This window comes from Peromyscus maniculatus, chromosome 23, assembly GCF_049852395.1.
Source record: "Peromyscus maniculatus bairdii isolate BWxNUB_F1_BW_parent chromosome 23, HU_Pman_BW_mat_3.1, whole genome shotgun sequence".
NCBI classification, from domain to species: domain Eukaryota; kingdom Metazoa; phylum Chordata; class Mammalia; order Rodentia; family Cricetidae; genus Peromyscus; species Peromyscus maniculatus.
In genome coordinates, this window is record NC_134874.1 from 28881687 (window position 1) to 28951143 (window position 69457).

The window sequence follows — 69457 nt, forward strand, 5'->3', positions numbered from 1 at the left end:
GCTCTGTTTAACATGGTTGGGTGTCTACCCCACATCAAAGGGAGAATTCTGTTTAATCCAAGCAGCCGTATCAACTGGCACCTGGTCCTGTCACTCCCTGGAGTGGTGGCAACCCAGAGAGGCAAACTGGACTTTCCCCCAAAGCTCATTTGGGGAAAGAAAAGACGTTCAGGGAAGCCTAGGGCTGAGTGTCAAGTGGAAGACTTCTCGGCTGCCTTTGACGGGGAGGGGACTGCCCTGGAGCCTGGCGGGTCAGGGATGCAGGCCTGTGGGAAGGGGGCTCAGGACAGCGGCGCTGGGAAGCGACTTACCCTGCTCCGCAGCGCTGTGTGGGGGCAGGAAGTGGAGGACGAGAGCCAGCAGGCAGAGGGCCGAGGTTTGCCTCATCCTCCTCGACATCGTGGTGGCGGCGGCGCGGATAGCCCTGCCTGCTTTGCGCTCTTCGTGGAAGCCGGCAAAATGATTGCGAGGCAGGGAACCCCAGAAATAAAAACAGCCAAGAGACCTTTGACCTCTGAGATACTGAGGGTGCCGGGGGGTCAGTGTGGATAGGAGTTAATCTGACAGCTTCCCGTATGACGGGGGTGGGGGGGGGGTGCCATTACTCTGGGCCAAAGAGCAAAGGGAGCGGTTCGCTTTCCTGGCCAGGAGAGCGAGCGCATAGGTGTCCGGGTAGGTAATGAAATCTATCGCCCCGGTAGAGGGGTGGTGCGGCGGCGGCCGGCGAGAAGACAGGAGTCGCGCTCCTGGCCCTTCCACAGAGATGCACCATAGAGCCCAGATCCAAGCAAGAAAGAGGAGCATCCTGGATTTGGCCCTGGCCCCTGGCAGGAATAGCTCTCCATCATCCCTCCAGCTGTCCCTCTCCCTGTCCTATAGGTACCCCAGCAGGACATGGGGTTCGAGTCGTGAGACCCTGAGATGATCAGGACATCTTTAACATCCTGGTCACAGTTTCCCCACCTTCTCAGTCCCTCCCCCTGAAGCTCCCTTCTGCTCCCATTCCCCAGTCCATTTCCCCTCCGTTTCTACTCAGAAAAGGGCAGGTCTCCCATGGGTATCAACACAACATGGCAGATCAAGTTGCAGTAACACTAAGTACCTCCCCATGTATTAAGGCTGGGCAAGGTGACCTGGTATGGGGAGTAGGGTCCCAAAAGTCAGTAAAAGAGTCAGAGACAGTCCCTGGTCCCACTGTTAGGAGTCCCACAAGAAGACCAAGCTACACAACTGTCACATGTACACAGAGGGCCCAGGTCAGTCCCATGCAGGCTCCCTGGTTGTCTCTGTGACCCCTATGAGCCCAGGTTAGTTTATTCTGAGTTTTCTTGTGGTGTCCTCGACCCCTTTGGCTCCTACAATCCTTTCTCCCCATCTTCTGCAGGATTCCCCAGGCTTGGCCTAATGTGTGGCTGTGGGTCTGCATCTGCTTCCATCAGTTGCTGGATGACGCTTCTCTGGTGACAATTGGTCTAGGCACCAGTCTGCTCACAGGAGGTGGCCCGTTCAGGCTACGTATCCACTATTGCTAGGAGTCTTAGCTGGGGTCATCCTGGGAGAGATTCCCTTGTGCCAGGTTTCTACCTGACCCCGAAATGGCCCCCTTTCCAGCAGTCTCTTTCAGGACTCTCCCTCTCCATCCATCAAGAGTTCTTAAGTGTGTGAGTTCAGAGGTAAGCAAGGCCCTCTCGCCATCCCCGTGGCCCCCTGGAGTGGCCTTTTCCTCGTCTCCCTTGTGGAACCGAGAGCTCAGTCCTCGGCCTCTGGAGGTTCCCCTTGTTGCCCTTGGGCCTGAGACATTCTGTCTCCAAGGCCTGGCCCTGGGTTTGTCCATCCTCAGTGACCTCCGGCAGAGGTGGGCCCAGCCCTGCCCCAGTTGGAAGAGGCAAGTGTTCAGATGTTTAATCCTGGGGAGGTTGTTCTACCCAGAGGGGCACAAACATTTCCCTCCATTACTTCCAGATGCAACCCACCAGGTCCCCCTTTCCCCTCTACAACACACACACACACACACACACACACACACACACACATGCACACGCGCGCACGCGCGCACGCACACACACGCACACGGACATCAGGAAGAGAAGAAAACATTTTACTCTGCGTTGAAGAATTGCTTTATTGACAGGGAAATTCCAGAGCAGGGTGGTACCTATGCGCAAACAAAGATGCCAAGGTGCTCAGCGGCGTCTTGGGTTCCTGTGACATGGAGGTGACAGTGGGGAGGAGGAGGGGTCCGGCTCTCAGTCCTCGGCTCTGTGTCCTGTGGTTAGTCTCCTGGCAGTGACCCATGGGCCGGCTCCGACCACCTCAGATCAGTCACACGAAGCTTTGGGACCTGGTGTCAGCTTCGTCCTGACCAGCCAGGAGTCCCGTGGTGGGGACTCTGTTCCTCTCTGGTCTGAAGCTGGACGGGGCACGATGGGGTAGACCAGATGACCAGATGCTTCCGTTTCCACTAAGCTGTGGGTTTTACCACCTCGGGCCTCTGAAAGTTGAGCTAGGGGATGGGAGAGACAGATGAAGTGAGGAAGGGCTTGCGGGGGGGGGGGGGGGGGGGGGGGGGCTGGGGAGGGGGAGGGGGGAAACCCAGGAGGAGAGCGGGCAATCCCAAGGTGGGGGAAGCGCTCGGCTGTGTCACCTCGGCTTTGGGGTCCACACTCTGCAGGTTTGGCCGGAAGTGGCTGTACCCTTTCTCAAGGGTAAATTTGTCGTCTTTCAGATTCTGGCCTGTCGGGAACAGTGTGGTGTAAGGGGGAGGAACAGGGGAAGCTGGGGGCCCCAGCCATGGGCAGGTGGACTGTGTATGGGGTGGGGGTGGAGGGGGTCCAGGAAAACGGTGATAACCACTTCAACCTTTCAAATCCCCGATGGAGTCTCGGGGGACTTGACTTGAGCCTGGAAGCCGGTCTGGGTGATGCAGAGACGTCAGGGACGGCCTCCCTACCCACCCCGTACTATGTACCGTGGGTCACAAGTCATACCCATGCCTCGGAGTTATTGCCCCCCGGTGTGAGGCACAGCTGGGGTGGAGCCGGTGGCAGCCTCTTGAGTCACACACTACCCCCCTCACCTGCCCGGCCCTTAGCAACTGTGTCAACACAGCAGACAACCCGGGTTTTCGGGAAACTGTGGCTCTAGTATTCACCAGCAACACCTACTTCCTCTTCCCGAGTCCTGCAGCTCTTGACTGCTCAGGGACAGGGCCTGGGGTTTTTGTTTTCCCCTTAACGTCTTGGCCGTTCCTCAGTGGACATCTCAGAGCACTTCCTGTCATGGCTGCACTTCCAGGCGGCTGTCCCCTTTTCCTCTTTGCCGACCCCCCCCCCCCCATCATCCGCTCAGACTCGCGGTGCTATCTTCAGGCCCCAGAGCCCTCCCCTTCGGCCCGCCATCGGGTCCAGGGAGTCGGTGCGCCCCACAGACTTCTCTCTTGGATGCCCAGCTCCGTTAGCAGCCACCATAGTCCCGAGACTCCAGCTTCAGATGCTCTGCCCTCCCTGACACCCGCCCCAGCCTGCCAGCAACCCCAGCACCCCCCCCCCCAACTGCCTCATCTGGTCACCCCTCCACTTCTCACCCCCTGGGCCTAGGCATTCTGTCACCTTGTCCTCATCTCCCACTTTGTCCCCTCAGATCCACCTGAGTGACCCACTTAAAACTCGTCCGTAGACTTGGTGATATATGTACCTGTGGACTCAGCCGCTTGGCAGGCTGAGGCAGAAGGCTCGTGGGTTCGAAGCTAGCCTGGGCTACATAGTGAGACCCTGTTCCAGATAAACAAACACATACACAACACCACATACCCAGCTCTTTCTTTGATCAAAGCCTTCCAAGCCCTCTTTTTTTTTGGTGGGGGAGAGGGGGCATGTAAATCAGATAGCCTCAGACTCGCTATGTAACAAAAGATGACCTTGAACCTTTGGCTCTCCTGTGACCGCGTCCCTAATGCTGGGATTCCAGGTGTGTGGTACCATGCCTTTTCTTAGGTAGTGCCCCAACCTAAGAAGGGGCTCACTCAGGGACGGTTTCTAGGAGCAGGAAGCCAACCTCTTGAGGCACTGCTTGGAGATTCAGGCTTAAATTAGAAACCGTCAGTGAGCCCGAACCCCAGGCTGCGTCACAGCCGGCTAGGTGTTCCGGTCATGACCTGTGCACTGCTATCTCCTGGCACTCTGACACCCTTGTCCTGTGAGGCAGGAGATGACTCTGAGCCCACCCTGAATCACTAGGAAAAGGACGGCACAGAAGGGGTCATAAAAAACCTACGAAGCGGAAACTGTGGGTGTGGTGGGGCACACCTGTAATCCCGGCACTAGAGAGGCAGAATTAGGAGGAGCCTTGGGTTCAGGGCCAACCTATGCTACACTGTAGTTTGTTTGAGATCGCCCTGGGCAACACAGTGACAGCAAAGACCCATGAAGGGAAACCGAAGAGTTGACTCAGTTGGTAAAATGTTTGCCTCATAAATGCTTAGGACCTGAGTTTGATCCCCAGCATCCACATGAAAAGCTGAGCACAGTGATACACACTTATGACCCCAGCACTGGGGAAGCCACTGGGGGATCCCTGTGACTCTCCGGCCGGCCAGCCTGACCCAATCCATGAGCTCCAGGTTCCTGTGAGGGAGACCTTGTCCCCCAAAACAACTTGTATAGCTTCAAAAGAACAACACCTGAGACTGACCTCTGCATACATGTGCACGTGAGCGTGTGCATGAGTGTGTACATGTGCATACAGGCGTGTGCACACACATACACACACATACACACACACACACACAGAAGGTGGAAAGTCTAAGCCTGCTCAGGGGAAGACCTGGGCAGAGGCAGCCATGCTGATTGAAGAAGAAGTTCCATGGCATGGAATGGACAGAGGGAGACTCAGGCAGACACAGCACCAGGGGCCCCTGAGTTGCTCAGGAATCAGGGGAGATTAAGGACAAAGTGGGGGGTGGAGTGGGGATCCCTGGAGAGGGAGGGGGTCACTAATAGGTTATAGAAACAGTAGGTTTGGGGCTGGTATAGGTGGTGGGGAACGGAGCTTCCAGAGAGTGGTGTGATGTATACAGGAACATGGGGGTGGGGTGGGGGGATGCTCAGTGGGGGCCCTGGGGATTCAGGGGGAAGAAGCTGAAGAAGGACCAGAGATCAAGTTAGTGAGAGGTGGAAGGTGACCAGAGTCCCATCCAGGGACCCACATGATGGAAGGAAAGAACTGACTCCTGAAAGTTGTCTTCTGACCTCTGCCCACATACGATTACACATGTGTGCCCACTAAATAAATGTAGTTAAAAAAAAAAAAAAGACTGGCTGGGCGGTGGTGGCGCACGCCTTTAATCCCAGCACTCGGGAGGCAGAGGCAGGTGGATCTCTGTGAGTTCAAGGCCAGCCTGGTCTACAGAGCGAGATCCAGGACAGGCACAAAACTACACAGAAACCCTGTCTTGAAAAACAAAAACAAACAAAAAAAAAAAAAAAAAAAAAAAGAAGAAAAAATTGGGGGGTCAGTGAGAGGCCTGGATGGTGGGGAAGGAGAAGGGGACGAGGAACCGCAGACGAGCAAGGGGTTGATGCACTGAAACGCAGGGCCGGATGTGACATGAGCTTCATCAGGCCACAGCAAGGACTCACGCCACACCCTCATAGCCACGGAACCTTTTCCCGCCTCCACCTTCCCCCAGAACAGTTACCTTCCCAGACGCCTGTGCTCCGGAAGGTTCCAGGGACAGCGTCTCTCTGCCATGCTTGGGAGGGGTCATATTTTGACCTGCAAACAGTAGTCACGAGTGAGCAGCTGCGTGTGAGAGGAGGAGGTGGGAACCCAGCAGACCCAGACCCTGAGCGGGGACGGCCACGTCTGTCCTTCCAAGTAACGGCCGTGAGCAGTGACGGCTAGCACCCCTGGCCTCTGCGTCTCCAAACGTCCCTCAGTTCCCTAGTGGGCCTCAGTCTCCTCGGCTATGAAATGGGGGCATTGCAGCAGCCCCTCCTGCCCACTTCTGGCCCAGATGTTCTAGCGACTGTTTCTTGGCAATTCTTAGACCGTGCATCTCACCCCATCTGGCTCAGTCCCAGCTTCCTTGTTATTCTCTAAGGCAGCCCAGATAATAAAATATAATTGTATTGTATAATCTAACTTCAGTGCTTAAGTTTCTGTTTCCATTTCTCACTCAAAGGAGACTCCCTTGCCCTATCAGATAAAAAAGTCACCCTTAGTGATGCTAAGGGATGGGTGGGGTTAGACAGACACCTTGTTTGACCTCAGTGACTTCTTCACTGCCAGACTGGAAACGAGGGAATTGTAGAACATTAAGCCACCATCTCTGGGTGGAGTGTCCTCACCCCCCAAATGGGTCCCCTCTCTGTGTGACTGTGGTTGCTGGGCTCACAAGCTCACCTGCGCAGTTCTTTCTGAGACCGGCCAAGGAAGACAGCCAAGACAACCACAAGGACCAGCAGGACTGCCAGCACGGTGCCCACAAGTCCATACACGAGTCTCTTGCTGGTTCTAGACTGGCAAGTCTCCCCCCAGTACCAGTGGGTGTCTGTGTTGGGGCACCTGGAGATACACACATACACAGGCTCAGGCTAGGTCCCTGAAATCAGGTCTCCCGAAGGGAAATTACCCCAAACCCACGGACCTCTACTAAAGGTGTGTGTGTGTGTGTGTGTGTGTGTGTGTGTGTGTGTGTGTGTGTTTGGGGGAGTCAGGGTCCCTGACTCTGTAAGATGTGGGAGAGGGGAAACTCAGGATGACCAGATCTCAGAGGGACTCCAGGGACCTGAGTGTCTCGTCCTTGCTTGCCCATCTAATCTGAAAGCAGCGGGCACTTGAATGGGCTTCTTATCGTGTTTCCTATTTTGTACGTTAATTTATGATCTTGGAAACTAGCGAGTCCAGGTCGCAGCTAGAAGCTTTCACGGCTGAAATGTCGTTGTAAGAGAGGATAGGTCAGGTCAAGTTGTGAGAGGAAGACTGGTTCAAGATGGAGGCCAGCCTGGGCTACACAGTGAGTTCCAGCCCAACCTGGGCTACAGAGACCCAGTTTGAAAAAAAAAAAATGAAGAAAAGGGAGGGGAGAGGGAGGAAAGGAGGAAGCAAATAGAATAAAGTAAAAAAAAAAAAAAAACCTATGTAATACATAGAAATTTCCAGAATAAAGTGAAAAAAGAAAAAGGGGAGGGGAGGGCAGGGCAGGGGAGGGGAGGGGAGGGGCAGGGGAGGGGAGGGGGAGGGGCAGGGGAGGGGAGGGGGAGGGGCGGGAATAAAGAAGAGACTGTGAGGAAAAGCAGGGAGAAGGAATAAGTGAATAGATGGAAGAAATAGAGGAAGATGAGGCCAATAACTTGAGCCTCCTCAGAGAAGCCCTGGCTGGACTGCAGAATGCCCAGATCGAGACCACGCGGCCACCCATCACTCTCATGGAGGCAGAGGGGAGAGGGATGTGGAAGACGGCGGCGGAGATGCCTTGCAAGCATCTCCACTCAGATACAGTGGTTGTGTTATTTTCCCACGCCATCCACCCACCTAGCCACTCAGGAGCAAGCAGCATGAGACACTGGGGTGGGGTGGGCCCAGAACAGGTATGTGACCCACAGGGCGTCGTGATTCCACCCCTGGGGGACCGTGGGCGGGGGCGCCCTCCCGTCGGGAGGCGGTGCGGGGAGGAGGAGGAGGTAGGCGCTCACACGCAGTGGGGTCCCGAGCGCAGCAGCTGGCACCGGCCCAGGTTGCAGTTGAGCTGCGACTTTGTGCCCTGAGTGCAGTTGTTCACGCAGGTCAGCCTTCCCTCCAGGACCTCCGGGTAGAAGTACTGTCTGAAGTCCTCGGCAGCCTCCCGGGTGCAAAGCTCTGTAGGGTGAGGAAGGGCAGCGGGAGTCAGCACCGCTGGGACGCTCTCTGGATCCCTGTTTGCCATCCACGCCCCTGCCCGGGCTGCACGGGAATGCTCACCGGCAGGGTTGAAACTGAGTCTCAGCGCCTCCACGTCCACAGTGGTGAAGTTACCATTGTAGCACAGTTTGCTGCCTGCCCGCGACAAAGGGGGGACAAAAACAAAATGAAAACCATAAAGGCTGCTTTCCGCCTCTCTGTCAACAGTCAGGCCTCCCCTTTCTCCCGCCCAGGCTCCTCCCCTTTCTCCTTCCTCTTCCCCTTCTCCTCTTCCTCCTCTCCCTCCTCCACTTGATTCTCACTTTTCCACCCCTGCTCTTTCCCCCTCTTCCTCCTCCTCTTCCTCATTTTTTGTCCTCTCTCCCCCAACTCCCCTCCTCCTCCTTCCTCCCCCTCTTCTTTTCCCCTCCTTCCCCTTCCTTCATCGGCTTCCTCCTCTCCCTCCCTCCCCACCTCCTTCCACCTCCCCTTCTGACAGAGCCAGTGTTAGAGCTCCAGATGCGCAGCCGTACCTGTGAGCAGGTTCGCATGGGGACATGGGGGGTGACAACTGCAGCCTGGGACTGAACAGGGTGCCAGGGAGCAGGATGGAGCCAGGGGAGGCACTGGGGGATCGCTTTGCTTTGTTCTGGGTTTTTTTTTTTTTTTAAGATTTATTTGTGTATTTATTTATTTATCTATTATTTTTGTTTGTTGTTTTCTGAGACAGGGTTTCTCTGTGTAACAGTCCTGGCTGTCCTGGAACTCAATTTGTAGACCAGATTGGCTTTGAGCTCACAGAGATCCACCTCCCTTTGCCTTCTGAGTGCTGGGATTAAAGGCGTGTGCCACCACTGCCTCGCAAAAGGTTGTGTGTGCCAGTTACCTTGGGTTTTGTTTTGTTTTGTTGGAGTTTTTGTTTTGTTTTGTTTCCAGAGCTGAGGACCAAACCCAGGGCCTTGCACTTGCTAGGCAAGCACTCTATCACTGAGCTAAATCCCTAATCCCTTAAGATTTATTTTATTTTCACTTATCCCTTGTGTGTGTGTGTGTGTGTGTGTGTGTGTGTGTGTGTGTGTGTGTGTGTTCATATGTGTGAGGGGGATGGCTGTGGAGACCAGAAGAGGGTATTGGATCTTCTGGAGCTGGAGTTACAGGCATGGGTGCTGGGAACCGAACTCAGGTCCTCTGCAAGAGCAGCAAGTGCTCTCAACTTCAGAACGGTCTCTCCAGCCTCCCCTGACTTTTGCTGAAAAGCCTGGAGTTCACTGTGGAGCCCAGACTAACTCTGAACTCATGACAATCCTCCTGCCTTAGCTTCCTTAGTGCTGAGATTGCAGGTGTGAGCTACCACACGGGGCTGGTTTCTAGATCCCTATGGTGGGGACTCTGGTGTCCCAAATAAGAGAGAGAGAGAGAGAGAGAGAGAGAGAGAGAGAGAGAGAGAGAGAGAGAGAGAGAAGAGGAAGTAGAGACCCAGGTGTGGTGGAATATTAGTTTAAGATGTGTTACATTCGTTTATGCTATGATGCAAAGATGTGTTGCATTACTTTATGTTGCATTTGTTTAACTCTGTGAAGCTGTGTTACTTTGCCTGCCTAAAACACCTGATTGGTCTAATAAAAGGCTGAATGGCCAATAGATAGGCAGAAGAAAGGATAGGCAGGGCTGCCAGGCAGAGAGAATAAATAAGAGGAGAAATCTAGGCTCGAGAGAAAGGAAAAGTGAGAAAAGGAGGAGAGGAGGACACCAGGGGCCAGCCACCCAGCCAGCCACTGGGAGAAAGAAGGAAAGAAAGATGTATAGAATAAAGGAGGGTAAAAAGCCCAGAGGCAAAACATAGCTAAAGAGAAATAGAATAATTTAAGTTAGAAAAGATAGCTGGAAACAAGCCAAGCTAAGGCCGGGCATTCACAAGTAAGAATAAGTCTCTGGGTATTTTTTTGGGAGCTGGGTGGCAGGCCCCCAAAGAGTTAAAAATAAGCCATCTACACCCGGGCTTCCTTCCCACCAATGCCACGGGGTTTCGGAAGGACTTACGTTGGCACAGGAAAGGGTCAGTGTCGATTGCTCTGGTCTCATTGATGATCTTGTCCTTCACGATCCTCGTGAGGTTTCTGAACAGCGCCTGATACTCCGGGGTGTAGTTGGCCACTAGAACGACGTCGCTTTCCACCACGATGCTGCCATTGCTGCGAACGGGGAGAGACGTCAACATTTCCTCCATGTCACCCACACCCAGCAGGGGAGACGGAAGCAGCGAGATGGGAGATGGGGAGGCAAGGCAACCGTGTGACGCCTGGGTCGGAAAGAGGAGGATCCCTGTAGGGTGTGATGGCGCACACCTGGAGTGCCGGTGTTTGGAAGGCTGAGGCAGGAGAATCAAACATTCAAGGCCAACCTGGGCTATGTAGTGAGTGAGACCCTATGTTCCAAAAATCCAAAAGAAGGAAAAGGGTGGAGGGAGGAGGAGATGAAGAGAGGAGGGAAGAAAAGGAAGGAAGGAAAAAACTGAGGACCCCCACCCTGGGGTAGCTTACAGATTCCAAGGAGCCAGTTGAGTAAGACAACTCAAGATGGGTAAATCTCAGTGTTTGTCACAAAAGTTAAAGGATGAAATTTATCTCTAAAAACAGAGGCTTGGGTCGTCAGGATGGCTCTGTGGGTAAAGGCCTGAGATCAGTTCCGGGGTCCACACGGCAGGAGAGCTACAACTCCAGCCAGTTATCCAGTGACCTCCATTCCTCCGTGTGTACACAGTGGCTCAAGCACACATGTGTTGCACACACACCACACACACACACATACACACACACACACAAACACACACACACACACACACACTAAGGCAATAAAAATTAAACAGAGAGACTCTTGGGTGAAGATGTGTCGCTGGGGATGGAACATGGAGGCAAGAAAGATGGCGGCGCCTCGAGAAGCTAAAAGCGGGTGAATGTGGTGGCTGAGAACTATGGTCTCAGTGCTGGGAGAGGGAGAGGGAAGGAGAAGAGGAGGGAGATGAGAGCGGAGGAGAAGAGGAAGAGAGGGAGGAGGAAGAGGGCAATGAAAGAGGAGATGAGGAGGAGAAAGAGATGATGAGTTTCTATTGAAAATTGGGACCCTACCCTTGACGCCCTAAGTGGCCAGTGATGCTGCTGAGGGAGTGATTCTGAGACAGAGGAAGTCATCTGCCACCGCCAGAAGCCGCACCCCTCCTCCTCCTCCTCTTTGTATTCCTCACCCCAGCGCAGGCACCCCACGCCTCAGCAGCTCAGAAGTCTCTTCTTTCTCTCCACAGACCCTCATGGGCTGATGGGGAGATCTTATCTCTCAAGCCCGTTCCCACGGGACCCTTTCTCTGGCACACTCCCTCTCTAGTCAACACCATCGCCTCCAATGCAGACTTCCGCCCACCTCTCTCTACCCCGCTGCGTCTGGGCAGCGATCTGCCCTGCAAGTCAGATCCCGTCCCTTGCGGGCCAGCAGCTGATACGGACAGTCTCATTGATTGGCATGAGTCATTTCTCAACCTCTGCTGCCACTATTGAGTGCACTTCCGAGTTTCTAGAACTCACCCCTCACCCCACCACCACTCTGGGCTCCCCTCAGTGTTTCCCCCCTGTAACTCTTCCCCTCACCCTTCCCTACTTCGATATGAACCCTCCTCCTTAAAACATCGCCCAGGAAGAATTCTCTACAGATGACCACACTTGCCTCCGGGGTCTTCCTCTTGACACACTGCAGTTCCTTATCACAGCTCACCAGCATGCACACTGCGGTCTTGGTGGCCCCTGTGCTCTGCCATTCTGTGCTCCAGGGCTACTGTGGCCCAAGCATCTAACACAATTTGTTTGTTTTGAATTTCTTGTTTTGTTGAAGTGGGGTTTCTTTCCACAGCCTAGGTTAGACTAGAACTCACTGTGTAGCCCAGGCTGGCCTTGAACTTCTGATCTTTCTGTCTTAAGCTTCCAAGCACTAGTATTACAATTGGGTGGCACTCAGCTAGGGTTGCCTTCTAATAAAAATGTGCTGAATGAAAAAAATGAGTGAATATAAAAGTGAATGAGTAGGTGAATAAATGAACTAATGGCGAAGGAGTAAACATGATAAAGGATGAAAATGAATAAGCATAAACAAATACGATGAACAAATGAAAGAACAAATTATGAATGGACATATGCTGAATGAGTAACTGTCATCAGCAAATGAACAACGATGATAGAACTGACATGAACAAATGAATAACCATAATGAACAAATGAATGAGCAAGTGGGGAATGAATGAGTGAATGGACAAATGGTGAGTGAATGAGTAACCATGGTGATGAAGAAATGGATCAACGATAAATGTATGAGTGCACGGCAAGTTTTATGAATGAGTGAATGAACAAATTATGAATGGATAACTGTGATAAACAATGAATGAGTCAGGACTCTTGGGTGTTGCTTCAGGGCTGGAGTTCCCCATCCCAGACAGATGTGGATAGCCTAACCTCAGGGCAGGAGGAAGCAGCCGGGAGAGAAAGGGGTACCCCCCCCCCACACTCACTACAATCCTCTAATGGTCACATCTCTGTACTCGGGAAGGTCATCGCCCCCGTAAACTTTATCCATCTGGAAAAAAAAATCAGAGATCATACAGAGCTGGAGTATGGCCCATCTTGGACAGCTCCAGGCTGGTGTGGGTGGAGCCTGTAGGAAGGAGAAAGGAAATGGGCGGTAGAGCTCCCTGGATGGGGTCTGAGTGGGTAGGGCTCAAGGGTGGATGCTCTGAGAGGTCTCCTCCTCAGAACTCATAAGACAGGAACTGTGACAGGCGTCTGTAGCCCTTGCTTGACTGGGTGTCACTGCTCCCACCTGGCTCAGGAAGAGATCTCTGAAGTCCTTGTAGGCCTGGGAGGATTTGTTCCTCAGGTCAGCTGTGAAGTTCCGATGAATCACTTTTACAATCACGGTCACTGTGGCGTTGATAACATTCGGGATTTCTGTGGGACCAGGGAACACCGTGCGTGAGACAGCCACCCTCGGACCTGTGGGAGTGTCTCTGGGGTAGGTAACTTTTTCTGCCTGTTGGTGTCATGGAGGGGAAAGAAATAAGTAGAAAAGAGGATAGAAGAAACTCAAGAGTCAGCTGAGGACGGATGAGACGTGTGTGTGTGTGTGTGTGTGTGTGTGTGTGTGTGTGTGTGTGTGTGTGTGTGTGTTCATACATGTTCAGGCTTGTGTGGGCGTGCACATGTATGGAGTTCAGACATCCATGTTGCATATCTTCTTCTCTCTCTCCACCTTAGCGTTCGAGACAGGGTCTCTCACTGGATGTGGAGCTCACCAATCTGGCTACACTAGTTGGTCAGTGTGCCCCAGGGATCTGCATGTCTCCTCCCCGGGGATGAGGTTACAGGTGTGCAGCACTATGCAGTTTTACATTCGTTCTGGGGATCCAAACTCAGGCCTCCACACATGCACTGTGAGTACTTTACTGATGGAACTGTCTCCCCAGCCCCCAGCCCCTGTCTCTTGAGATCACAGAGAGCTAATGGCCAGATGCAGACCCAGGGAGTTAGGTGGAAGGCTTCCCAAAGGGTTGGGATAGAAACTCCTGACCAGAGTGGGAGGAGAGCCAGGAAAGGTGGCCCTGAAGTTAGAGGCAGGAGGACCAGAACAAGAATAACATCACCTTCTCTCCCTGCAGTGAAGCCATGGGAATGGTTGGTTAACCATTCCAATATGGCCACCTCACCTTAAGTGTCAAGGGGCCCAGGGAGGGCTGCAGGTCTCAGAGGGTCATTACCTACTGGGAAGGAGTACAGGATGGAGTCGCAGAGCTGGCCGGTGTAGCCCGGTTTGCATTCACACGCTCGGCCATTCCACTTCCCATTCTTGCAGTCCTCTGGGAAGTGAGAGAATTTAAAAAGACCATTGAGAAAGCTCCAGGGACAAACACACTGACTCCCACCCAGGTGTCAGCAGAGCCCTGAACTTGATTGACAAGGGACCAGCTGATGGCACAACACTCAAGAACCTTTTATTCCACCTTACTCCAGGGACCAGAGGAGAAAGGATGAGGCAGAAATGGGTTTAAGAATACAAGAAACACAAGAGAAAAAAAGAGGAAGGGAGCCCTGTGAATCAAAAGGACCAACAGCACCCTGGGCGTGATGACCTGCACTTGTAATCACAACACTCAAGAGGGTGAGGCAGATGGATCACAGGACTGAACCTAGCCTGAGATGCATAGTACCCCCAACCCCACGCCAAAGACAACACATAGCAAGCTGAGAAATATACACTGATAGACGTAAATGTCAGGAAACCTGCACTACGATCCCACATAGAAAAAGATGGTTAAGAGCCAAGACCTAGAAGAGACACACAGAGTCAATTACGCGAAACTTACTTGGTGGCAAAGAGATGTATTGAGTCCTCATGGAAGTAGGGTGTAGGCTGGTGAAAGGGGGCCGGGCAGTGGAGCTGCTGCTGAACACAGGGAAGGTGCTGTGAGGGGGGCGAGGGGAGGGGGAGGAGAAAGGGGAAGACCCAGGAAGCCTTGTCTGGGATGAAGAGGAGTCGGAGACTGGCGAGGATGAGAAACGGGGAACTGAAGAAGTCAAAGAAGAGGTCACATGAGCTGCGGTTTCAGGGCCATCAGGTGAGGTTGGGGAGCGGGCTGAACTGGAGAAGATGGGTGGAGAGGAGGGCGAGACTGCGGCTGGGGAGGTGTGAGATGATGCTGGTGGCAGTGGTGACCTTGAACTGTGGGGTGTTAAAGTAGTTGGGGACCAATCTGAGGGTGGTGAACCGGGGAATGTTGATTCACCAGTAATGGTGGTAGATTGAGAGCTCTTAGCGGGATGGCTCGTGGACGTTGAAATCCCACTGCTTGGGAAGGTGGTGGATTCCAGAGTGAAGACTGTATGGGAGGTCTCAGTTGCTTGAGTTACTTGGGTTGGAAATAGGCTGGATGGGGAGGTTGTAGATGCATGTGTTTGGACTGTGCTGTGGGAGGTCTCAGAAGCTACAGTTCTTCCTGAGGACCTTGAGCTGCCCAGGAAAGTTGTAGACTCCTGGGTGAAGGTTGTCATTGGGGAGGTCTCAGTGTTCTGAGCTCCATCTGTTGAAATTGGGTGGCTTGGGGAGGTTGTAGACGCTTCAGTCAGGGCTGAGGTGAAGAATGTCTCAGGAGGTAGGGCTGTGTCTGGGGAAACTGAGCTGCTTGGAGAGGTTGTAGATTCCTGAGTGAAGACAGTTGTTTGCAAGGTAACAGGTGGTTGAGATGAATCTGTGGACATTGGGCTTCTTGGGGAGATTGTAAAAGACTCAGTCAGGGCTGAGGTGTGGGTGATCTCAGGAGGTACAGCTGTTCCTGTGGAAACCGAGCTGCTCAGGAAGGCTGTAGATTCCTCAGTGAAGACTGTTGTTTGGGAGGTCTCAGTTGCTTGGGTTACAGGTTTCAAAACTGGGCTCCTTGGAGAGGTTGTAGATGCCTCAGTCAGGGCTGTGGAGAGTGAGGAGTCAGGAGGAACAACTGTTTCTGGGGACACCGAGCTGCTGGGGAAGGTTGTAGATTCCTGGGTGGTGGCGGGTTTGGAGGTTTCAGTTGGTTGAGTTGCTTGTGTGGAAATTGGGCTGCTTGATGATGATGTAGATGCCTCAGTCAGGGCTGAGCTGTGCGAGACCTCAGGAGGTATAGAGGTTTCTGTGGAAATAGAGCTGGTTGCAAAGGGTGTAGACTCCAGAGTGAAGACTGTTGTTTGTGAGTCAGTGGGATGAGTTACATGAGCTGTAATTGGACTGATTGGGGATGTTGTAGATCCCTGATGATGGTGTGTGGTGGGGGAGCTCTCAGGAGCTACAGCACTTTCTGTGGAAATGGATCCTCTTGGCAATGTTGTATCAGTTGCTTGAGTTGCATGTGTTGAAATTGAGCTGGTCAAGGAGGTTGAAGATGCCTCAGTTGGGATGGTGGTGTGGGAGCTGTCAGGAGGTACAGCTGTTTGTGTGGAAATTGGGCTTCTTGGGAGGGTTGTAGGCTCCTGAGTGAAGACTGTTTTTTGGAAAGTGTCAGTGGATTGAGTTCCATGTGTAGAAAAGGAGCCCACTAACGATGTTGTAGATGCCTGCGCCTGTGCTGAGGTTTGTGAGATCTCAGGAGGTACACCTGTTTCTGTTGAAATGGAAGGGGATCTGGAGATGGTAGATTCCTGAGTCAAGACTTCTGGGGATGTCTCAGTTGCTTGAGCTGTTGGTGTAGAATTCAGGCTACTTGGGAAAGGTGTAGAATCTTCATTCAGAGTTGAGGTGTAGAAGGTCTCAGGAGTTAGAGATGTTTCTGCAGAAAATGAGCTGGTTGTGGAAGCTGTAGATTCCTGGGTGAAGACTGTTATTTGAGATGTTTTGGTGGCTTGAGTTGCATGTGTGGAAATCAGGCTGCTTGGGGAAGTTGTAGTTGCTTCTGTCAGGGAAGAGGTGTGGGAGGTAACAGGAGATACAACTGTTTCTGTGGAAATTGAGGGGCTTGACAAGGATGTAGACTCCTGAGTGAAGACTGTTTTGGAGGTTTCAGCTGATTGAGCTGCATGTGTCAAAGCTGAGCTGCTTGGCAAGGTTGTAGATGCCTCAGTTTGGACTGTGACATAGGAACTCTCAGGAGGTAGAGGAGTTTCCATGGAAGTTGACCTGCCTGGAAATGTGGTAGATTCCTGAGAGATGATTGTTTTTTGGGATGTCTCAGATGCTTGAGTTGCTTGTGTTGAAATCAAGCTGACTGAGGAGGTTGAGTATGCCTCATTCTGTCTTGTAGTAGATGAGGTGTCAGGAGGGACAGCAGTTTCTGGGAAAACTGAGCTGCTTGGGAAGGTTGTAGACGTCTGAGTAAATATTGGGTTCAAGGGTTCTGTTGCTTGAGTTGAATGTGTTGAAACTGGGCTCCTTTGGGAAGTGGTAGGTTCCTGAGTGAAGACTGTTTCCCATGATTCAGCTGGTTGAGTTTCATGTGTTGACACTGGGGTCCTTGAGGAGGCTGTAGATGCCCCACTTACAGCTGAGGTGTAGGAGCTTTCAGGAGGTCCAGCTGTGTCTGTAGAAATGGAGGGGGATGTGAGGATAGTAGATTCCTGAGTGAAGACTCTTGGGGATGTCTCAGTTGCTTGAGCTGTTTGTGTAGAACTTGGGCTAGGTGGGGAGGTGGTAGACTCTGGAGGAAGAGCTGAGGTGTAGGGTTTTTCAGGAGTTACAGCTGTTTCTGTGGAAATTGTGCTGGTTGGGAAGGTTGTAGTAGATTCCCGGGGGAAGACTGTTGTTTGAGAGCCTGCAGTAGTGTGAGTTGCCTGTGACAGAACTGGGCTGCTCTGGGAGGTTGTAGATGAGTCAGTGTGGACTGTGGTGTGAGTGATCTGAGGAGGCCCAGTGGTTTCTGTCAACATTGGGCTGCTAGAGAAGGTTGTGGGTTCCAGAGTGAAGACAGTCGTTTGGAATGACTCTGTGGGTTGAGATGTCTGTGTTGAAATTGAGCTGCTCGGGGAGGTTGTGGAGGCCTCATTTTGGACTGTAGTGTGGGAGCCCTCAGGAGGTAAAGCACTTTCTCTTAAAGTTGAGGAGCTCTGGAAAGTTGTAGATTCCTGAGGTAAGGCTGTTTTGTGGGAGGTCTCAGTTGCTTGTGTTGAAAATGAGCTACTCAGGGAGGTTGTAGATGCTTCAGGTTGGACTGTGGTGTGGGAGCTCTCAGGAGGTACAGCTGTTTCTGGTGAAATTGAGGGGGTTCGGAAGATTGTAGGTTCCTGTGTGGAGACTGTTGGGGATTTCTCAGTTCCTTCTGTGGCATGTGTAGAAATCAGGCTACTAAGGGATGTCGTGGATTCCTTATTCAGAGCTGAGGTGTAGGACAATTCAGTAGGTAGGGCTGTTTCTGGGGAAACTGAGCTGCTTGGAGTGGTTGTAGATTCTTGAGTGAAGATGGTTGTTTGCAAGGTATCAGGTGGTTGAGATGAATCTGTGGAAATGGGGCTTCTTGGGGAGGTTGTAAGAGGTTCAGTCAGGACTGAGGTGTGAGTGATCTCAGGAGGTACAGCTGTTCCTGTGAAATATGAGGTGCTTGGGAAGGGTGTAGATTCCTCAGTGAAGACTGTTTTGGAAACCTCAGGGACTTGTGTTCCAAGGGTTGTAATCAGGCTGTTTGGGGATGTTGTTGATTCCCCAGGTTCCGGTGTGGAGTGGGTGTTCTCAGGGGGTACAGCTGTTTCTGAAGCTATTGAGGTGGTTGCAAAGGTTGTAGCTTCCTGAGTGAGGACGATTGTTTGGAAGGAATCAGTGGCTTGAGTTGCTTGTGTTGGAATCAGGCTGCTTTGGGGTATTGTAGATGCCTCAGATGGGTGTGTGGTCTGGGAGTTCTCAGGAGGAACAATTGTTCCTGTGGAAACTGAGCTGCTTGGGAAGGTTGTAGACTTCTGAGTAGATACAGTCTCCATAGAGTCTGTTGCCTGACTTGCATGGGTTGAAATCAGGTTGTTTGGGGATGTTGTAGATTCCTGACTGAACACGGTTGTTGGAGAGGTCTCCAAAGCTTCAGTTGACTGTGTCAATATTGGACTTCTTAGGGATGTTGTAGGTGCATCAGTCAGGGCTGAGGTGTGGGTGACATCAGAAGATACAGCGGCTTCTGTGGAAATTGAACTGCTTAGCAAGATTGTAGAAGACTGAGTGAAGACTGTTGTTTGAGATGTCTCAGTTGTTTGAGTTGCTATTGTTGAAATCAAATTGCTCTGGGAAGTTGTGTATGGCTCAGTATGTCCTGTAGTGAGTGAGGTGTCAGGAGGAATAGCTGTATCTGTGGGACTTGAGCTCCCTGGGAAGGTTGAAGACTTCTGAGTAAATATTGTGTTGGTGGGCTCTGCTGCTGGAGTTGGATGTGTTGAAATTGGGCTGCTTTGGGAAGTTGTAGATTCCAGAGTGGACACGGTTTCCCATGATTCAGTTGGTTGAGTTTCCTGTGTTGACACTGGGGTTCTTGAGGAGGCTGTAGATGTCTCATTTACAGCTGAGGTGTGGGAGCTCTCAGGGGGTCCAGCTGTGTCTGTGGAAATGGAGGGGGATGTGAGGATAGTAGATTCCTGAGTGAAGACTCTTGGGGATGTCTCAGTTGCTTGAGCTGTTTGTGTAGAACTTGGGCTAGGTGGGGAGGTTGTAGACTCGGGAGGAAGAGCTGAGGTGTAGGGGTTTTCAGGAGTTATAGCTGTTTCTATGGAAATCGTGCTGGTTGGGAAGGTTGGAGATTCCTGAGGGAAGACTGTTGTTTGAGAGCCTGCAGTAGTGTGAGTTGCCTGTGACAGAATTGGGCTGCTCTGGGAGGTTGTAGATGCCTCAGTGTGGACTGTGGTGTGAGTGATCTGAGGAGGCCCAGTGGTTTCTGTCAACAATGGGCTGCTAGAGAAGGTCATGGGTTCGAGAGTGAAGACAGTCGTTTGGAATGACTCTGTGGGTTGAGATGTCTGTGTTGAAATTGAGCTGCTCGGGGAGGTTCTGGAGTCCTCATTTTGGACTGTAGTGTGGGAGCTCTCAGGAGGTACAGCACTTTCTCTTAAAGTTGAGGAGCTCTGGAAAGTTGTCGATTCCTGAGGTAACACTGTTTTGTGGGAGGTCTCAGTTGCTTGTGTTGAAAATGAGCTACTCAGGGAGGTTGTAGATGCTTCGGGTTGGACTGTGGTGTGGGAGCTCTCAGGAGGTACAGCTGTTTCTGGTGAAATTGAGGGGGTTCGGAAGATTGTAGGTTCCTGAGTGGAGACTGTTGGGGATTTCTCAGTTCCTTCTGTGGCTAGTGTAGAAATCAGGCTACTAAGGGATGTTGTCAATTCCTTATTCAGAGCTGAGGTGTAGGACAGTTCACTAGGTAGGGCTGTTTCTGGGGACATTGAGCTGCTTGGAGAGGTTGTAGACTCTTGAGTGAAGATGGTTGTTTGCAAGGCATCAGGTGGTTGAGATGAATCTGTGGAAATGGGGCTTCTTGGGGAGGTTGTAAGAGGTTCAGTCAGGACTGAGGTGTGAGTGATCTCAGGAGGTACAGCTGTTCCTGTGGAAAATGAGGTGCTTGGGAAGGGTGTAGATTCCTCAGTGAAGACTGTTTTGGAAGCCTCAGGGACTTGTGTTCCAAGGGTTGTAATCAGGCTGTTTGGGGATGTTGTCGATTCCCCAGGTTCCGGTGTGGAGTGGGTGTTCTCAGGGGGTACAGCTGTTTCTGAAGCTATTGAGGTGGTGGCAAAGGTTGTAGCTTCCTGAGTGAGGACGATTGTTTGGAAGGAATCAGTGGCTTGAGTTGCTTGTGTTGGAATCAGGCTGCTTTGGGGTATTGTAGATGCCTCAGATGGGTGTGTGGTCTGGGAGTTCTCAGGAGGAACAATTGTTCCTGTGGAAACTGAGCTGCTTGGGAAGGTTGTAGACTTCTGAGTAGATACAGTCTCCATAGAGTCTGTTGCCTGACTTGCATGGGTTGAAATCAGGTTGTTTGGGGATGTTGTAGATTCCTGACTGAACACGGTTGTTGGAGAGGTCTCCAAAGCTTCAGTTGACTGTGTCAATATTGGACTTCTTAGGGATGTTGTAGGTGCATCAGTCAGGGCTGAGGTGTGGGTGACATCAGAAGATACAGCGGCTTCTGTGGAAATTGAACTGCTTAGCAAGATTGTAGAAGACTGAGTGAAGACTGTTGTTTGAGATGTCTCAGTTGTTTGAGTTGCTATTGTTGAAATCAAATTGCTCTGGGAAGTTGTGTATGGCTCAGTATGTCCTGTAGTGAGTGAGGTGTCAGGAGGAATAGCTGTATCTGTGGGACTTGAGCTCCCTGGGAAGGTTGAAGACTTCTGAGTAAATATTGTGTTGGTGGGCTCTGCTGCTGGAGTTGGATGTGTTGAAATTGGGCTGCTTTGGGAAGTTGTAGATTCCAGAGTGGACACGGTTTCCCATGATTCAGCTGGTTGAGTTTCATGTGTTGACACTGGGGTCCTTGAGGAGGCTGTAGATGCCCCATTCACAGCTGAGGTGTAGGAGCTCTCAGGGGGTCCAGCTGTGTCTGTTGAAATGGAGGGGGATGTGAGGATAGTAGATTCCTGAGTGAAGACTCTTGGGGATGTCTCAGTTGCTTGAGCTGTTTGTGTAGAACTTGGGCTAGGTGGGGAGGTGGTAGACACCGGAGGAAGAGCTGAGGTGTAGGGGTTTTCAGGAGTTACAGCCGTTTCTGTGGAAATTCTGCTGGTTGGGAAGGTTGTAGATTCCTGAGGGAAGACTGTTGTTTGAGAGCCTGGAGTAGTGTGAGTTGCCTGTGACTGAATTGGGCTGCTCTGGGAGGCTGTAGATGCCTCAGTGTGGACTGTGGAGTGAGTGATCTGAGGAGGCCCAGTGGTTTCTGTCAACATTGGGCTGCTAGAGAAGGTTGTGGGTTCCAGAGTGAAGACAGTTGTTTGGAATGACTCTGTAGGTTGAGATCCAGGTGTTAAACTTGAGCTCTTTCGGGAGGTTGTAGATGCCTCAATTTGGACTGTAGTGTGGGAGCCCTCAGGAGGTACAGCACTTTCTCTTAAAGTTGAGGAGCTCTGGAAAGTTGTCGATTCCTGAGGTAAGGCTGTTTTGTGGGAGGTCTCAGTTGCTTGTGTTGAAAATGAGCTAATCAGGGAGGTTGTAGATGCCTCAGGTTGGACTGTGGTGTGGGAGCTCTCAGGAGGAACAGCTGTTTCTGATGAAATTGAGGTGGTTCGGAAGATTGTAGGTTCCTGAGTGGAGACTGTCGGGGATTTCTCAGTTCCTTCTGTGGCATGTGTAGAAATCAGGCTACTAAGGGATGTCGTCGATTCCTTATTCAGAGCTGAGGTGTAGGACAATTCAGTAGGTAGGGCTGTTTCTGGGGAAACTGAGCTGCTTGGAGAGGTTGTAGATTCTTGAATGAAGATGGTTGTTTGCAAGGTATCAGGTGGCTGAGATGAATCTGTGGAAATGGGGCTTCTTGGGGAGGTTGTAAGAGGTTCAGTCAGGACTGAGGTGTGAGTGATCTCAGGAGGTACAGCTGTTCCTGTGGAAAATGAGGTGCTTGGGAAGGGTGTAGATTCCTCAGTGAAGACTGTTTTGGAAGCCTCAGGGACTTGTTTTCCAAGGGTTGTAATCAGGCTGTTTGGGGATGTTGTCGATTCCCCAGGTTCCGGTGTGGAGTGGGTGTTCTCAGGAGGTACAGCTGTTTCTGAAGCTATTGAGGTGGTGGCAAAGGTTGTAGCTTCCTGAGTGAGGACGATTGTTTGGAAGGAATCAGTGGCTTGAGTTGCTTGTGTTGGAATCAGGCTGCTTTGGGGTATTGTAGATGCCTCAGATGGGTGTGTGGTCTGGGAGTTCTCAGGAGGAACAATTGTTCCTGTGGAAACTGAGCTGCTTGGGAAGGTTGTAGACTTCTGAGTGGATACAGTTTCCATAGAGTCTGTTGCCTGACTTGCATGGGTTGAAATCAGGTTGTTTGGGGATGTTGTAGATTCCTGACTGAACACGGTTGTTGGAGAGGTCTCAAAAGCTTCAGTTGACTGTGTCAATATTGGACTTCTTAGGGATGTTGTAGGTGCATCAGTCCGGGCTGAGGTGTGGGTGACATCAGAAGATACAGCGGCTTCTGTGGAAATTGAACTGCTTAGCAAGATTGTAGAATTCTGAGTGAAGACTGTTGTTTGAGATGTCTCAGTTGTTTGAGTTGCTATTGTTGAAATCAAATTGCTCTGGGAAGTTGTGTATGGCTCAGATTGTCCTGTAGTGAGTAAGGTGTCAGGAGGAATAGCTGTATCTGTGGGACTTGAGCTCCCTGGGAAGGTTGAAGATTTCTGAGTAAATATTGTGTTGGTGGGCTCTGCTGCTGGAGTTGGATGTGTTGAAACTGGGCTCCTTTGGGAAGTGGTAGGTTCCTGAGTGAAGACTGTTTTCCATGATTCAGTTGGTTGAGTTTCATGTGTTGACACTGGGGTTCTTGAGGAGGCTGTAGATGCCCCATTCACAGCTGAGGTGTAGGAGCTCTCAGGGGGTCCAGCTGTGTCTGTGGAAATGGAGGGGGATGTGAGGATAGTAGATTCCTGAGTGAAGACTCTTGGGGATGTCTCAGTTGCTTGAGCTGTTTGTGTAGAAATTGGGCTAGGTGGGGAGGTGGTAGACTCCGGAGGAAGAGCTGAGGTGTAGGGGTTTTCAGGAGTTACAGCTGTTTCTGTGGAAATTCTGCTGGTTGGGAAGGTTGTAGATACCTGAGGGAAGACTGTTGTTTGAGAGCCTGGAGTAGTGTGAGTTGCCTGTGACTGAATTGGGCTGCTCTGGGAGGCTGTAGATGCCTCAGTGTGGACTGTGGAGTGAGTGATCTGAGGAGGCCCAGTGGTTTCTGTCAACATTGGGCTGCTAGAGAAGGTTGTGGGTTCCAGAGTGAAGACAGTTGTTTGGAATGACTCTGTAGGTTGAGATCCAGGTGTTAAACTTGAGCTCTTTCGGGAGGTTGTAGATGCCTCAATTTGGACTGTAGTGTGGGAGCCCTCAGGAGGTACAGCACTTTCTCTTAAAGTTGAGGAGCTCTGGAAAGTTGTCGATTCCTGAGGTAAGGCTGTTTTGTGGGAGGTCTCAGTTGCTTGTGTTGAAAATGAGCTAATCAGGGAGGTTGTAGATGCCTCAGGTTGGACTGTGGTGTGGGAGCTCTCAGGAAGAACAGCTGTTCCTGATGAAATTGAGGGGGTTCGGAAGATTGTAGGTTCCTGTGTGGAGACTGTTGGGGATTTCTCAGTTCCTTCTGTGGCATGTGTAGAAATCAGGTTACTAAGGGATGTCATTGATTCCTTATTCAGAGCTGAGGTGTAGGACAATTCAGTAGGTAGGGCTGTTTCTGGGGACACTGAGCTGCTTGGAGAGGTTGTAGATTCTTGAGTGAAGATGGTTGTTTGCAAGGTATCAGGTGGTTGAGATGAATCTGTGGAAATGGGGCTTCTTGGGGAGGTTGTAAGAGGTTCAGTCAGGACTGAGGTGTGAGTGATCTCAGGAGGTACAGCTGTTCCTGTGGAAAATGAGGTGCTTGGGAAGGGTGTAGATTCCTCAGTGAAGACTGTTTTGGAAGCCTCAGGGACTTGTGTTCCAAGTGTTGTAATCAGGCTGTTTGGGGATGTTGTAAATTCCTGACTGAACATGGTTGTTGGAGAGGTCTCAAAAGCTTCAGTTGACTGTGTCAATATTGGACTTCTTAGGGATGTTGTAGGTGCATCTGTCAGGGCTGAGGTGTGAGTGACATCAGGAGGTCCAGCTGTTTCTGTGGAAAGTGAACTGCTTGGGAAGTTTATATACTCCTGAGTGAGGAGTGTTGTTTGAGATGTCTCAGTTGTTTGAGTTGCTATTGTTGAAATCAAATTGCTCTGGGAAGTTGTGTATGGCTCAGTATGTCCTGTAGTGAGTGAGGTGTCAGGAGGAATAGCTGTATCTGTGGGACTTGAGCTCCCAGGGAAGGTGGCAGACTTCTGAGTAAAGATGGTGTTTGATGTTTCTGTTGCTGGAGTTGGATGTGTTGAAATTGGGCTGCTTTGGGAAGTTGTAGATTCCAGAGTGGACACGGTTTCCGATGATTCAGTTGGTTGAGTTGCAAGTGTTGACACTGGGGTCCTTGAGGAAGCTGTAGATTCCTCGGTGATGACTGTTGTTAGAGAAGACTCAGGAGATTGAGTGGCTTCTGTCACAACTGGGCTGCTTTGGGAGGCTGAGGGTGACTCAGTTGGACCTGTGGTGCGGGAGCTCCCGGGTGAGACAGCTGTTTCCGTCAAAACCGAGCTGCCTGGGGAGGCTGTAGACTCCTGAGTAACAATTGATTTTGAGGTTTCTGTTGCTTGAGTTGCATGGGTTGAAATCAGGCTGCTTCGGGAGGATGTGGATTCCTGGGTGAACACTGTTATTTGTGATGCTTCAGTACCTTGAGTTGCATCTGTTGAAATTGGGCTGCTTTGGGAAATTTTTGAGTCCTCAGTCAGGAAAGAGGTGGAGGGGGTTACAGGAGATACAACTGTGTCTGTGTAAGCAGAGCTGCTTGGAGAGGGTGTGGACTCCTGAGTGAACTCTGCTTTGGAGGTTTCAGTTGCTTGAGTTGCATGTGTTGAAACTGAGCTGGTCAAGGAGGTTGTAGTTGCCTCAGTTGGGATGGTGGTGTGGGAGCTGTCAGGGGCTGCAGCTGTTTCTGTGGAGACTGGGCTTCTTGGGAGGGTTGTAGGCTCCTGAGTGAAGACTGTTTTTTGGGAAGTGTCGGTGGGTTGTGTTCCATGTGTTGAAACCGAGCCCCTGGATGATGTTGTAGATGCCTCCTCAGTAGGGACAGATGTTTGGGTGACATCTGGAGGCCCAGTGGTTTCTGTGGAACTTGAGCTGCTTTGGAAGGTTGCAGACTTCTGAGTAAAGATGGTGTTTGATGTTTCTGTTGCTTGAGCTGAATGTGTTGAAACTGGGCTCCTTTGGGAAGTGGTAGGTTCCTGAGTGAAGACTGTTTTCCATGATTCAGCTGGTTGAGTTTCATGTGTTGACACTGGGGTCCTTGAGGAGGCTGTAGATGCCTCATTTACAGATGAGGTGTAGGAGCTCTCAGGGGGTCCAGCTGTTTCTGTTGAAATGGAGGGGGATGTGAGGATAGTAGATTCCTGAGTGAAGACTCTTGGGGATGTCTCAGTTGCTTGAGCTGTTTGTGTAGAAATTGGGCTAGGTGGGGAGGTGGTAGACTCCGGAGGAAGAGCTGAGGTGTAGGGGTTTTCAGGAGTTACAGCCGTTTCTGTGGAAATTGTGTTGGTTGGGAAGGTTGTAGATTCCTGAGGGAAGACTGTTGTTTGAGAGCCTGGGGTAGTGTGAGTTGCCTGTGACAGAATTGGACTGCTCTGGGAGGCTGTAGATGCCTCAGTGTGGGCTGTGGTGTGAGTGATCTGAGGAGGCCCAGTGGTTTCTGTCAACATTGGGCTGCTAGAGAAGGTTGTGGGTTCCAGAGTGAAGACAGTCGTTTGGAATGACTCTGTGGGTTGAGATGTGTGTGTTGAAATTGAGCTGCTCGGGGAAGTTGTGGAGGCCTCAAACTGGACTGTGGTGTGGGAGCCCTCAGGAGGTACAGTTGTGTCTTTGGAACCTGGGCTGCCTGGGAAGGTTGTGGATTCCTGGGTGAACAGTGTCATTTGTGATGTCTCCATGGGTAGACTTGCATGTGTTGAAACTGAGCTGCTCATGGAGGTTGTAGATGCCTCAGGTTGGACTGTGGTGTGGGAGCTCTCAGTGGCCACACCAGTTTCTGATGACCTTGAGGGAGTTGTGAAGATGGTAGATTCCTGAGTGTAGATGGTAGATTCCTGAGTGTAGACTGTTGGGGATGTGTCAGTTCCTTGAGTGGCTTGTGTAGAAACCAGGGCACTTGAGGATGTTGTTGATTCCTTAGTCAGAGCTGAAGTGAAGGATGTGTCGGGAGGTAGCGCTGTTTCTGGGAAAACTGAGCTGCTGGGAGGGTCTGTAGATTCCTGAGTGAAGACAGTTTTGGAGGTCTCAATGGCTTGAGATGCATGGGTTGAAATCGGGCTACTCTGGGAAGTAGCAGGTGCCTCAGACAGGAAAGAAGTGTGGGTGACATCAGGAGGTACAGCAGTTTGTGATGAAACTGAGCTGGCTGGGAAGGTTGTAGATTCCTCGGTGATGACTGTTGTTAGAGAAGACTCAGGAGATTGAGTGGCTTCTGTCACAACTGGGCTGCTTTGGAAGGCTGAGGATGACTCAGTTGGACCTGTGGTGGGGGAGCTCCCGGGTGAGACAGCTGTTTCCGTCAAAACCGAGCTGCCTGGGGAGGCTGTAGACTCCTGAGAAAAAATTGATTTTGAGGTTTCTGTTGCTTGAGTTCCATGGGTTGAAATCAGGCTGCTTGGGGAGGATGTGGATTCCTGGGTGAACACTGTTATTTGTGATGCTTCAGTACCTTGAGTTGCATCTGTTGAAATTGGGCTGCTTTGGGAAATTTTTGAGTCCTCAGTCAGGAAAGAGGTGGAGGGGGTTACAGGAGATACAACTGTGTCTGTGTAAGCAGAGCTGCTTGGAGAGGGTGTGGACTCCTGAGTGAACTCTGCTTTGGAGGTTTCAGTTGCTTGAATTGCATGTGTTGAAACTGAGCTGGTCAAGGAGGTTGTAGTTGCCTCAGTTGGGATGGTGGTGTGGGAGCTGTCAGGGGCTGCAGCTGTTTCTGTGGAGACTGGGCTTCTTGGGAGGGATGTAGGCTCCTGAGTGAAGACTGTTTTTTGGGAAGTGTCGGTGGGTTGTGTTCCATGTGTTGAAACCGAGCCCCTGGGAGATGTTGTAGATGCCTCTTTAGTCAGGACAGTTGTTTGGGTGACATCTGGAGGCCCAGTGGTTTCTGTGGAACTTGAGCTGCTTTGGAAGGTTGCAGACTTCTGAGTAAAGATGGTGTTTGATGTTTCTGTTGCTTGAGCTGAATGTGTTGAAACTGGGCTCCTTTGGGAAGTGGTAGGTTCCTGAGTGAAGACTGTTTTCCATGATTCAGCTGGTTGAGTTTCATGTGTTGACACTGGGGTCCTTGAGGAGGCTGTAGATGCCTCATTCACAGCTGAGGTGTAGGAGCTCTCAGGGGGTCCAGCTGTTTCTGTTGACATGGAGGGGGATGTGAGGATAGTAGATTCCTGAGTGAAGACTCTTGGGGATGTCTCAGTTGCTTGAGCTGTTTGTGTAGAAATTGGGCTAGGTGGGGAGGTGGTAGACTCCGGAGGAAGAGCTGAGGTGTAGGGGTTTTCAGGAGTTACAGCTGTTTCTGTGGAAATTGTGCTGGTTGGGAAGGTTGTAGATACCTGAGGGAAGACTGTTGTTTGAGAGATTGGGGTAGTTTGAGTTGCCTGTGACAGAACTGGGCTGCTCTGGGAGGCTGTAGATGCCTCAGTGTGGACTGTGGTGTGAGTGATCTGAGGAGGCCCAGTGGTTTCTGTCAACATTGGGCTGCTAGAGAAGGTTGTGGTTTCCAGAGTGAAGACAGTCATTTGGAATGACCCTGTGGGTTGCGATCCAGGTGTTAAACTTGAGCTCTTTCGGGAGGTTGTGGAGGCCTCAGTTTGGACTGTAGTGTGGGAGCCCTCAGGAGGTACAGCACTTTCTCTTAAAGTTGAGGAGCTCTGGAAAGTTGTCGATTCCTGAGGTAAGGCTGTTTTGTGGGAGGTCTCAGTTGCTTGTGTTGAAAATGAGCTACTCAGGGAGGTTGTAGATGCTTCGGGTTGGACTGTGGTGTGGGAGCTCCCAGGAGGTACAGCTGTTTCTGATGAAATTGAGGTGGTTCGGAAGATTGTAGGTTCCTGAGTGGAGACAGTTGGGGATTTCTCAGTTCCTTCTGTGGCATGTGTAGAAATCAGGCTACTAAGGGATGTCGTCGATTCCTTATTCAGAGCTGAGGTGTAGGACAATTCAGTAGGTAGGGCTGTTTCTGGGGAAACTGAGCCGCTTGGAGAGGTTGTAGATTCTTGAGTGAAGATGGTTGTTTGCAAGGTATCAGGTGGTTGAGATAAATCTGTGGAAATGGGGCTTCTTGGGGAGGTTGTAAGAGGTTCAGTCAGGACTGAGGTGTGAGTGATCTCAGGAGGTACAGCTGTTCCTGTGGAAAATGAGGTGCTTGGGAAGGGTGTAGATTCCTCAGTGAAGACTGTTTTGGAAGCCTCAGGGACTTGTGTTCCAAGGGTTGTAATCAGGCTGTTTGGGGATGTTGTCGATTCCCCAGGTTCCGGTGTGGAGTGGGTGTTCTCAGGAGGTACAGCTGTTTCTGAAGCTATTGAGGTGGTGGCAAAGGTTGTAGCTTCCTGAGTGAGGACGATTGTTTGGAAGGAATCAGTGGCTTGAGTTGCTTGTGTTGGAATCAGGCTGCTTTGGGGTATTGTAGATGCCTCAGATGTGTGTGTGGTCTGGGAGTTCTCAGGAGGAACAATTGTTCCTGTGGAAACTGAGTTGCTTGGGAAGGTTGTAGACTTCTGAGTAGATACAGTTTCCATAGAGTCTGTTGCCTGACTTGCATGGGTTGAAATCAGGTTGTTTGGGGATGTTGTAGATTCCTGACTGAACACGGTTGTTGGAGAGGTCTCAAAAGCTTCAGTTGACTGTGTCAATATTGGACTTCTTAGGGATGTTGTAGGTGCATCAGTCCGGGCTGAGGTGTGGGTGACATCAGAAGATACAGCGGCTTCTGTGGAAAATGAACTGCTTAGCAAGATTGTAGAAGTGAAGACTGTTGTTTGAGATGTCTCAGTTGTTTGAGTTGCTGTTGTTGACATCATATTGCTCTGGGAAGTTGTGTATGGCTCAGTATGTCCTGTAGTGAGTGAGGTGTCAGGAGGAATAGCTGTATCTGTGGGACTTGAGCTCCCTGGGAAGGTTGAAGATTTCTGAGTAAATATTGTGTTGGTGGGCTCTGCTGCTGGAGTTGGATGTGTTGAAATTGGGCTGCTTTGGGAAGTTGTAGATTCCAGAGTGGACACGGTTTCCCATGATTCAGCTGGTTGAGTTTCATGTGTTGACACTGGGGTCCTTGAGGAGGCTGTAGATGCCCCATTCACAGCTGAGGTGTAGGAGCTCTCAGGGGGTCCAGCTGTGTCTGTTGAAATGGAGGGGGATGTGAGGATAGTAGATTCCTGAGTGAAGACTCTTGGGGATGTCTCAGTTGCTTGAGCTGTTTGTGTAGAAATTGGGCTAGGTGGGGAGGTGGTAGACTCCGGAGGAAGAGCTGAGGTGTAGGGGTTTTCAGGAGTTACAGCCGTTACTGTGGAAATTGTGCTGGTTGGGATGGTTGTAGATTCCTGAGTGAAGACTGTTTTTTGAGAGCCTGGAGTTTTATGAGTTGCCTGTGACAGCACTGAGCTGCTCTGGGAGGCTGTAGATGCCTCAGTGTGGACTGTGGTGTGAGTGATCTGAGGAGGCCCAGTGGTTTCTGTCAACATTGGGCTGCCAGAGAAGGTTGTGGGTTCCAGAGTGAAGACAGTCGTTTGGAATGACTCTGTGGGTTGAGATGTCTGTGTTGAAACTGAGCTGCTTGGGGAGGTTGTAGATGCATCAGGCTGGACAGTACTGGGAGAACTCTCAGGAGGTACGACTGTTTCTGAAGAAACTGATTTGGTTGCAAAGGTCGTAGATTTCTGAGTGAAGCCTACTAGGGATGTCTCAGTACCTTGAGTATCTTGTGTGGAACTCAGGCTGCCTGGGAAAGTTGTAGAGGCCTCAGATTGGGATGTGATGTGGGTGACCTCAGAAGACACAGCAGTTTCTGAAGAAACCAAGCTGCTAGGGAGGGGTGTAGATTTTTGAATGAAGGCTGTTTGGGAAGTCCCAGGGGCTTGAGTTGTTTGTGTAGAAATTGAGCTGCTTGTGGATGTGGTAGAGGACCCCATTAGGGTACTAGAGGATGAGGTATCAGAAGGGACAGCTGGTTCTGTTAACATTGGACTGCTTGGGATGGTTGTGGATTCCTGAGTGAAGACTGCTGCTTGAGAGATCTCAGGAGCTTGAGTTGTTTTTGTCAAAATTGTGCTGCTTAGGGAAGTTGTAGATGCCTCAGTCAGGGCAGAAGTGTGGGGGACATCAGGAGGTGCAACGGTTTCTGAGGAAATTGAGCTCCTTGGCAAGGTTGTAGATTTTTGAGTGAATTCTGTTTTGGATGTTTCAGCAGGTTGAGTTGCATGTGCTGAAATTGAGCTGCTCTGGGAGGTTGTAGATGCCTCAGGTTGGACAGTACTGGAAGAACTCTCAGGAGGTACAGCTGTATCAATGGAAACTGAGCTGCTTAGGAAGGATGTAGACTTCTGAGTAGATACAGTCTCCATAGAGTCTGTTGCCTGACTTGCGTGGGTTGATATCAAGTGGTTTGGGGATGTTGTAGATTCCTGACTGAACACTGTTGTTGGAGAGGTCTCAAAAGCTTCAGTTGACTGTGTTAATATTGGACTTCTTAGAGATGTTGTAGGTGCATCAGTCAGGGCTGAGGTGTGGGTGACATCAGGAGGTTCAGCTTTTTCTGTGGAAATTGAACTGCTTAGCAAGATTGTAGAATCCTGAGTGAAGACTGTTGTTTGAGATGTCTCAGTTCTTTGAGTTGCTGCTGCTGAAATCAAGCTGCTCTTGGAGGTTGTGTAAGGCTCAGATTGTCCTGTAGTGAGTGAGGTGTCAGGAGGAATAGCTGTATCTGTGGGACTTGAGCTCCCTGGGAAGGTTGAAGACTTCTGAGTAAATATCGTGTTGGTGGGCTCTGTTGCTGAGGTTGAATGTGTTGAAACTGGGCTCCTTTGGGAAGTGGTAGGTTCCTGAGTGAAGACTGTTTTCCATGATTCAGCTGGTTGAGTTTCATGTGTTGACACTGGGGTCCTTGAGGAGGCTGTAGATGCCTCATTTACAGCTGAGGTGTAGTAGCTCACAGGGGGTCCAGCTGTGTCTGTAGAAATGGAGGATGATGTGAGGATAGTAGATTCCTGAGTGAAGACTCTTGGGGATGTCTCAGTTGCTTGAGCTGTTTGTGTAGAACTTGGGCTAGGTGGGGAGGTTGTAGACTCCGGAGGAAGAGCTGAGGTGTAGGGGTTTTCAGGAGTTACAGCCGTTTCTGTGGAAATTGTGCTGGTTGGGAAGGTTGTAGATTCCCGGGGGAAGACTGTTGTTTGAGAGCCTGGAGTAGTGTGAGTCGCCTGTGACAGAACTGGGCTGCTCTGGGAGGCTGTAGATGCCTCAGTGTGGACTGTGGTGTGAGTGATCTGAGGAGGCCCAGTGGTTTCTGTCAACATTGGGCTGCTAGAGAAGGTTGTGGTTTCCAGAGTGAAGAGAGTCGTTTGGAATGACTCTGTGGGTTGAGATGTCTGTGTTGAAATTGAGCTGCTCGGGGAGGTTGTGGAGGCCTCAAACTGGACTGTTGTGTGGGAGCTCTCAGGAGGTACAGCTGTGTCTTTGGAACCTGAGCTGCCTGGGAAGGTTGTGGATTCCTGGGTGAACAGCGTCATTTGTGATGTCTCGGTGAGTAGACTTGCATGTGTTGAAACTGAACTGCTCGGAGAGGTTGTAGATGCCTCAGGTTGGACTGTGGTGTGGGAGCTCTCAGGGGCCACAGCAGTTTCTGATGACCTTGAGGGAGTTGTGAAGATGGTAGATTCCTGAGTGTAGACTGTTGGGGATGTCTCAGTTCCTTGAGTGGCTTGTGTAGAAACCAGGGCACTTGAGGATGTTGTTGATTCCTTAGTCGGAGCTGAAGTGAAGTATGTGTCTGGAGGTAGAGCTGTTTCTGGGAAAACTGAGCTGCTGGGAGGGTCTGTAGATTCCTGAGTGAAGACAGTTTTGGAGGTCTCAATGGCTTGAGATGCATGGGTTGAAATCGGGCTACTCTGGGAAGTAGCAGGTGCCTCAGTCAGGAAAGAAGTGTGGGTGACATCAGGAGGTACAGCAGTTTCTGATGAAACTGAGCTGGCTGGGAAGGTTGTAGATTTCTCGGTGATGACTGTTGTTAGAGAAGACTCAGGAGATTGAGTGGCTTCTGTCACAACTGGGCTGCTGTGGGAGGCTGAGGGTGACTCAGTTGGACCTGTGGTGCGGGAGCTCCCGGGGGAGACAGCTGTTTCAGTCAACACCGAGCTGCCTGTGGAGGCTGTAGACTCCAGAGTAACAACTGATTTTGAGGTTTCTGTTGCTTGAGTTGCATGGGTTGAAATCAGGCTGCTTGGGGAGGATGTGGATTCCTGGGTGAACACTGTTATTTGTGATGCTTCAGTACCTTGAGTTGCATCTGTTGAAATTGGGCTGCTTTGGGAAATTTTTGGGCCCTCAGTCAGGAAAGAGGTGGAGGGTGTCACAGGAGATACAACTGTGTCTGTGTAAGCAGAGCTGCTTGGAGAGGTTGTGGACTCCTGAGTGAACTCTGCTTTGGAGGTTTCAGTTGCTTGAGTTGCATGTGTTGAAACTGAGCTGGTCAAGGCGGTTGTAGTTGCCTCAGTGGGGATGGTGGTGTGGGAGCTGTCAGGGGCTGCAGCTGTTTCTGTGGAGACTGGGCTTCTTGGGAGGGTTGTAGGCTCCTGAGTGAAGACTGTTTTTTGGGAAGTGTCGGTGGGTTGTGTTCCATGTGTTGAAACCGAGCCCCTGAAAGATGTTGCAGATGCCTCCTTAGTCAGGACAGATGTTTGGGTGACATCTGGAGGCACAGTGGTTTCTGTGGAACTTGAGCTGCTTTGGGAGGTTGCAGACTTCTGAGTAAAGATGGTGTTTGATGTTTCTGTTGCTTGAGCTGAATGTGTTGAAACTGGGCTCCTTTGGGAAGTTGTAGGTTCCTGAGTGAAGGCTGTTTTCCGTGATTCAGCTGGTTGAGTTTCATGTGTTGACACTGGGGTCCTTGAGGAGGCTGTAGATGCCCCATTTACACCTGAGGTGTAGGAGCTCACAGGGGGTCCAGCTGTGTCTGTAGAAATGGAGGATGATGTGAGGATAGTAGATTCCTGAGTGAAGACTCTTGGGGATGTCTCAGTTGCTTGAGCTGTTTGTGTAGAACTTGGGCTAGGTGGGGAGGTGGTAGACTCCGGAGGAAGAGCTGAGGTGTAGGGGTTTTCAGGAGTTACAGCCGTTTCTGTGAAAATTGTGCTGGTTGGGAAGGTTGTAGATTCCCGGGGGAAGACTGTTGTTTGAGAGCCTGGAGTAGTGTGAGTTGCCTGTGACAGAACTGGGCTGCTCTGGGAGGCTGTAGATGCCTCATTGTGGACTGTGGTGTGAGTGATCTGAGGAGGCCCAGTGGTTTCTGTCAACATTGGGCTGCTAGAGAAGGTTGTGGTTTCCAGAGTGAAGAGAGTCGTTTGGAATGACTCTGTGGGTTGAGATGTCTGTGTTGAAATTGAGCTGCTCAGGGAGGTTGTGGAGGCCTCAAACTGGACTGTTGTGTGGGAGCCCTCAGGAGGTACAGTTGTGTCTTTGGAACCTGAGCTGCCTGGGAAGGTTGTGGATTCCTGGGTGAACAGCGTCATTTGTGATGTCTCGGTGAGTAGACTTGCATGTGTTGAAACTGAACTGCTCGGAGAGGTTGTAGATGCCTCAGGTTGGACTGTGGTGTGGGAGCTCTCAGGGGCCACAGCAGTTTCTGATGACCTTGAGGGAGTTGTGAAGATGGTAGATTCCTGAGTGTAGACTGTTGGGGATGTCTCAGTTCCTTGAGTGGCTTGTGTAGAAACCAGGGCACTTGAGGATGTTGTTGATTCCTTAGTCGGAGCTGAAGTGAAGTATGTGTCTGGAGGTAGAGCTGTTTCTGGGAAAACTGAGCTGCTGGGAGGGTCTGTAGATTCCTGAGTGAAGACAGTTTTGGAGGTCTCAATGGCTTGAGTTGCATGTGTTGAAATCGAGCTACTCTGGGAAGTAGCAGGTGCCTCAGTCAGGAAAGAAGTGTGGGTGACATCAGGAGGTACAGCAGTTTCTGATGAAACTGAGCTGGCTGGGAAGGTTGTAGATTTCTCGGTGATGACTGTTGTTAGAGAAGACTCAGGAGATTGAGTGGCTTCTGTCACAACTGGGCTGCTGTGGGAGGCTGAGGGTGACTCAGTTGGACCTGTGGTGCGGGAGCTCCCGGGGGAGACAGCTGTTTCAGTCAACACCGAGCTGCCTGTGGAGGCTGTAGACTCCTGAGTAACAATTGATTTTGAAGTTTCTGTTGCTTGAGTTGCATGGGTTGAAATCAGGCTGCTTGGGGAGGATGTGGATTCCTGGGTGAACACTGTTATTTGTGATGCTTCAGTACCTTGAGTTGCATCTGTTGAAATTGGGCTGCTTTGGGAAATTTTTGGTTCCTCAGTCAGGAAAGAGGTGGAGGGTGTCACAGGAGATACAACTGTGTCTGTGTAAGCAGAGCTGCTTGGAGAGGTTGTGGACTCCTGAGTGAACTCTGCTTTGGAGGTTTCAGTTGCTTGAGTTGCATGTGTTGAAACTGAGCTGGTCAAGGCGGTTGTAGTTGCCTCAGTGGGGATGGTGGTGTGGGAGCTGTCAGGGGCTGCAGCTGTTTCTGTGGAAACTGGGCTTCTTGGGAGGGTTGTAGGCTCCTGAGTGAAGACTGTGTTTTGGGAAGTGTCGGTGGGTTGTGTTCCATGTGTTGAAACCAAGGCCCTGGGAGATGTTGTAGATGCCTCCTCAGTCAGGACAGATGTTTGGGTGACATCTGGAGGCACAGTGGTTTCTGTGGAACTTGAGCTGCTTTGGAAGGTTGCAGACTTCTGAGTAAAGATGGTGTTTGATGTTTCTGTTGCTTGAGCTGAATGTGTTGAAACTGGGCTCCTTTGGGAAGTGGTAGGTTCCTGAGTGAAGACTGTTTTCCATGATTCAGCTGGTTGAGTTTCATGTGTTGACACTGGGGTCCTTGAGGAGGCTGTAGATGCGCCATTTACAGCTGAGGTGAAGGAGCTCTCAGGGGGTCCAGCTGTGTCTGTTGAAATGGAGGGGGATGTGAGGATAGTAGATTCCTGAGTGAAGACTCTTGGGGATGTCTCAGTTGCTTGAGCTGTTTGTGTAGAAATTGGGCTAGGTGGGGAGGTTGTAGACTCCGGAGGAAGAGCTGAGGTGTAGGGGTTTTCAGCTGTTTCTGTGGAAATTGTGCTGGTTGGGAAGGTTGTAGATTCCTGGGGGAAGACTGTTATTTGAGAGCCTGGGGTAGTGTGAGTTGCCTGTGACAGAACTGGGCTGCTCTGGGAGGCTGTAGATGCCTCAGTGTGGACTGTGGTGTGAGTGATCTGAGGAGGCCCAGTGGTTTCTGTCAACATTGGGCTGCTAGAGAAGGTTGTGGGTTCCAGAGTGAAGATAGTTGTTTCGAATGACTCTGTGGGTTGAGATCCAGGTGTTAAACTTGAGCTCTTTGCGAAGGTTGTAGATGCCTCAAACTGGACTGTAGTGTGTGTGCTCTCAGGAGGTACAGCACTTTCTCTTAAAGTTGAGGAGCTCTGGAAAGTTGTAGATTCCTGAGGTAAGGCTGTTTTGTGGGAGGTCTCAGTTGCTTGTGTTGAAAATGAGCTACTCAGGGAGGTTGTAGATGCTTCAAGTTGGACTGTCGTGTGGGAGCTCTCAGGAGGTACAGCGGTTCCTGATGAAATTGAGGGGGTTCGGAAGATTGTAGGTTCCTGAGTGGAGACTGTTGGGGATTTCTCAGTTCCTTCTGTGGCATGTGTAGAAATCAGGCTACTAAGGGATGTCGTGGATTCCTTATTCAGAGCTGAGGTGTAGGACAATTCAGTAGGTAGGGCTGTTTCTGGGGACACTGAGCTGCTTGGAGAGGTTGTAGATTCTTGAGTGAAGATGGTTGTTTGCAAGGTATCAGATGGTTGAGATGAATCTGTGGAAATGCGGCTTCTTGGGGAGGTTGTAAGAGGTTCAGTCAGGACTGAGGTGTGAGTGATCTCAGGAGGTACAGCTGTTCCTGTGGAAAATGAGGTGCTTGGGAAGGGTGTAGATTCCTCAGTGAAGACTGTTTTGGAAGTCTCAGGGACTTGTGTTCCAAGTGTTGTAATCAGGGTGTTTGGGGATGTTGTAGATTCCTGACTGACCATGGTTGTTGGAGAGGTCTCAAAAGCTTCAGTTGACTGTGTCAATATTGGACTTCTTAGGGATGTTGTAGGTGCATCTGTCAGGGCTGAGGTGTGAGTGACATCAGGAGGTCCAGCTGTTTCTGTGGAAAGTGAACTGCTTGGTAAGGTTGTAGACTCCTGAGTGAGGACTGTTGTTTGAGATGTCTCAGTTGTTTGAGTTGCTATTGTTGAAATCAAGCTGCTCTGGGAAGTTGTGTATGGCTCAGTCTTTCCTGTACTGAGTGAGGTGTCAGGAGGAATAGCTGTATCTGTGGAACTTGAGCTCCCAGAAAAGGTGGCAGACTTCTGAGTAAATATTGTGTTGGTGGGCTCTGTTGCTGGAGTTGGATGTGTGGGAATTGGGCTCCTTTGGGAAGTTGTAGATTCCAGAGTGGACAAGGTATCCCATGATTCAGTTGGTTGAGTTTCATGTGTTGACCCTGGGGTCCTTGAGGAGGCTGTAGATGCCTCATTTACAGCTGAGGTGTGGGAGCTCTCAGGGGGTCCAGCTGTGTCTGTTGAAATGGAGGGGGATGTGAGGATAGTAGATTCCTGAGTGAAGACTCTTGGGGATGTCTCAGTTGCTTGAGCTGTTTGTGTTGAACTTGGGCTAGGTGGGGAGGTTGTAGACTCCGGAGGTAGAGCTGAGGTGTAGGGGTTTTCAGGAGTTACAGCGGTGTCTGTGGAAATTGTGCTGGTTGGGAAGGTTGTAGATTCCTGAGGGAAGACTGTTGTTTGAGAGCCTGGGGTAGTGTGAGTTGCCTGTGACAGAATTGTGCTGCTCTGGGAGGCTGTAGATGCCTCAGTGTGGACTGTGGTGTGAGTGATCTGAGGAGGCCCAGTGGTTTCTGTCAACATTGGGCTGCTAGAGAAGGTTGTGGTTTCTGGAGTTATCGTTATTGGGAATGATTCTGTAGGTTGAGATCCATGTGCTGGAATTGGGCTGCTCGGGGAGTTTGTAGATGCCTCAATTTTGTTTGTGGTATGGGAGCTCTCAGTTCGTACAACACTTTCTGTTGTGATTGAGGGGGATGTGATGATTGTTGAATCCTGAGTGAAGGCTGTTGTTTGGATTGTCTCAGTTGCTTGATTTGCTTGTGTAGAAATTGGGCTACTTGGGAAAATTGTAGAATCTTCAATCATTGTTGAGGTCTCAGGAGTTAGAGCTGTTTCTTCAGAAATTGAACTGGTTGTGGAAGTTGTAATTTCCTGGGTGAAGATTGTTATTGGTGATGTCTCAGTTGGTTGAGTTGCATTTGTCAAAATCGGGTTGCTTGGGGAAGTTGTTGATGCCTCAGTTCGGGCGGAGGTGTGATTGGCATCAGGTGGTACAACAGATTCTGTGGAAATTGAGCTAGTTGGTAAGGTTATAGATTCCTCAGACAAGACTGTTGTATGGGAGGTATCAGTTGGTTGAGTTGCATGTGTGGAGATGACGCTGCTTATTGAGGCTGTAGATTCTTCATTAGTGTGGGTGTTCTCAGGAGGTACAGTAGTTTCTGTGGAACTTGAGCTGCTTGGAAAGGTTGTAGACTCCTTAGTAAACAATGTTTTCAATGTTTTTGTTGTTTTCGTTGCATGGGTTGAAACTGAGCTGCTTGGGGAAGTCCTGGATTCCTGGGTGAGTTTTGTTATTACTGATAACTCAGTGGGTTGAGTTGCATGTGTTGAAAATGGGTTGCTTTGGGAAGTTGTTGGTGTCTCAGTCAGGGAAGAGCTAGAGGAGGTCACAGGAGATGCAACAGTTTCTGTGGACATTGAGCTGCCTGGGAAGGTTGTAGACTCCTGGGTGAAGGTTGTCATTGGGGAGGTCTCAGTGGTCTGAGCTCCATCTGTTGAAATTGGGTGGCTTGGGGAGGTTGTAGACGCTTCAGTCAGGGCTGAGGTGAAGAATGTCTCAGGAGGTAGGGCTGTTTCTGGGGAAACTGAGCTGCTTGGAGAGGTTGTAAGTTCCTGAGTGAAGACAGTTGTTTGTAAGGTATGAGATGGTTGAGATGAATCTGTGGACATTGGGCTTTTTGGGGAGATTGTAAAAGACTCAGTCAGGGCTGAGGTGTGGGTGATCTCAGGAGGTACAGCTGTTCCTGTGGAAACCGAGCTGCTCAGGAAGCCTGTAGATTCCTCAGTGAAGACTGTTGTTTGGGAGGTCTCAGTTGCTTGAGTTACAGGTTTCAAAACTGGGCTCCTTGGAGAGGTTGTAGATGCCTCAGTCAGGGCTGTGGAGAGTGAGGTGTCAGGAGGAACAACTGTTTCAGGGGACACCGAGCTGCTGGGGAAAGTTGTAGATTCCTGGGTGGTGGCTGTTTTGGAGATTTCAGTTGGTTGAGTTGCATGTGTGGAAAGCAGGCTGCCTGATGATGATGTAGATGCCTCAGTCAGGGCTGAGGTGTGCGAGACCTCAGGAGGGACAGATGTTTCTGGGGAAACTGAGCTGGATGCAATGGCTGTAGATTTCTGAGTGAAGACTACTGGGGATGTCTCAGTACCTTGAGTATCTTGTGTGGTAATCAGGCTGCCTGGGGAAGTTGTAGATGCCTCAGATTGGGATGTGGTGTCGATGATCTCAGGAGGGACAGCAGCTTGGGAGGAAATTGAGCTTCTTGGGAAGGGTGTAGATTCCTGAGTGAAGGCTGTTTTTTGGGATGTCTCTGTTGCTTGAGTTGCTTGTGTTGAAATCAAGCCGCTCTGGGAGGTTGGGTTTGCTTCAGTCTGTCCTGTAGTGGGTACTGTGTCAGGAGGGACAGCAGTTTCTGTGGATCCTGAGCTGCTTGGGAAGGTTGTAGACTCCTGTGTAAATATTGTTTGTGAGGTTTCTGTTGCCTGAGTTGCATGTGTTGAGATTGGGATGCTTTGAAAGGCAGTAGATTCGTGAGTGAAGATTGTTTTTGTGGTCTTGGTTATTCCTTGTGTTATGACTGGGCTGCTTTGGGAGGCTGTAGATGCCTCAGTCAGGAAAGAAGTGTGGGTGACATCAGGAAGTACAGCAGTTTCTGATGAAACTGAGCTGGCTGGGAAGGTTGTAGATTCCTCGGTGATGACTGTTGTTAGAGAAGACTCAGGAGATTGAGTGGCTTCTGTCACAACTGGGCTGCTTTGGGAGGCTGAGGGTGACTCAGTTGAAACTGTAGTGTGGTGGCTCTCAGGGGGTACAGATGTTTCTGATGAAGTTGAGGGGGGTGTGAAGAGTGTAGATCCCTGAGTGAAGACTGTTGGAGATTTCTCAGTTCCATGAGTTGCTTGTGTTGAACTAAGGCTACTTGGGGAGGTTGTAGACTCCTCAGTCAGAGCTGGGATATAGGAGGTGTCAGCAGGTACAGCAGTTTCTCTGGAAATTGAGCTGCTGGGGAAGGCTGTGGACTCCTGAGTGAAGACTGCTGTTTGGGAGAACTCAGTAACTTGGGTTGAATGTTTTGAATTTGGGCTGCTTGGGAATGCTGTAGATTCCTTAGTCAAGCCTGTGGCGTGGGGGGTCTCAGAAGGTACAGCTGTATCTCTTGAAATTGAGCTTCCTTGGAAGGTTTCAGCTTCTGTAGTGAGCACAGTTGACTCAGAAATTTCAGCATTTGGAGTTGTATGGGTTGGTAGGACCGGTTTTGAAGAGGTTTCTACCGTCTTTGATGTGGCTGTTGATCTTGGGGTGCTTTGGTTAGGTGTTGATCCTTCATCTGGGTCTGTACTCTGGAAGTTTCTGGTGGTCTCTGGTGTGGGTGTTGAACTTGTGTTTCCTAGTTCAGTTGTGGTCCCCTTTCCAAGGACTGTCGTCTGAGAGTCTTCAGTGGTCCTGGATGCCTCTGCTGAACCATTTGCTGATTTGGTTATGTCTGTTTCTATCGTTTGGATGCTCCCAGCGGACACCGTTGTGTGTGCTGAATTTGTGGGGCTTGACGATGTTGTAGATCCATACACAGCAGATTTTGCAGCCGAGTAGCCTGGGGTTGGTGTTGCTGTGTTGTGTTGTCGTTGGTTTGTTCCACCTGTTGTTAACTCTGTAGTTTGAAAGAAATCAAAAGGGATGATTCATCAGTTTCTCATCATTTTTTCTCCTGTTACTCCTGAAGAAGGGATGGGAGCTAGCTGCATCTCCCAAGGAAGTACAGCTGGACTTTCCTCCCAGTGTGTAGAAATTGACACATGAACCTATACATTGGACCAAATAGCCAATGGTCCCGTACACCTCTTTTCTCTTCCAAGCAACATAACATTTTGTCTACAGCGACTGTGTCAAAAGATAATTTACGACTTGGGTTTGTGGTACAGTATGGACATGTGACAACCCTTGTGGGTTAGCTAGAACCACTAACCTTCACCTCAACCCGGTGATTCCCACACTCTTCTTCCTGCGTGCACGGGGCCATTGTGTCTGGTGCCCTGGCACTCATTCTCTGAGGTGCCAGGCACATCCCTCTGCCCTTACACTTCCTCTTACCTTATGGGTCACATCTGCCACATGTCCTCTGGCTTACGGTTAGCCCAACCATCTCCCCTCACCCATTCTTTACATTGAGTGTGTGCAACGGCGTTTCCCACGGACCTGGAAGGCCCTGGAGAGCTGATGGAGTCACTCAACTCCACGGGCCATTCTGTGTCCCTCTGATAACAGGCTCCTGCTCCGTCCTCAGTCCCACATCCCACTTCCGGGCTCCGTCCTTAGTCCCACATCCCACTTCCGGGCTCCGTCCTCAGTCCCACATCCCACTCCCGGGCTCCGTCCTCAGTCCCACATCCCACTTCCGGGCTCCGTCCTCAGTCCCACATCCCACTTCCGGGCTCCGTCCTTAGTCCCACATCCCACTTCCGGGCTCCGTCCTCAGTCCCACATCCCACTCCCGGGCTCCGTCCTCAGTCCCACATCCCACTTCCGGGCTCCGTCCTCAGTCCCACATCCCACTTCCGGGCTCCGTCCTCAGTCCCACTTCCGGACTCCGTCCTCAGTCCCACATCCCACTTCCGGGCTCCGTCCTCAGTCCCACATCCCACTTCCGGGCTCCGTCCTCAGTCCCACGTCCCACTTCCGGGCTCCGTCCTCAGTCCCACATCCCACTTCCGGGCTCCGTCCTCAGTCCCACATCCCACTTCCGGGCTCCGTCCTCAGTCCCACGTCCCACTTCCGGGCTCCGTCCTCAGTCCCACGTCCCACTTCCGGGCTCCGTCCTCAGTCCCACATCCCACTTCCGGGCTCCGTCCTCAGTCCCACATCCCACTTCCGGGCTACGGCGGTGCTGCGGTAACAGAGTTCCGAGTTCGCTGGGACCCCATGGCTGGAGGGCTCGCAGCACCTTCTCAGGGGGACAGGCAGTTATGCATACAGCCAGCTTCTGTGTCACGTATTGTGGCGGCTGATCTTCACCACCAACTTGACTGGATTTGGATTCACCTAGGAACGCTCGCACTCTTTGAGAGAGTTCCCAGAGAATTTTAGCTCAGGAGGGAAACCCTACCTTGGGTATGAGTGGCACCATCCACGTGGGCTGGGCTCTCAGCCTGAATGAAACAAACCTTTCTTCTCTTACATTGCTGCTGTCGGGTGATTTGTCATAGCAACAAGAAAAGTAGCTAGGGCTTGTGCACATTTCTTAGAAGAATGCTTGCAGTGTGAGCATGAGTTTGGATCCTCAATATCTATGAAGAGCCAGGTCACACATGCCTATAATTCCAGCACTGGGGAGGCGGAGACAGGAGGATGCTAAGGGCTTACTGTACAATCTAGCCAAAGCAGCAAGCTCCACAATGAATGAGAGCCCCTGTCTCAAAAAAGAAAGTGGGAAGTAATTGAGGAAGAGCTCTATGTCAACTTCTGCCTTCCACAGGCATGAACACATGCACACAATACACACACACACAAACACATACAGTGTGTCTAATACAGTTGGGAATATAATACCTGATCCCCATACATCTACCTAAGAATAGGCTGGAAATATGGCTCAGTGGTAAGAACTTTACATAGAATCCCCAGTGAGGGGCTGGGGTGTGGCTCAGTGGTAGAGCCCCTGCCTAGAGTCCCCCAGTGAGGGGCTGGGGTGTGGCTCAGTGGTAGAGCACCTGCCTAGAATCCCCCAGTGAGGGGCTGGGGTGTGGCTCAGTGGTAGAGCACCTGCCTAGAATCCCCCAGTGAGGGGCTGGGGTGTGGCTCAGTGGTAGAGCACCTGCCTAGAATCCCCCAGTGAGGGGCTGGGGTGTGGCTCAGTGGTAGAGCACCTGCCTAGAATCCCCCAGTGAGGGACTGGGGTGTGGCTCAGTGGTAGAGCACTTGTCTACCATAAATGAAACCCTAGATTTAATTCCCAGTACTCTAAACAAAATAAAACAAAACCTCAAAAGGGGGAGAAAACAAATCTCTCTCTTTCCTGAAGCTAAAATTTCTGATTTCTAATTCCTGAAACCTTGGGCATTCTTGCACCTTCTTCCTGAATCACGCTGCATGGCCATTGGCTGGTCAGGGTCCTCTAACAGACTGTGCAAAGCACAGGATCCAAAAGCATGGACTGGGACACGGTGTCCACACAGGACTGTGGTCTGCAGTCTTGGTACAGCTCTCACCTCTCTGTGACTGTCTCTCTCATGGCCCTGTGAAAACAGGGCTGCCTGTGATGACAGAGAATGCCTCTCTCCTGGTGGCTCTGTTAGGGCCTTAGAGGTGACAAGGATATATGTCTGGCTGCATCTTTAATCCTTGTGCTGGGGTGTTGGGGAATATTATTTTAAGGTGTAACATTTGTTTATGTTGCGTTTGTTTAACTCTGTGAAGCTGTGTTACTTTGCCTGTCTAAAATGCCTGGTGGTCTAATAAAGAGCCGAACAGCCAATAGTGAGGCAGGAGAAAGGATAGGTGGGGCTGGCAGGCAGAATTGATAGGAGAAATCTGGGAGGGAAGAAAAAAGAGCCAGAGGAGGAGGAGGACATCACTGGTCCGCCACCCAGCTACACAGCAAGCCATGGAGTAAGAAATAATGAAAGGTGTACAGAAATAGAGAAAGGTAAAAGCCAGGAGGCAAAAGCTAAACAGGATAATTTAAATAAAGCTGGTTAGTAACAAGCCAAGCTAAGGCTGGACATTTATAATTAAGAATAAGCACTGGGCAGTGGTGGTGATGGCCTTTAATCCCAGCACTCGGGAGGCAGAGGCAGGCGGATCTCTGTGAGTTTGAGGCCAGCCTGGTCTACAGAACGAGATCCAGGAAAGGTGCAAAGCTACACAGAGAAACCCTGTCTGGAAAAACCAAAAAAAAGAAAAAGAAAAAAAAAAAAGCTTGAATAAGCCTCGTGTGTGATTTATTTGGGAGCTGGGTGGTGGACCCCAAAAAGAGCAAAATCAAGCAGTGCTGGGGAAACAGAGGCAAGCGGTACCTGTGAGTTGGAGGCCAAGCCTCTTTTCCCTTTTATTTTGGGACGAGGGCTCGCTAAGTTGTCCTGGCCTTGAGATGACGTTGAGTCCACCCGCGTCAGCCGCCCAGGCTGCTGAGGTGACAAGCCTTTGTCACTAGATACGGTTTGGTTTCATTTGGTTTTTATATTTGGTTTGTGTTTGTTTTTTGTGTGGTTTCGTTTCCTGCTGGGCAAACATTCCACCACTCTGACACACCATCTCTACTTTAAAAAAAAAAAAACATTAGTAAATGTTTGATTTTGCTCTGTCTTTTCTCCTTGAGCTAAGGCTTGTCTCGTTCAGCCTGGAGGTAAGAGGGGCTGAGTGGCAGGTTGCCAGGATAGGGTCGGGCCTCCCTCGGTGGTATCCAGAGGAGGGCAGAGAGAGAGAGATCAGGAACGTTCTCTTTCCATCAAGAGAGAGGGTCTGGGTCGCAGACTGTGAACAAGTCACTTCCTAGCAGCCTGTGTCTCAGAGGTGTGCGCCTTCCCACAAAATGCCTTTTCTCCCTTCCCTTCCTCATCAAGGAATGATCTCTCAGTCCTCCTGTCTCCTCCCGAACTCACCATCTGCAAAGCCCCGTCCACCCCCTCTCCCAGTGGCAACCACCTCCCAAAGCTACCCTGCCTTTGTATGTCTCCAGGCAACCCCCTTCTCAGGTCTGCGGCTACTCAACCATGTTTCCACTCCTCTCTGTCGCTTGGGACCAACCACATGAACCACACCAGGCCCTGGAATGGACGACAAATCATTCTCGAATCCTCCCCAACCCAATGATGAAGCGACAGGGGCCAGGCATGGTGACTCACTCCCGTCATCCCGGCACCTGCGGGGCTGGAGCGGGGGGACCATGACCGTGTGAGGTCCTGTCTTCAAGAAAGCCTGGAAGAAGGGCTGGAGGATGCAGCACAGTTAATAGAGGGCTTGCCTAGCATGTACAAAGCGATGGTTCCAACCGCTGTTATGCCCAGATTATGACCCCCCAAAGAATCCACCGTAGACCTTTGGATGTCCAGAATGCAACAGCAAGGTTTATTCTGCAGATACAAGTCTAGACAGGGACTCATTCCTACACCCAATACAGTGAGGCAGGGAGGAGTGCCTCTTTCTTGGGGAAGTTAGTTTTTATAGGCAAAACCCATAAAATTTCTTAGAGGGGAGGGGGTTAGTACGGGTCCATCCTTGATTGGTCAAGTTTTTCCAGGGCCTGGACTTCTTCTTTTATCTTATCTGTTTGCCCTGTCAGGAGTTTTACAACTCATCTCCGGGGTCTGGTCTTGTTATCTCTGGAGAGGGGCATCTTGTGGTTAATTGGTTACCATCAGACATCCTGACTCTGTCCTTTTGTTCCTGGGGCTGGCGCCATCATTTCTGGGGACTTGAAACTGGCCTGGCCTAGATCACAGTCCCCAAAGCCGCCACTGAAGACTTTTAGGTACAGAATGCAAAAGTAAGGTGTTTTCTAAGTTTACAAGTCTCCAGGGAGGCTCTTCCAAACCTCTCACTCACAGCAGGGAGGTTGGAAGGAGCCTCCCTTTTCTTTGTGAGGCTAGTTCTTAAAGGCACAGACCATATAATTTATTTTAACCCACCTCCCTTTTTAGTCTTTTGGTCGAATATCCTGACTGTTTTCCAAAGTCCTTGTAGCAGATACAGCCACCTGGGGAAAAGGGGTCTAAGTTCTTATCTACACTTAGGAATTCTGGTTTAAGCTTCTCTTTGTCTGTAGGGGATAGAGTGGGGGGTTTTACTGAGGTATCACATTTCCCCCCTTTCTTTGTTCCTAGAGGGGCTCAATCATGAGCCCCTAACTTGCTCTAATTCAAGAGATTCCCATGTTCTCACTTCGGGGTCTGCACACGACTCGTATTCAGTGGTCCTGACTTGTGTATAACCCCATTGTACCATGAGTTATATGCTGCCTAGCCTCTGTTTTATAAATTGTACTAGTCTGTTAAGTATATAGGGCCTGAATAAGATAATGAGGATCACAGTGGGCCCTATTAGACTTGCCTCTATGTTAGGGAGCTTTTTTGACCCAGCATTTCAGCCTTACTGAAAAAGGAAAATGGACGAAGTGTTTTCTTCTGGAACTGCTTCAAGCTGGCACTGGGGCGCAGTTGTCGGGCATGGGGCAGAAAGTTGAAATGCTGGTCAAAGACTGGGCAAGGGGCATTTGTCAGAAGCATGTAGCTGCCTGACCCCATAGGGACAGGGAAGAATCATGTTAGCTGGGCTGGTCCACATCAGCTTTTAGCAAGTCTGGAGCTCACAGTCGTCTGGAGCAATGCAGTCAGCAACTGAAGCTTGGAGGTGACTGCCAGCCAAATGGAGATCTGTTGGGACAAATTTAAACTAGAAACAGAAGTTAAAATTTATGAACTTATTTGGAACCCCTAGGTCCATATCTTTAGTAATGGGAAAAGCACTAGTCCCAAAACCATGAGAGAGGAAAATATTATCTTTAGGAATACTTATCTGGGGTCCTTCCGACCTCTGTGAAGTGGATCTAGATTTTATGACTCTTTTTATCCTTTGAGGCCTGCTTACAAAATGACATAAAAGTTTTAGATACATTAGTATTATTAATCTGTACTGAAATCCATATTGTAAACAAAGCAGGTAATGGGTATCTGTAAAACAGCAGAAGTGGACTCATACCTTTGAGTCCCAACAAGAACTACAGATTTGGGTTAAAAGCTTGTGCATTTTTCTTCTGTCCAGAAAGCCAGGTATAAATTGGACAGAGATTTTTGGCCTCATGAGAAGCACTTTTAGGTTTATATTTACATATATTTAGATGACATCTAAAACAAATTTAAAATGTTGAGCTTGTAACTGAACAATAAGTAGTCATTGCTCTACCAGCTCATCAGGGCTCCTAAATGTTAAGCTCTGAACCATAGAACAAGAGAGTAATCTTAAATATATTTTATCTTAAATCATTATTTTTTTGAGATCGTCAAAGCTTAGAAGTTTTTTTTTTATCCTAAAAGTGAACTAACAAGCTAGCTATCTCCTTGCAGAAGGATCTGGTTGTGTGATGCTGCCACGCTGACATAGTTAGAGCTAGCTTGGCCATCAGTACTATCAGAAATCTGAGAAGGATAATATCTGAATGCAGACCAAGAAGCTTCCAATCCTATAAATTACAGGGACCAATCCCTACCCAGGTCTCCAGAGCGTTGGAGGCACCAGTCAGAACAGCATCAATCTTCTTTCACCATCCGGCCCATTACGATCCTGTTTCCTGACTTCAGCACCAGCAGTTCCATCACAAGCTTCCCATCAGTTCCTTTACCAGGCTCTAATGTGACCATCATTTTTTCATCAGGCTGGGGGATGCTTCGGAAGAGACAATGTTGCTCCCAGATGAACTGTCCAGTCAACTTGATATCTATATCTACCCGGCCAACCCTGGTGACATTATCTTTGATGTGGTAGGGAAGACATTCAGATATCAAGGAGTCCTCATTTAGATTTACCAGGTAGGGAGTCTTTTATAGTACAGTGCCATCCTCTCAGACAGCCATGCCCATCTTATCCAGCAATGTTTTTCTCTCCATTCTGAGGGCTTTTGTCTTTTTTTTTTTTAAGTCTCATTTATCTTGGCAATAATCTTTTTCCATCTCTTGTAGCCTCTCTATGGCCTCCTCAGGCCCAATCTGGGGCTCAGCACTGGGGGAGAAGGAGGGCTCCAGCTCCCCATTGTGTGAAGGAGGAGACTAGGGTGAAGCTGGGGTGGGAGGAGATGATACCACTGACAGAGCATCTCTAGGACTGTTCTCTTTTACCTTTAGACCTCTTAGGGCAGAGGCTGAGAGTCCCTGAGTCATCAGCAGCTCCCAAAAATGCACCACCTCCTTCTGCAGCTCTCGGGTAAGCCAGGCATTGGGGCATCTTGCCCTGTGGTCAGTGTAGCCATGATCCAGGTAGAGACGTTGTGGTGCCTTGTATGTAATCTTCTTTGGAGACCTTGGGTCACTGCTAGGATTGGAAGCCTGTCTGATATAATAAGCTTTTAGATCAACATTTAAATGCCATATTCTGCAGATCTCTGAAGTATGAGGGCTGTCCAAGTGTATCTGAATAGACAAACTTTGATTCTAGTTACTTGTTTCAAGCTCAACCCTGAAAACATATGCAAGGGACTGAGTAAATAAGTAAACATATCCCTGTAATATTATACCAGTATTTATTTACCCTGATTATAATTTAAAAAGAACTCAATTATTTATGACTGACTATTTATGTTCTTTAATAGTCTATAATAAGTAGCCTAAAAACAATGTTTTTAAGTTGAAGCTCTTCTAGCATCAAATATGAGTTCAGTAAAGAAACCAAAATAAAATATCAATATAAAACATATATATGTATCATTTTATCTAAATAACTTGAGCTTAAACTTAGCAAATACAAGGAGGCTAGACAACATTTTTAAACATTTTTAAGTCATTGGTTTTTAACTATAAAAACTGTTTTTAAAAGATTAAGATCTCTCAAATGTCTTTTGTAATATCAGCAATAAAATATTATTATAATTTTTTAAGGGGCAGAAAACATGGCATAAATTACAAAGTTTAGCTGCCAGAGCAAGGTATTTTCCTGTATATAAAAAAGCATTTAGGTGCAGCTTTAATATTAATCAAATAAACATATGTTGCCATCTATTTAAATTTTCTAGAAACTTGCTGTTGAACACTTGGTAAAGACATAAGTACTTAGGTGTTAACTCAAGTAGATCTTTATAACCTTAGTAAAAGATGGCCAGCCACATGGCTGCCCATGAGGTCACCAGCCAAGATGGAGGGAGCCACATGGTTGCTGTTTAAAGCTCATTTTTTAAAACAATAACTTGCACGCATACACACAGTTGGATCCAAGTTACATACATACATACATACAGTTAAAGCTTGCTTACATTTTCAAGTCACATACCTGTATACATACACACATAAGCAGTTTGCAGTATCATTAGCCATTCTTAAGATGAAAACCAGTAAGAATTAACTTTTAAATTCAGTATTTGCAGGTATAAGAAACCATAACAGTTTACATCACATCCCCTCTGACCTTCTACAACCTTCCATGTACCTTCAGTCCATTCCTTTGATCCCTCAAACATTTACGCTAGACAAATTTTACTTTTTCTTTTTTAAAACAGAAACTCTTACCAAAGTCCTTCTTGTGATTTCCCTCAGTACTCTAGAATATATTGTAAAGTTACAATATTTTAAACAAGAACAGAAATACATGCATATACCATAACAAGAATAACTCTCGATTTGCATCAGCACCATACCATAAACAAGAAACTGTTGGTTAAATTTATAACATAGCCGTGGTAGCTTATCAATCATAGGCAGTGACATTTTATTCTTGGAGGCAAACTTTTATAACTTATTTTAATAACTTGCATTTTATATAAAATCTTTATATCTTAGACCCTATATAAATTTTATTTAAACTTTTATCTTAACCAACAATAATTTGAAACCAATTTTTTTTAAATGATGGCAAGTATTTGTAACACATTGAACTCAAATGACCAAAACCCATGTAAATTTTTATTTTTCCTGTGGAAACAAAAGCATAATTTTCCTAGTATCTTGAACTGGTAACATTTTTTTTTTTAAAGCAATATCAGGACAGAGAAGGGTTAACAAGAGAAATTCCTGGCTGGCAGAAGAAACCTTGAAGTTATCACAGTAAAGGAAGGGAGGGGGAGCAGTGGTCATAAAGTGTGTCCTTGGCTGCCAGTGTTCCTGAAAAAAAAAGTTTTTGTTAACTCCTCTGACTGAAGTCAGATTCTCTGTTCAATGTTCACACAGTTTTCAGTTACAGGTAGCCATTGCCCTGTCCAGAGCAGGACATGAGAATCTTAGCCTGCCTGTACCGAGACCACGCACTCCCACCCTCGTGAGAGCAGCCAGCTGCCTGCAGTCCTGATAGCAAGAGAGCTAGGGAGGGAGGGAGGTGAGTAGCAGAAACAGATGACATTACACAGACAATTCAAGTACCAGCACATCAGCACTGAGATGATGATGGCCTCACTCACAGCTAGCAAGCCCCTCGATTGTGGCTCACACATCCCTCCAGTGGGCTAGGCAAAGATCTAGTGAAGAAGGGGACTGTCCCATAGCGTCCGTCACAGTCACAGTCAAGTCAACAATGAAAACAGTTAACATACTACACACAAGACAAGGGCACACGAAAGAAAAACTTTGCCCCAAGGAGACAACCAACAAAGCTCCAAGAACGACAGCCTGATGTGCTCTGGGGAGAGTGACCCTCCAGGCTCAATCACAGCAAAAACAATCCAGATTTCTGTCCTTGATCAAACAGACATCAGGGGGCTTTCACATCCCTGTCAGTTAGACATGCACCTTTTTTCTTGGAAGAGAAAGAGTGTAAAGTAACAATGACCACAATAAAACATACAAAAAAAACCCCACAAAATGGCTCTAACAATTTCCCGGGACAAAATACAAAGTGGCACTTTTTCCCACCGTGGGGAAAGGTACCCAAAGATGCTCCTCTCCTAAGCACTCCCTGGAGGAGACTCCTAAAACCAAATGGTCACCTCTGAGGTGGCCCCAAATGGCTCGGGACTGGGGGGTCCCTTGCCCAAATCAGGGAATGAGACGTCTCTCTTTCCCTCTCAGGATCACTGTCCGGACACGTCTGTCCCAGTGAGAGCCTGCAAAGTACAAATCGAGCCTGCAAAGTACAAATCCTTCAAAGTACAAATCAGTCGACCAGCGCAAAACATAACAAGACAGAGACAGAGACAAGACAGAGAGCGCTCTTACCGGAAGATGTCAATAAACCTCTGGACCCTTGAGGGTCCCGGTGGGGTCTCTGGGGTTCCCGGCCAACGCACCAAATGTTATGCCCAGATTATGACCCCCCAAAGAATCCACCGTAGACCTTTGGATGTCCAGAATGCAACAGCAAGGTTTATTCTGCAGATACAAGTCTAGACAGGGACTCATTCCTACACCCAATACAGTGAGGCAGGGAGGAGTGCCTCTTTCTTGGGGAAGTTAGTTTTTATAGGCAAAACCCATAAAATTTCTTAGAGGGGAGGGGGTTAGTACGGGTCCATCCTTGATTGGTCAAGTTTTTCCAGGGCCTGGACTTCTTCTTTTATCTTATCTGTTTGCCCTGTCAGGAGTTTTACAACTCATCTCCGGGGTCTGGTCTTGTTATCTCTGGAGAGGGGCATCTTGTGGTTAATTGGTTACCATCAGACATCCTGACTCTGTCCTTTTGTTCCTGGGGCTGGCGCCATCATTTCTGGGGACTTGAAACTGGCCTGGCCTAGATCACAGTCCCCAAAGCCGCCACTGAAGACTTTTAGGTACAGAATGCAAAAGTAAGGTGTTTTCTAAGTTTACAAGTCTCCAGGGAGGCTCTTCCAAACCTCTCACTCACAGCAGGGAGGTTGGAAGGAGCCTCCCTTTTCTTTGTGAGGCTAGTTCTTAAAGGCACAGACCATATAATTTATTTTAACCCACCTCCCTTTTTAGTCTTTTGGTCGAATATCCTGACTGTTTTCCAAAGTCCTTGTAGCAGATACAGCCACCTGGGGAAAAGGGGTCTAAGTTCTTATCTACACTTAGGAATTCTGGTTTAAGCTTCTCTTTGTCTGTAGGGGATAGAGTGGGGGGTTTTACTGAGGTATCACACCGCAGCACCGTTTCAACCAGGCAGAGGGGTGGGCGGGGACAGGCCTGTAATTCAAGCACTTGGGAGGCTGAGGCGAGAGGATGGTGGCCATGAGGCCAGCCTGAGCTACAGTGTGAGGTCTTGGCCGATGGGCAGAGTGCTTGCCTAGCATGTATGCAGGTTCTCTCAGAAGGTGTAGGGGGACAAGAGGAGCGAAAGTTCAAGGCCATCCTCTGCTGCACAGAACATTCCAGGCCAGCCTGGGCTCCAGGAGGCTCAATCTCAGAAAGGGAGAGAATGAGAGAGAAGAGGACGGGAGAGGGAGGGAGAGAGAGAGAGAGGTTTTGCAAAGGCCACTCCCAGGAGCCGGGGAGAGAGGGCACTGTCACCCTGGCTCTAGCTGACAAGGGTTTAAGGAGGAGGTCACACTTGAGCTATTGTGTTACCCTCCACATAACTAAGATGAAAAAGGAGTCTCTTAGAGTCACAAATTTTACTGGACTTTTTACGTTGGAACAAGGGACCATTATTGTTGTGACAAGTCAAACAATAAAAAGGATATAAACGCAGTTTATGGCCGTTTCCCCAACTGACTCAGAAAGTGAACAGAGGTGAGGAGAGGTGGTTTTTACTGAGGACCAGCCGGAGTCCCAGCACTCAGCCTGTCAGGAGACAAATCAGACTCACTGACTTCCTTCCAGCCTAGAGAATGCCTTTGTCCCTCCAGACTGTGAACGCTGTCATGCAGGGGTCCATGGGGGTGGGGGGTGGGGTGGGGGCAAAGTACATGTTCCTTTTTTTTTTTTTTTTTAACTGTTATCCTCTTTTAAGACAACATCTCAGGGTTGGAGAGATGGCTCAGCAATTAAGAGCACTAGCTGTTCTTCCAAAGGACCTGGGTTCAATTCCCAGCATCCACAGGGTGGCTCACTCTGTGTAACTCCAGCTCCATGAAACCTAAATCCTCTTCTGGTTCTCCAAGGCACCAGGTGCTCATGGGGTACACAGACAGGCATTACATGGAGGCAAAGCACTCAAAGAAAATAAAAATAACAAGGCCAGCGTGGTCTACAGAGCAAGTTCCAGGACAGCTAAGGGGTTACCCTGTCTCAAACAACCAACAGCAACAATGAAAAAAAAAAAAAAAAAGGGCACAGTCTCACTTTGCAACCCAGGCTCAACCCGGGGACGGCCTCAAACTCCAGATCCTCCTGCCGCGGACTCCCAGGTGCTGGGATTGCAGACATGCACCGCCATGCAGTGCTGGGCATGCCACCCGCTCTGCTAACGGGGTCACGACCTCAGCTCCGCCTCACAGATGTCTGCTGAGACTGCCACAGACGAGCCCGGGAGAATTTAGGCTCGCTCTCTCTCCAGTGTGGCCAAACTGTACATAGACCCCATTTCCTTCATCACTGCCTCTTTCCTACCTTCTTTTTAGAATCAGGGAAGTATCCAGGGCTGGGTTACGGATGTTGACTGCCCAGTGACACTTCCTTTTTCTAACATCTCTAGATATTGTCAGTACCAAGATATCCTTAATTCTTAGTGGTCTTTTGTTGCCTTTTGTGGTCGGTTGGCTTTGGTGTTTTTCTCTTTTTAGGGTGTAGTGGGGTGGAAGTTGGTTTTACTCTTTTTGACACAGGATTTTTTTGTAGCCCAGGCTGGACTCAAACTTATTATGTAGCTAAGATTGGCCTTGAACTGCCATGCAGGGTTTATGCCCTGCTGGGGATTGAACCCAGGGCCTCATGTGTACTAGGGAAGCATTCCACCAACTGAGCTACGTCCCCAGTCCGTAATCATCCTGTTCTTCCCTGTTCACTATCTAAGGGGAAACTTGGACTCTGTCTCTTGCCACCTCTCTCCAGGCGTTTCTCAGTCCCTTGGAGAAGGGACAAGGGATGAGGGCATTGTATGAAAAGATCCAGGCTCTCCCTAGCCTGGCTTCTTAGAGTTGGTTATATCCAAACATGGGGCAGAGCAGAAAAGGCTGTCCTCCCAAGGTCAACTTCCAAGGTTAGGGATGCATCACTAGGAAGATAATCAAAGCGTGAGTGTGTGTGTGTGTGTGTGTGTGTGTGTGTGTGTGTGTGTGTGTGTGTAAGGGGTGCCTGCATATGTTTCTTGTGTACAGGGTGTGCTAGTTTGTGTATGTGCAGAGGTCAGAGGTCATTGCAGATCTCTTCCTCCACTGCTCCCCACTAGTTTCTTCTTGAGACAGGGTCACTCGCTGAACCTGGAGCTCCCTGCTCCAGATTGCCTGGCCATTGAGCTCCACGGATCCCCTTGTCTCTGCGTCCACAACACTAGGGTTAATGCAGGGATTCCGGGGACAATGCCTGGCTGCAAAAGCACATTTCTCCTCCTGAGGCACAAGAAGTTTAGAAGAGTGAGAAAAGTAAATAAACCTTGCCAGGAAACAAAGCCGGTCGATGCAAAGCAAGCCCGAGATCCTTGCTGGCAGCCAGGCTTAGCAGTCCACTCCTGTAACCTAAGAACGGGAGGTGGAGGCGGGAGGGGCAGGAGCCTAAGGTCATCTTCAGTTACGCGGCAAGCTGGAGGCAACCCCGGGTTTCAGGAAACTGAGCCTCAAAACAAGCAAACAAGCAAACAGAGGTGCGGAGACAGCTCAGTCCACAAAGGGCTTGACAAATGAGGACGTGAGTTTGAGCCCCGGAGCAGGGATTAAATAAAGAAAAGCCAGATGAGTGGCTCACACTTGTAACCGAAACTCTAGGGAAGTGGAGACAGGTTGATCCCTGAGGCTTCCTGGCCAGGTGGTCCAGGCAAGTTATAGAGACCCAGGCCAACAGAGACCCCATCTCAAAGAGCGGTAGGAGAGGTGGGGAGATGGCTTAGAGATGAAGAGCACACACTGCCTTTCCAGAGGACCTGAGGTCAGCTCCCAGCACCCACACTGGGCGGCTCAGAACCATGCTCAAGGTTGACTATCTGTGCATCCTATGATGTTGGTGGCCGTTCTTTTGGTCTCCAATGCACACCCAAAGAGTAGCTTGAAGCCAGGCGGTGGTGGCTCATGCCTTTAATCCCAGCACTCGGGAGGCAGAGACAGGTGGATCTCTGAGTTCGAGGCCAGCCTGGTCTACAGAGGGAGTTCCAGGACAGTCAGGGTTACACAGAGAAACCTTGTCCAAAAACAAAACAAAACAAACAAAAAAAAAAAACCAGAAAGAATAGCTTGAAAACATATACCAGAAACCATAGCGACAGTCATACCATTTTCATCATGTATTTATAGTCACTGCTCATAAGGTCATCTGATGTCCATATAAAAATTTTATTCTGGAATGTGTATCATTTACTGTTGTGAAAGGTTGGAATACGTATGCTGAGAAAGGACAAACAGGGTGACTTTACAGGATCCCCATAGGTCACAGGAGAAAACAGCCAGCAACATTCACTGCCAGAACTGGGTGTGGCGGACCACACTTACAACCCCAGCCTTTGAGAGGGCCAAGGAGAGGCGCCATGGGCTTGCGGCCAGCCTGGGCTACCTAGTGTGGAGGGACAAGGTCATTGGGTGACTGTACCTAACCTGTTAACATCCCCTCACAGAAGGAGTCGGCTGGGGTCCTGGACCACGTAGAAAGCAGAAAGTGAGCTGAGCACCAGTGTTCATCTCCCTCTGCTTCCTTCATTGACCAGCAGCCTCACGCTCCCGCCATCACACCTTCCCGCCAGGATGGACCCCAACCTCAATCTGTGAATCAAACAGACCCTTCCTGCCTTGAGCTGCTGCTTAGTCAGGTATTTGTCAAAACAATAAGAAAAGTAACTAATACAGAAAACTTTACCTACGGAGCTTTGGAGAGGTCATCTGCCCATGCTGAGTTAGGGACTTTTTTGATGACGCAGCCATTTTAGGGATCACCCACACTTCTATAAGTAAGCCCAGTAGACTCTGGTTCTGTCCTGGGTGCCCTATCAAGAGTGGACAGGTGCTTGTTCACTTCTTCCCAGGAAGTAACGCAGCATGAGGATCACAAGTTCGGGAGTAACCTGGGCTACAGGGTAAGCCCCTGTCTCCAGAGACTCGTGTAGGACTAGTGAGATGGTTCAGGGGGGTAAACGTTCCCGGCACCAAATCTGAGGCCCTGAGTTCCACCCCGTGGACCCACATGGTGGAAGGACCCACTGACTCCCTAAAATTGTCCTCTGACCTCTATATGCCTGTCATGACACACACACACACACACACACACACACACACACACACACATACATACATGCATACATAAGTAAATGTAAAACAAGAAAATTATATATGTGTATAAGTGCCCTTGTGTGTGGCCAAGTGTGGCTCAGGGGTAGAGTGCTTGTCTAAAATGCACCAAGGTTAGTCCAATTCCTTGCTTCAAAAATTACACAAAAGTCAGCTGTCCATGGATAAATGTAAACACACATTCAGAAATAGAGCAAAATATTGACTGCTTATTTGACTGGTGCATTTGAGAGAGATAGCCTTTCTTTTGATCTAAATTCTCCACAATGAAGATATAATGTTATCATTTTTACTTATAGTCAATATTACTTTTGAAGACAGGGTCTTACTAGGTAGGTAGCCCAGGCTAGTCTTGAATTCCTAATTTTTCAGCTTCACCCTCCCAAGTGCTGGAATCACAGCTGTGTTTCTACCACATTGGGTTTTAATTTTTTTGTCTGTTTGCTTTTGTTTTATTTTGTTCATTTGTTGTTGTTGGATTTTGTTGTTATTTTTAAGACAGGGTCTCATAGAGCCCAGGCTAATCCTCCTGTCATGATCCCTGGAATCAGAGGTACACACCATCACACCTGGCAACTATTTACACTTTTGTTTTTGTTTTGGTTTGGTTATGTATATATGTTTTGAGACAGGGTCTCACTATGTAGCTCTAGCTGTCCTGGAACTCACTCTGTAGACCAGGCTGGCCTTGAACTCACAGAGATCCACCTGCCTCTGCCTCCCGAGTGCTGGGATTAAAGGTGTGCACCTCGACACCTGACTTGGTCTTGTTTTTGAGAGAAGTCTCACTTGGTGGTCCTGCTAGCCTCAAACTCCAGGTGATCCCCGCACGCCCTCCCTAGTGCTGCGGTTACAGATGAGAGCGATCACATCTCCTTATATTTTCAGTCATTGCCCCCCCCATCTCCCCGAACACCCGCAGAGCTGAGGGTGGAACCCAGGGTCTCACGTGGGCTGGACAAGTGCTCTGCCTCTGAGTTGCTCCCCCACAGCACAACTGTCAACCGCAGTGAATGTCTCGACTCTCAAGAAGAAAAAGGGGTGTGAAATGGCCCTCGGCTGAGAGTCCAGGGGAAACTACACACTGAGGAAAATCCCCAAGCCTTTGTGGACAAAACAATCAAACTGACCACACAATCCATCTCTGGTGCCAGACAACTGTGCTACCAAGCAAGGAATGTTTGCTTTGCTGTGATTTTTTTAAAAGGGCCTTGCTATGTAGCCCAGACCTGCCTTGAACTCCCAATCCTCCTGCCTCAGCCTCTAACATGCTCAGATTACAGACGTATGCCATCATATTGACCTAGCTTATTAGGGACTTTCTTATTCCATTTAACATTATGACATGGCATCTCATGAAACACACGGGGTACCTTCTTGCTCAGTTTACAGTTTCTATTTCTTCTTCATTGTATGTGTATGTGGATTCTTCCTTCAAAAGACTAGTCTAAGACTTGGATGTAGCTCATACCTGGAATTCCAGTACTTGGGAAGCTGAGACCTGTTGGTGTTCTGTGTTGCACAGAACGATCAAAGAAGAGGGTCCCAGCCAGGCGGTGGTGGCTTACACCTTTAATCACAGCACTCAGGAGGCAGAGGCAGGCGGATCTCTATGAGTTCAAGGCCAGCCTGGGCTACAGAGCGAGATCCAGGACAGGAACCAAAACAACACAGAGAAACCCTGTCTCAAAAAACTGAAGAAGAAGAAGGAGGAGGAGGAGGAGGAGGAGGAGGAGGAGGAGGAGGTCCCTCCAAGATGAATATAGGCTTGTTTGGCAGCAGGGATGTCTAGCCTCCGTGGACTGAACCCAGAACAGCTGCGCAAAGGCGTATTTATTGATCGTAACACAAAAGGTACTTTTTGGGTAAAACAGTTTCTGCATACCAAAGCCCCGATCTAATCTGTTTTGTGAAGGCAAATATCACACCCTGCAGCCTCAATCCTTACTGTGTCCTGTTTGCCACACCCACTAATGCGAGACGATCCAGGTTTGCCGGGACCATCTAGTGACTAAGTCATACCAAGGGTGTAAAACTACTTCTGGAGAACTAGTCTATAAATCACAGAAAACAATTATGGTTTTTCTATAATGATTTCTTCAAGGTCTCGGTGCTTCTGGAAAACAACTACTTCATTCTAATGTTTACCTGGATACAAAGACTCTGCTAGATTCCCACCACAGAGACCAGAGGACTGCACGTATGAAGCCAGCCTGGGCTGCAGGGCGAATTCCAGGAAATGAAGTAAGAAAAAAGAAGTAAAGAACAAAGGAGAGAGAGTGGAAGGGAGAAGGAAGGGCGTGAAAAGAAAGACAGCAGGAAAGTAGGACTGGGGAGATGGTTCTGTGGGTAGGGAGCTTGTTGTGTAAGGGTGAGGACCCGAGTTCAAATCCCCAGCAGGAAAGTAGGGCTGGGGAGATGGTTCTGTGGGTAGGGAGCTTGTTGTGTAAGGGTGAGGACCGGAGTTCAAATCCCCAGCATTCATGTAGAGCCAGGTGAGGGGGTGTGCACCTATCACCCCAGCATGGGGGCAGAGGAGACGGGCAGATCCCCGGGGCTCCTCGGCCAGCCAGGCCAGCCAACACAGCAATCTCTAGGTTCGTGAAGAAACCCTGTCTCATGAGCCAGGCTAGCCATTTCTGTGGGCTTCCCTCCAATGTCCCGGAACCCCGGCTCCTACAGCCCCTCCTGCCCCTTAGCAGGACTTCCGGAGCTCAGCCCAGTGTTTGGCTAGGGTCTCTGCATCTGTGTCCATCAGTCCCTGGATGAAGGCTCTATGATGACAACCTGGGTGGTCACCAATCCGATCACAGGGGTGGCCAGCTCAGGCTGTGCATCCGCTGCCACCGCCGGGAGTCTTAGCTGGGCCATCCTTGCATCAGGCTTCTACCCTGGCTCATGGGAACTCACAAGAGCCTGAACCGACAACCAGGGAGCCTGCACGGGACAGACCTAGGCCCTCTGTGTATACGTGACAGTTGTGTCGCTGGGTCTGTTTGTGGGACTCCCGGCAATGGGGGCAGCGGCTGGAGCAGGGGCTGTCCCTTGGGAACCTATTCCTCATGCAGGATTGCCTTGCCCAGCCTGAAGACAGCAGGAGGTGCTCGGTCTTAGGGCAGCTTGCTGTGGTATGCCATGCTTTGCTGAAGCCCCTGGGAGGTCTGCTCCTTTCTGAGTGAATACAGAGGAGGGGTGGACTGAGGGGAAAGGGGGGGGTGGAGGGAGGAAGAAGGAGGAGAGGAAGGAGGGGAGACTGTGGCTGGGACATAAAATAAATGAATAAAAATAGTGAAAGAAAGAAAGAAACCCTGTCTCAAAAAATAAGGCAGAGAAGCAATGGAGATGTCTGCCGCCAGCCTCTGCCGCCAGCCTCTGCCGCCAGCCTCCGGCCTCCACAGGGACTGTCATAAGTGACTGAACCTGCACCCATCGTGGACAAATGTCTCGCACTAGGAGGCACCCTGGGAGGAGAGGTGTGAAGACTGCCGTGGAGGCATGGGGTTCTCCTACCACCTCCAAAGTATACTTATGCTTGTAGTGAAGCATAAAGATCCCCAAAGCAAACACCCAAAGCAAAGCAAGGTAGTGTGCGTCCTGGAAGGACTCTGGGGCCTTCAAGGTCAGCCTGGCCACAGCTGGGACTTTGTGCAATACAATGAAATCTGTCTGCTCATCCATTTTACACTGAAAAGAGGAAAAAGTGGCGGCTACGATCACGCCACTCACTCTGGAATATTCTAGTATATTCTGAAATTGTGGTAAGGGACACTGGGGTGGACCAGTTGTCATGGATGCATCCTCCATCCTGCCAGGCACGTACTCCGTGGTTTGGGCCTCACTTCTCTTCCCTCCTCCTCTTCCTCCTCCTTTTCATTTTGTGTGGCACAGACTGTCCTTGAGCTGTCTTCATAGCCAAGGATGACCTGAGTCCCTGATCTTCCTGCCTCTGTCTACCAAGTACCGGGATTTCAGGCTTGTTCCACTAACCTCTGGTGTGTATGGTGCTGGGGTTTGAACCCACAGCTTCCTGTATGCAAGGCAGGCACTCTACCACATCCCCAGCCTGGTACTCCTTTTCTGTAAGGTCCTTCATGTCTATCATAGTTGTGATGGAGAATGAGACAGGACTCTGTTTTCCTACTTCTGCATGCACTTGTGGCAGAAGATGAATTCCTTCATCTTCTCACGTCAGCAGGTAGTGTCACCCTTGGCCATGACTACTTTCTTCAAGCCAGAGGCACCTGAGACTGACAGTATAGGTCACCGAGTAGTGCTCCCTCCTCTTCCCATGTGTCTCAGTTAGGGTTACTGTTATTGTGGCAAAACACTGTGACCAAAAAGCAAGTTAGGGAGGAAAGGGTTAATTTGGCTTAGACTTCCATATCATCGAGTCAGGACAGGAACTCAAGCAGGGCAGGAACCTGGAGGCAGGAGCTGATGCAGAGGCCATGGAGGGGTGCTGCTTACTGGCCTGCTCCATCATGGTTTGCCCAGCTTGCTTATAGAACCCAAGACCGCTAGCCCAGGGAAGACACCCCCCACAGTACACTGGGACCTCCCCCATCAATCACCAATTAAAAAAATGCCTCACAGCTGGCTCTTATGGGAGCATTTTCTCAACTGAGGTTCCCTCCTCAAATGACTTCAGCTTGGGTCAAGATGACATAAAACTATCCAGCACACAGTGAGGTGTGGACAGGTCCTGACCCTGGGGGAACAATGAATATGGGCTTACACGGCGATAAGATCTTTGCAGGTGTAATTATGTTCAAGGATCTCAAGATCAGCGTTAGGGTTGGTCTGAAATCCAAATAGTAGCAACCTCGTAAGAGGACTCTATTCGTATCTCATTAAACCCCCTATAAACTTTTTATTTGACCTGCCTTGTCCAGAGCACCTGCCCAGGTGGAGCTGGAGAAGGACACTTGACCTGTACAGGATGCAGACAAGGCAGAGATTGGAGCGATGCTGTCGTGAGCAGAAGCCTGTTAGACATCCCCCAGAAGCTAGAAAAATCGAGGAAGCATGTCCCCGAGAAGCTTTTGAGGGACTAGGGTCCCAGTGCCTTCCTTTTAAATTTCTGCCCTCCACAACTTAAGAGAATAAATGTCTGTTGTTTTTAAATCACCAGCTTGGGGTCATTTGTTACAGCAGTCACAAGAAAATGACACAGAGATTCCTTGCTATAGCAAATGGTGAAAAATACGCGTTCTGGAGCTAAAAGGCTCGGGTTCAAATCCTGGCTCCTCCACTTGAAAGATGGGTGACCTTGGAGAAATCACAGATGGCCTCTGGGTCTCAGTATCCCCATAGATGAAAATAGAGAGTACCAGAACCTTTTCCTAGGGTCAATGTGAAAGTTAAATGAAGCTGAACATGGTGGTCCAGGCTTGTAATTTCAGCTGCTTGGGAGGCTGAGGCATGAGGATCACGAGTTCAAGGCCCACCTGGGCTACAGAGTAAGTTCAAAACCAACCTAGGCAACGTAGCAGGAGCCCGTCTCAAAATAAAGAGTAAAAAGAGGCCTGGGGATAGAGCGTTTGCTTCCCACACAAGAGGTCCTAGGCTCGATTCCAAGAACCATGAAAGAGAGATGTAAAGGGGGGCAGCAAGACGGCTCCGAGGGTGCTTGCCACCAAGCCTGACAATCCACCTGAGTCCAGTCCCAGGACCCACAGGACAGGAGAGAACTGGCCTCCACAAGCCCATGGCATCCGTGCCCACAACCACATAAATAAACGTAGGAAGAAGTTAAGGGGAGACAGGAGAAGCCCGGCTGAGCACCAGCATCCATCTCTCTCTCTGCTTCCTGACTGCAGATGCCATGTGACCAGCCGCCTCACGCTCTGCCTTCCCATCATGGCGGGCTGTGTCCCACCAAACGGCAAGCCTTTCTTAAGTGGCCTCTTCCCTTTTATCCTGTCACAGTAAAAAGTAACTACGATACAGCACTCCTGGGGACCGGTTAGCTTCTCTAGTCTCGGGGCACCTGCAAGCAGAACCTCTCTCCACAGCTCTGTGAGCTTGGCTACTTTCTGAATGTGTCTAAGCCAGTGCTTCTCAACCTACGGGTCCTGACCCCTTGGAGGGTTGACCATCAGAAAACGCAGATATTTGCGTTACGATTCCTAACACTGGCAAAATGACAGTTATGAAGCAGCAGTGGAAATAACTTCGTGGTAGGGGGTCAGCACAACATGGGGAAGCGTTATCAAAGGGTCGCAGCGTCAGGAAGGTCGAGAACTACCTCTCTAATCCTTTGCGTGGCTAACAATGCTTCCCGCACTGCTTCTCAGCAGCTCCCGGATCCACACACCACGACCTCCCCCCAGGACGGTGGCAGCCTCCGTGGCAGCAGGCTCCGTGGCAGCCCCTGTGGCAGCCTCCGTGGCAGCAGGCTCCGTGGCCCCCTCTGCACACCACCCGCTAAGTCCTGCCCCCGACCCTGGGAGCCTCAGTCCCAGATTGGGTGGTGTCTCTTGCTGTACGGTTCCCATCTCATTAAATGCCCTGTAAACTTTTTATTCATCCTGCCTGGTCCCAAGCACCTGCCCTGGAGAATCTGGTCCCTGCCAGGCAGTATTTGCTGTGTGTGTGGGTTTATGATGAACCGTACAACATAGCACTCCCTGCCCATCATCTTCTGTACATTTCAAAGGTTGTCTCCTTGACGTAGGCAAGTCTCTTATCACCCCCACCCCCAGACGATGTACTCTTCTCACTTTTTCCCCAGTTGGTCTCTTTTTATCTATTTCTAAATCCTGTTACTATTCATTATCATTGTACTGTGTGAGCATTTGATGAGGGGGTGGGCTCGTGCCACGCAGTACGTGTGGAGGTCAAAGGACACTCTGCGGAGTCAGTTCTCTTCTCCCTCCTTTACTTGGGTTCCAGAACTTGAACTCAGGTCCTCAGGTGCGGCAGGTGCCTCATTGGTTGTGCCATCTTGCTGGACCCTGGTTTTTTGTTTGTTTTTGACACAGAGTCTCATGTACTTGAAGCTGGATTTGAACTCACTGTATAGCTAAGGATGACTTGGAACTTCTGATCTTCCTGTCTCTGCCTCCTAGGTTTTAGGATTATAGGCATGAACCACAGTGTTGGTGATGGAACCTGAGACTTCATGCTTCCTAGGCATTCTCTCCACTTCCTTTTGTTTTATTTCATCTATCTGTCTGTCTGTCTATCTATCTATCATCTGTCTATCTATCTATCTATCTATCTATCTATCTATCTATCTATCTATCTATCTATCTAACTATCATCTATCTTTCTATCATCTATTTATTTTGGTTTTTCAAGACAGGGTTTCTCTGTGTAGCCCTGGCTGTCCTGGATCTCACTCTGTAGACCAGGCTGGCCTCGAACTCACAGGGATCCACCTGCCTCTGCCTCCCAAGGGCTGGGATTACAGGCGTGCGCCACTACAGCCTAGCTAATTTTTTTAAATTAGTATACTGAATTATATCGGGTTGTTTTCATATAAAACAGGATTCTGACCTCAGAATCCTGATCCACCGTCCTCAACATCCTCAGCTTTTCCCTACCTGCCTGAAACATTGTGATCGGCTCTTCACAAATGTGTAAGGGAACGTTCCCCCATTTCTCCTCTTCCTGTCTGAGCTGAAGACCTCTGGCCCTTCAGACTCCTGCCTCAGTCCCTCCAGAACAGACACTTTATCCCCTGGCCCCCTACCATGGAGGAACACCTCTCTCCTTACTGTGAACTTCACATCCACAAAACATCCATGTTGACACTATTTTCCTGTGAGAGAGACGGGGTCTTCTGTAGCCCAGGCTAGCCTCCAACTTCACATGTAGCCGAGGTTGACCTTGGACTCCAAATCCTCCTACCTCTACATCTCAAATTCTGGAATTACAGACAGGGTGCCCCCACATCCAACCATCATGCTGACTTTTGACATTTTTCTGGCATTTTCTGGACTTAGTGCCCCAGCAGGTCATGGCAAACAGAGAATTCTTGACTGTGGCCCCTGCTCCCGAAGGCCTTTCTCAGAGTCCCAGGAACGTGGGACAGTTTCACACAGGAAACCCATGATCACCCTAAACTCAACAGGTACAGTTGGTAGCCACTATGAATCACCGAAAACAGGCGCCTGTCATCACTGGGCAGTGTGAGCTCTGGGACTGGCCATGCTGGTGCCCTGTGGATCGCCAACAAGTTGAGCTTTCATTTCTAGAAGGCTGGGTACCCAGTTGGGCCCTCACAGGCCCCTCTGCAGCCCGGGTCCTGGGATTACAGGCTTGTACCGCCCTGCCCAGCTTGCTCTCCACACTGGTAGGAGAGGGACATCTGCTTGGCTCTCTTGTATAGCAATGGGCTCCCACATGTCACCTTTTACACGCAAGGCTAAGTATTTGAAGGACAGGGTGATTGGTCAGCTGTGGTCTGGGCACACAGGTACAACGGCTTGCAGACTGCCTTCATCACCACCACCACCATCATCACCATCACCATCACTCCCCTCAGACAGCGGGGTCCCAGGCTCCACTGAGAGCAATGAACAGGATGACCCCTCCTAACATGGACCCTGTGCAGACCTCTCTCTTCTTGGCATAAGACCTTAAAACCGATGGGTCTGATATAAATGCCCTCCCATAATGCCCCCAAATCCATGCAGCTCACCCCTTAGCTGCCCCTTCCTCCCTGCTCCCCAAATCATAGCAAAATGTGGAAGAGGAAGTCAGTGAGAACTCCTCCAGCTGGGGCAGCCTCTGAGGGGCTGAGTTCCGGGCCAGGGTCCTGAGCTTCCTCTATGAGTTACCTGAGAACCGACCCATAGGGTTCTAGATGTTTCCAGCCCCAGTGAATGTGTGTGCTATGGACATTCTCCCTCCACCCACAGCCTTCAGCTCAGGGCCTTCTTCCTCTTCCACCTGTGTCCTTAATCCCCTGGCACCCTGGTCCCCTGCGGCCCTTTTATGCTTCATGAGGAATCAGGAAATCTATCCCTGCCTGAGAGAGATCAGCCTCCAATCAGTTGAATCCTAGCCCCAAAGAGGAGCACCCATGCATCCCCCATAGCCCCCTTACACATAAAGCCAAGGTCTCCCCACTCAGCCCCTCAGCTATTTCTACCAGAGGGTGCTTTTCCAGATGCACTCAGCCAAGTCAAGAGCGGGAGATAAACTAGTGATGGCATCTGCAACCCCAGCCCTCAAGAAGCCTCATGAGGCAGCAGGAGGGGCCTGAGTTGGAGAGCTTGGACTGTATGGGGAGAGCTTGTCACCAAAGGCAAAACAAAAACACAGAGAGCAGAGAGGAAATGCCACCCCCTCCCCCGCCCCCAGAACCTCTGTGGTTGAATAGAACAAACTCCTAAAAGCTGTCCACTGACTTCCACACATCATCTGGGAAGGTGGGGAAGGCCTGGCCTCTCAGCAGACAGGGCCACAAGGATAGGGACGTGCAGAGAACACCAAGTCACCGAAGCTTGCTGTTCTCCTGCCAGGAACGGCTGAAGAGCAAGAGATGGATTTCAGCCTTCCCTCCACAGGCTACGCCTCAGGTCATCGGCTGCCAAACCACAGGCCAGGCCATTTCCTCTACACCTGCAGATGTCTTCAGTGGCCTCTTAGCACCCCAGAGGCAGAAGGAGGCCCTAACACAGATTTCCAGCCCTTTCACAGACCCTTCCCCTGGCAAGGGAAGGCAAACATCTACAGCCCTGCCCCAGACCCCGGTACACCAGGCTGGGTGTCACTCACCTGGAGCTGCTGAGGAGGTGGCAGAGGTGGACGTCCAGAGCTGGAGAACCAGCAACAGGATCCAGGTCACCAGCATCTCCCAGGGAGAGGGCCCTGGCCGTAAGAGCGTCCCTCCTCAAGAGGTCCAAGAAGTGAGGGCCCCGCACCAAAGGAGCTCTTATAAGAAAGGACCCTAGAGACCTTTGCCTGGGGGGAGGCGGGTGTCTGGCCCGGGGTGGGGATGGCTATGGTTTAGGGTGGGTGACCACAGGGAGTTGGCTAAAAGGTAACCTATCAGCCTTCCTCTCCTCTAATTCCAGGTGTGTTGACTGTCCCAAGCAACAGCCAACGGAAATAAGAATCACTGGATGGGTGGGGCGAGACAGGCTGGACAGACCTGAGGCTGAGGTGTTGAGACTCGGAAGAAAGTAGCCAAGAGGTGGACGCCAAGAAACACAAGGGTGTGGCAACTGTGGAGGGAAGAATGCCTGGACCCCAGAGAGGGACAGTCTCTAAGAGGCCAGGCCTGATGATAGAGAACCTTCCTCAGAGCCCAGCAACCTTTTTATTTCCAGTCTTCTGTCCCCCTTGCCTCCCTGGAGCTACCCCCTTTCCATTGCTTTCCTGTCGGGGTGGGGTGCTGTCCCTCACGCCTAAGATTTTATGGGCTGCCCTCCACCCCTGGCCAGCGTCAGAGATGGGAGAAATCAGTGTTCATTGTCTCTTCTCCCCTTCACAGAGCCAAAGTCCGAGGGACCTCTCCTAAGCGCGCCCCCACCCACACACAAAGAGCCACTGGGTCAGATTACCACTCACTGTCCCAGTCCCAGGCAGGATCAAGGTGGCCCACCACCGTGGGAACAGGAGGAGACCAAGACTGCAGGGACAGGCAGCTAAAGACACCTGCCGCCAAGCCTGATGACCCGAGTTCAATCCCCAGGACCCACACGTTGGCAGAAGAGAATCCACTCCTGCAAGCTGTCTTCCGACCTCCACACAGGTGCTGTGACACACGCAAACATGTACACACACACACACACACACACACACACACACACACTACAAAATAAATGTAATAAAAAAAAAAGTCTCTTTTCCTCCCTGACCCAGCACCCAGGGTCTAATTCCTTTCGGCTCATTCAGCTAATTCCACCTCTACGCTTCCATGGTCACGGCAAGTGAGGGCAAGATTGCAAAACTGAAGGGACTCCTCCCATTCACTGTTGACGGAGAGACTCCCCGCCCCCCACCCAGCAGTTAGTGAAACTCGCCCCCTTCATAAGATCTAGGTACAGCCATGGCCGGGAGAGATGCTCTCCTTCCTCCCTGGGAGAAAAGAATGCTGCCCAACCTTCCAACCTCTCAACACGGAGTCTGTTTTTCAGCCAGATGGGGACCACTGGGGTCGGGGGGGGGGGGGGGGGGGACAGGAGAAAGACGGACGGGCGGAGCAGTTTTGTTTACAGTAAATGTATTTATTGATTTATATGGGGAACTAGACACTTGCTGACATCCTGGCCAAGGAGGCTGAGGGCTCCAGGCTCAGAGGTTACGGCAGTGACGTGGTGACATCAGGGAAGGACAGGGAGAGACATGAAGGAGGAAGAGGTAGTGAGGATGGGGAGGGTGGGAAGGGAGGGCTAGGGGAATGGGGAGCCGGCTTCACGCCCTCATCCTTGGCCAAAGCCATACCCCACGCCTGTCTATGGGGATTCAGCAAATGTGAAGGGTAGAAAGACGGTGGAGCCTCGGATGCGGAAGCAGGGGCTTGAGGAGAATAAACTGGGGCCCCAATGACACCCTGACCCTACGAGGACCTAGGAATGTAGATGTGGGACTCAGGGCTTGGTGCTGGGATGGGGAGGGGCAGGTTTGTAGGTACCAGGACACGAGGTTCGAGGATAGGTGTGAGTCCAGGTCATCCTCAACTAGAGAGTTCAAGGCCGGCCTGTGCTTTCAAAGACCCTGTCTCTAAAAAGAAAACTGGGAGAGGCATCGGGCTGAGGCAGGAGATTGACATAAGAATCAACTCAGGGTGAGGAGCTTTGGAGAGCGACAAGGGTCACAGCAAAGAGCCATGAGGAGAGAGTGGGGTGTGACCTGCTTCATGCTGCCCAGAGGTGCGAGTTCAGGTGTCTACATGTGTGAGTTCAGGTGTCTACAGGTGTGAGTTCAGGTGTCTACAGGCGTGAGTCCAGGTGTCTACAGATGTGAGTCCAGGTGTCTACAGGTGTGAGTTCAGACTGTCTACAGGTGCAAGTTCAGGTGTCTACAGGTGTGAGTTCAGGTGTCTACAGGTGTGAGTTCAGACTGTATACAGGTGTGAGTTCAGGTGTCCACAGGTGTGAGTTCAGGTGTCTACAGGTGTGAGTTCAGACTGTTGGTGTGAGTCCAGGTGTCTACAGTCGAGAGATCAGGTGTCTACAGGGGTGAGTTCAGGTGTCTACAGGTGTGAGTTCAGACTGTATACAGGTGTGAGTTCAGGCTTCTATAGGTGTGAGTTCAGGTGTCTACAGGTGTGAGTTCAGACTGTACACAGATGTGAGTTCAGGCTTCTATAGGTGTGAGTTCAGGTGTCTACCGGTGTGAGTTCTGACTGTCTTCAGGTATGAGTTCAGGTGTCTACAGACGTGAGTTCAGACTGTCTACAGGTGTGAGTTCAGGTGTCTACAGATGTGAGTTCAGGTGTCTATAGGTGTGAGTTCAGGTGTCCAGAAGTGTGAGTTCAGGTGTCTATGGGTGTGATTTCAGGTGTCTACAGGTGTGAGTTCAGACTGTCTTCAGGTGTGAGTTCAGACTGTACACAGGTGTGAGTTCAGGTGTCCACAGGTGTGAGTTCAGATGTCTACAGACAGGTGTGAGTTCAGATGTCTACAGGTGTGAGTTCAGATGTCTACAGGTGTGAGTTCAGGTGTCCAGAAGTGTGAGTTCAGGTGTCTACGGGTGTGATTTCAGGTGTCTACAGGTGTGAGTTCAGACTGTCTTCAGGTGTGAGTTCAGACTGTACACAGGTATGAGTTCAGATTTCTATAGGTATGAGTTCAGATGTCTACAGGTGTGAGTTCAGGTGTCTATAGGTGTGAGTTCAGGTGTCTACAGGTGTGAGTTCAGATGTCTTCAGGTGTGAGTTCAGGTGTCTATAGGTGTGAGTTCAGGTGTCCAGAAGTGTGAGTTCAGGTGTCTACAGGTGCAAGGTGAAGGATAAACATTAGGACATCGATGGAATGCAAACACAAAAGAGCCATGGACTGGGGAGGAAGCTCAGTTGGTAGATGCCTGCCTGGTCCTGGGTTCGATCCCCAGCACCACAGAAGCTGGCAGTAGTGGAGCACTGTAATCCTGGCACTCGGGAGGAGGCAAAGGGTCAGAAGTTCATATCAAGTGAAAGGCCAGTCTGGGATACAGAGACAGACGGGGAGGAGATGAGGTCGGATGGGAGAGAGAACCTGAGAAGCAATGGGAGGGTGGAGACGGGCCAAAAAATATCTACCAAATGCATGTGAAGTTCATAGTAACTGTGCCAAGTTTCAGGGTAAAGGTGTGAGTGCATCACCCCCATTTCACAGATGAGGAAACTGAGGCAGAAGATAACTGACTTGCCCACTATATGTTCTCCAAGTGGGTTTCAGTCAAACAAAGAGAAGGATGGGAGGTCAAAGGAATACATTTTTTCCCCCAAGAACACTGGGAGCTGGGGGTGTGGGTACTGGAACCAGTTCTTGCACAACGGGCTCCGTCCTGCTGTCCAGGGCGGGGTACAGAAGTACAGAAGTACAGAAGCGGCCCTCCAGGGCTCAGGAGGACGGCGAGGAGGCCACCTCCGGTCTTTGGATGTGAACCTGCCACAGAATGGACACTGAGCGTGAAGAGCTCAGCCGCACGTGGGAGCTGGCAGAGGGAAGTCCCTGCCTGGCCCCGACCCAGCCACCTGCCCAGACGCCCTCCCTCCGGCCGGCCTCACCCTTGCGTTGGTGTCCACGTTCTCCAAGTCAACACAGAGGTTTTCGTTACTAA

General features: G+C 50.0%; 1 protein-coding gene across 2 annotated transcripts; it reads right to left on the reverse strand.

Annotated features, from left to right (window-relative positions):
* Nucleotides 1–2100: 2100 nt before the first annotated feature.
* Nucleotides 2101–41478, reverse strand: Muc12 (mucin 12, cell surface associated). 2 transcript variants are annotated; one of them, XM_076560843.1, is made up of 12 exons: nt 40984–41478; nt 14276–40438; nt 13670–13768; nt 12736–12863; nt 12428–12492; nt 9919–10070; nt 7960–8034; nt 7695–7857; nt 6403–6564; nt 5696–5772; nt 2645–2733; nt 2101–2503 (listed from the first exon to the last, which is right to left on the reverse strand). In XM_076560843.1, the coding sequence occupies exons 2-12, from the start codon at nt 38460–38462 to the stop codon at nt 2462–2464; spliced, it is 25239 nt and encodes an 8412-aa protein (XP_076416958.1). In that variant the 5' UTR covers nt 38463–40438; nt 40984–41478; the 3' UTR covers nt 2101–2461. The 2 variants fall into 2 exon arrangements, with proteins under 2 accessions (XP_076416958.1, XP_076416956.1); XM_076560841.1 differs by having other exon boundaries at nt 40879–41319.
* Nucleotides 41479–69457: the final 27979 nt, after the last annotated feature.

What these genes read in the sequence shown, in the direction of transcription:
- Muc12 (XM_076560843.1), bottom strand. Translation starts at nt 38,462, where the DNA reads ATGTCCACAGATTCATCTCAACCATCTCATACCTTACAAACAACTGTC. An exon ending in GTGACCATTAGAGGATTGTA is followed by an intron (nt 10,071 to 12,427) that starts GTGAGTGTGGGG and finishes CCCCGTTCGCAG; the next exon opens with CAATGGCAGCATCGTGGTGG. An exon ending in GTGTGGACCCCAAAGCCGAG is followed by an intron (nt 2,504 to 2,644) that starts GTGACACAGCCG and finishes CCCATCCCCTAG; the next exon opens with CTCAACTTTCAGAGGCCCGA.